The sequence below is a fragment of the Bacillus rossius genome, chromosome 2, assembly GCF_032445375.1.
Source record: "Bacillus rossius redtenbacheri isolate Brsri chromosome 2, Brsri_v3, whole genome shotgun sequence".
Taxonomy (NCBI): domain Eukaryota; kingdom Metazoa; phylum Arthropoda; class Insecta; order Phasmatodea; family Bacillidae; genus Bacillus; species Bacillus rossius.
The window spans coordinates 32806296-32878384 of NC_086331.1; the positions used below are offsets into that span (position 1 = coordinate 32806296).

Genomic DNA, 72089 nt, shown 5'->3' on the forward strand with positions numbered 1-72089 from the left:
ACTTATTGTTTAATGGGGACAATAACTGTAATAATTACTACACTAGTAAACAAATGTTGACATCAATATCTGCACACAGCTAGATTCTATGCCACGTCAAGCTATTATATAAATAATCAAAGTTAAAATAATAGTGTCGGGTACACAAGAGAAAAAATTATTTGGCCGCCAGTTATAAAGTATTTTTGTCGATATATTTATTTACTTGTTACATAGCCACCAACAGGCGATGCCTTTTGGGGTGGGGACGACACATGCAGACAAAAGGCAATGTGGACACTGCAATTATGTGGTCACTCTCCACGTCGGAGCCAGGTAAGCTCAACCAGAGGGATGCTTCATTGCAGGTAGGCACATCCGCGACTGGCCAACAAACAACAGAAAAGCTTACCACATATTTGCAGTTACCACAACAGATACAAACAAGCACGAGGAACAAACACATATAAGGACACACAGATAATTACAGACAAAAATAGAAGAAAACATATGATAATAATAAATTCACATTGAATATCATATTATACAATAAAGGAAAAATAAGAATTGTGAAATATCAAAATATGTTAACATTGTTACGAACGAGAGAGACCAGACTGCGGTGCCAGGTCCGGTGCTGGCTGGCGGCCCCCACGGCCACTGACGTCACGCGCCATCCATAGACGTAAGGTATGTCACGCGTGCCTGGCCGGATTACAAGGGTCGTCGCTAAACCCCTCCCCCATCCGTTCACCAAGCATCTTCCTACCTCGGCACTGTTATCTATCGCTAAGCGGTCTAGGGGAATTCCGCGGGCCACCGCGTGAACAAGCGACTCTATTCTTGATGTTTCGGGCGTCTGGTCGGTCCGGGATGACGCGACTCGTCACGGCTACTCTCGTCGGTTCCAGAAGGGCGCTCCAGTACTTAAGCAGTGATGCTGGCTTCAAAGGGAATCCCGCGAGGAATGTGGCGAGAGTTCCGCGACAAGTGCCGCGAGAGTTCCGGGAGCGAAGGGAAGTGTGACATCGGCGAAGAGTGTGAGAGACCTCCCCTGAGAGTGGCGTGACGCTGATTTCGACTGGATCTTGAGAGTGCGGCGACTGAGTGGCGCGAGATTGTATGTGTGGACAGGTGCGTGGTAAAGGGCGAACCACTGTTGAGCCTAGCTCCAGTGTGGAGTGCGAACTGTGGAACTTGACAAACATTGAGTGATTTGAGAATATACATTTTTATGTGCCAGTAATTTGTGATCGGACATTTTTAAGTACAATTATTTATTTTTATGTAAATATTAGTAATCAGTAAAACTGTAATAAATTTTAGTTGGCTATCCTTTACGAACCCAGTTCTCCCCACATTATAAATCGTAACAATATAATGACAAAATAGTAAAAGGACAGACAAAGAACAAGTGATAATTTTTTGTTTTTAGATATATAATTATTGAAACATAAAGTTGGCAGTACATGATACAGAATAATAGTAATACGTTAAATAGTATGAGATATTAAAATAATTAATCACTTAGTAGTGATATAGACTCTACCAGATATTTTGTGATGACAAAATGACTTTATATGATCGACGAAGTGTCTTGTTAGCCACAGGTCAGTTTCTTATCTAGTAGGAAATACAAAATTATTCTGCAGTTAACAAGAAACATTTTACAGGGTGAACACTGGGAAAATAAAAAATGAAACGGCAACGAAAGAGTTTTCTCGCTGCAATATCAGTAATAGCGTGCACAATGATGGCGACTTGAAATATTCCGCCGTGATCACTGATGTTGACAATGGATGAAATCGTGTAGGATTTGCATACTTCAAGCCGTTGCTTAAACTTTGGTTTGATTTGCACGAAAACTGAGGCGACCCAAGGTTGGTGCGCATGGTAGGCCCTACTGAACAGCACTTGTCATCTCTGGATAGGGTGCTCTTACCCTGTGTACTCTTCCTTTATTTTGGAAAATAGCTCAATCATCCCACACGCTATGTTAACTAGGTAAAGACAGCAGAGCAGCTATGTTTTCACAATTATTATAAGTGACTATAAAGAGTGGGGCATAAAATATTTCCATGTAAGGGGCTTTACAATTCGCCCACGGTTTCTACAATATCTAAACCTGCCGAAATTCCAAACGGGTGGCAATAGATTGTAGGCATAAAAAGTTAAAACATTTCTTGTTTCTCTTGGATTTTAAAAATATATCTGAAAGGCAATGGATCGAAATATTGACTTTGAGGTTAGAACTTGGAATTATCGCGCTGCAAGGCTTTGCATTCACGTGTGATGATTCGTCAAACCTGACAGGTTTTTAGAGCGGGTCAACCCCAAGTATCTTCAAAAATTGTTGGCTTTTCTCTGAAGATGTAATGTCCAAAGACACCAACAAAAGACAACAGTAACTCAAGGATTCATTCAAAGTATACTTAACGCACATATATGTATGATAATGATAAACAGTCTAAAATGACTTTATTGAATATAGGCAGTTTGAGTCCATTTTAAAGTGAAAGGAATCCAGAATAAAATAATAGTAACTCAATTAATATATCTCGTTAAAAAACCTTTATTGGGGGTGAGTTGTTTTTGGATATGATAACAGAGGAACAGGTTACAAATATGAAAACAAAATAATTTAATCTTATACTTTAGAAAATCTACAAAATATCAAATAGTAACTATATAAAAATTTAAATATTTTCATTCAAAATTAACAAACGTTAATTTAAATATTCTCTGTGTATTAATCACAGCACTAAAATATTTTTTTAGAACAATGACTTTAGTAACATAAGTGAACGCAAGCTTCTATAACAAGACAATAATCACTAAAAAAAATCATATGACGGGGTAGGCTATAAATATTTCATAAGTCAATGATTTTCATTAGCCTTAAAATTTTTTTTAATTTGTTTTAATAGTTGACCAGTAGCATATGGGTAGCATCTTGAGATCTTATGAATTCAAATATTTGTTACTTGGAATTGTCGAATAATGAATGGCCTAAGTCGTGTTAGATAAAAAGCACAGTACAATGATTCTTGTTTTATTTTACAAACTGATAGGTTTACACCAAAGGAAAAAGGAAAATAAAACTAAACATGATTGAAAAAATCGAAGAATTAAGTAAACATTTTAAGAGTGGTGATACCACCTGGTATCTCTGATTTCATTAGTACAATTATGACATGAAATACTCTTAGATATTTGATTGAATTGATGCATGGTTTATCATTCATTCTCTTTACAATCCAGGTTTTGTTTGTAAAATTTAAGGATACGTAAAATTCCTCGTTAAGGTGTTTATAGGCACAGGAATAATTAACTTTTTTTCTTATTGGTTTGTCAACGATAAAAAACTCCAACGCGATGCAAACTCAAAGTCGTATCATAAATGCTAAGAAACGAAAACGCATTTACGTCTCCCAAGGTCAGAAATTCAGAAGTTATCAAAGCAAAATGACGTAGACCTTTTATTTACTGTACAAATTTTTATCCTGGTATCAGTATGTTTCGGTCGGATTCTAAAGACGTTTCACGTCGAAAAAAAAAAATGTACACTGTTTTTAAAATCCCGAGTAGACGAGAAGCGCAAAATTTAGACCAGTAGACCACCAGCCTACCCGCAAGATGCGCAGGTGACGTTATCCTGGCCTGCGGCAAACATTTGCTCAAGGTCTTCAGTTCCAATTTAGCCTTGAGGCGCTCCCAGGGTATTTAACCCTTTTCTTTGTTCGGTACCAACCCCCCCCCCCCCCCCCCCCAATCCTTTTCAAGCCCACCAAAGCCACGTCCCTCGGAGTGAATTGGAGCAAACAGAGGAGTTCTGCAACCCTTCCTTTCCCACTCCCCCCCCCCCCCCCTAACTGCCTACCCTATAACTAGCGGGAGACGGCAAGAAAGAAACGCTAACTTCTTTGATCACCTCAGCTGGGTAACAACACCACGCCCAAGTTTCCTTTTTTTATCGCCAAATAAATCTAAACAAAATTAATATCACTAAAACAATAGTTTTCACTAGTCTATTAGAATTTTTTTGTTTTTTTTATTCTATATTTTTTTGAAGAAATAATGTTCTTAAAAATTTTCGTGCGTGTACTTATGTATGCGCGTTATTACTTGGCATAATAAACAACTAACTTTAATTTTGCAAGCAACATAATTAATAAAAATAAAATAATGAAAGGACTGGAGTGATATTATGAGTATAAATTCAATCAAGTTACACAATTTAAATAAATACTCAGGTTTCAACACGTGTACAAAATTAATTATTTAATTTAGTAAAATAAAATGAGATAAATTTTACTTAGTAATGAAAATCAATAAAAATGCTGAATGTTTATTCGAATTTAATAATTTTGAATATTTATTAAATAATAATAAAATAATTTATAAAAAATTTCACGTGTATTTTCAAGTATATGTTTCCGTATGCATAACGGTGTCCGGTTGCTTGTAAACTTCCAATGTCGCTGGCAGGGAGTGTTTGTGGAAGGGTTAGTAGAATTAATAATTTAGAGTAAACATTATGCATATTTATCGATTTTAATTATTAATTTATTATTTGTCTCGATTATTTTTCTAAATTTAATTATTATTATACACGTGTTAACATTAACATTGAATACTAGTTATTTATTTATATATTTAAATTTAATTGTTTTTATACCTTACCAACCATATTTGTATTATAACTTTAGTCCTTTTATCACTTTGTTTCTATACATTATTAACATGCAAATTAAAGTAGTTTCTTACTACTCCAAGTAAGTATAACTTCTAACGCGTAGCCTTCTTTTTTTCATTCTGTGAGATTTTTGTTGCACGATGCGCGCGCATCACTCTCGTCATTTTTTCATAACGCGTCTTAAGAAATATGACCTTAAAAAATAACTTTCGGCAATTTCCTAGTATTCTCTTTGAAGTACTTCTCACTTTTGTGGGAACTGTGTCTCATTAACTACTGTGTGACCTTTGTTGCGTGTGTTTTATTTTGTTAGCTATGTGAATACAGGTTATTTTGTATTATTCTTCATACAAACATAGTTTTTTTTATTATTTAGTTCCTAACAAAATACTGTTGTTATTTTGTTGTTAATCATTACATACCGTAATTTTAAACTTTTACGAATGCAAAAAAGGGTGAACGTGAGCTATTTTATGGCTAATACAGCATTTGGTATTTAGTTATAGTAGGTAATGTTTAGAGTCCCGGAAATTTCGCGGATTCCTCTGGCCTCAGGATAGAATTCAAAGTTATAGGTGTGCTCGACCCATGTTTACTTTCCCATTGGTTGATTTCTTAGCGAGAACATTTTTATCCTTGTTATTTGGCACTACCTGATTCGTTTACTTCTCTCCTAGCTGTACATCGTTGGCTCACGGTCGTAGAGGGGTGTGTCCAGATAACTGCGGTCCAATCATGAACACAGTGCGACAGTGTGGAGGTTTGCATTCTAGCTTGCGACTAAATGAATGCGCGAAAATTCCGTGGCTCTAGTAATGTTTCATAATTGGTTTTTCTTTAAATAGTACACGCTGTATTTCTTAAAATTATTTAGAGTAGTTATGATTACATGAATTTTAATATTTTTAGACATTATTTATTTATTTTTCTTTGTTCTTAAATAAGTCTTCTTTTGTTTTGTTATATGAATCCATTATATCTTAATTTTTTTTCACAACATTTTTTGTGGACATTTGACATTGCTGTTTTTCACTGTTTGTTTTAGGGAAAATTCAAGAACGGAAAAAAAGATGAATACACAAACACACAGAAAATAAGCCGATTTCGTCTTGTTTTCTGTGAGTTTATTTATTAATCTCTTTAAATGCTCTTGAGTTTTCTATATGACGTACAATATAAACCAGCAATGATATATGTGGAAAAAAAAAGTTTTAATTCGAACTTCCCCATTGCAAGAATAATTCAAAGAACACCTTAGCTCGACATTATAATATTACAAGTTTTTTTAAGGAATTTGTAACTCATTGGTTCCAATACTTTGTGTATTAAAACTTTCCTGACTTCTTGGTTTATACTTGTTTATTTTGCTATAGGTTGGATTTTGTAATCTAAAAACAACCGACTTCTTATAAATGTTAGTAGAATGTCTTTTAAACTTTTCAATTTGATGGAATCATTGGTGTCTAATTGAACTGAAAATAATGAAAAAACCAACCAAGTTACTTGATAAAACTATTGAAGCGTAGAAGATCTTACAGGAGTCTCAGTTTTATTTAAATTTCCGCTAAACGTAGGTATAAAAATTTTTGAAACACGGGAAGTTACGCACATAAATTACGACAAGTTTAAAAACAGGTTAATAATAACTGGCGTTTATGGTTATTATTAGGGACACCTGTATTTCGCGAATACATTTCGTGTCAAGGTATTTCACAAAATACCATAGCTATTCTCCTGTTGTTATTGGCTGAGGTCGGGGAGAGGTGTCGTCCCGCTCTTGACGGGGCCAATGAGAATGTGGTCACCGTACTGCTGCACCCTCACAATTTGCCATGACTCTTAGAAAAAGCTACAGTGTTTTGTGAAATATCTTGACACGAAATGTATTCGCGAAATACAGGTGTCCCTAGTTATCATATCATTTAGAACATTTATAACATAAAAAGTAACTAGTCCTTTGCCTTGCGGATATCTATCCATGTGACGAAAGTATACGAGTATTAATTTTTATTGATGGCTGTAACATGTATTGTGTACGGTTTAGTTAGGAATGGAAAAAAAAAATATTTTATCATTTTTTCAGTGTTACAACATTTCTTCTAAAATTACCCCTAATATCTCACCTGATGGGACCAGTATACAGTACCGGTACACTTATTCTTTAAAAAAAATTATAATTGTAACTTTTTTGTATGAAACTATACTTGATTTTTCGGGGAAAATTATGACATTGCTTTATTTGTCGGCCACTTTCATTAATTTGTTTTTTTCTCCATTGGAAAAATAGTTTGTGAATTATGATTAATTTTTTTTTCTTGTGAGTAAATACTATCGAATATAAGTTAATGTAGGTTTATGATTAAAATTTTTATTTTCCATAATCAAAATAATATTTTTTTATGTTAAACAAAATGTCCTGCCAGTTAAAAGAATAATGATGTTTATGTATTAACTTTATCTCTAAAAGTGAAATATGGACATATATAAGAATTAGTTTTTTTTTAAATTTAAAAAGCTTGAATTGTGATTAAAGGCGAAATTATTATTTTTTTACAGAGTCTTCATCATTTTCAACTCTAGGACACAAAATCATTGCTGTTTCTACACTTCAACAAGGTATTTCAAATTTCAAAAATTATATTATTTGTATCCACTTAATCGCATGACATACTCCAAAAAAATAATTTGAAAACAATTTTTTTATTATTTATTACAAAAACATGCAATTTATATTAGAACATCCCCGACCACTTAAAAATGTACTAAACATGTACTGTGCAGTCAATAATTGTTAATTTATATTTTACCTAATGCTGTAACTTAATATTTTTTTCTAACTTTTCTATGTATTTAGCTTTTAAATTAAGGTTTTAAATTAATCACAAAAAGAAGACATCTTGAAAAACTTAATTTGTGAGTTTGAAAATGTATGTAAAAGAAAAACGTTTTTAGCTTCATTGAAAACATTGTTTAACAGAAGGAATAAATATAATAATGTCTTAGTACTCTCTGGCATTCAAGTGATTAAACTGATTGTTTAAAACGCAGTAGGCATATTTTAAGTTTGAAACTAAGATTAAAAATTAAAATTTACAAAATAGGAATATCCATCTATTTTTGTCTTTACTGTGTTTTAGAGCTTGATGTTTTCGTAGAAGTTTAAAGTGATAAATTATGTTTAATTATATATATTTATGTACCCTTTTGAGAGTAAAATTTCCAAACTGTAATTAATATTAATGTTCAATAACAGTGTTCCATCACCAAAATAAAAACCGAGTAAATGCTTACGTCTGAAAAATGAAGAAGAGCTACGAAGCAATTAAAATCTATCAAATCACATAACTCAATTTTATTGGCAGTAGGTAACACTTATCGTAAATGTAAATTTTTTTCAAAATTTCCTATAAATGACAGTAAACTGAAAAACTGTCGAGATTTTTTTTACCTTAACCACAAAACAGATATGCTATCATAAAGGGGTCGCCTAACTGAACGAACTAGCTTTTAATGTGTGGAGACGATAAGGGTGACACTGGCTCTCTTATCGCCCGCGTTTTCGCCTCTACGTGCTGAAGTCACCAAATTGGCATGCAGTATTTGAGTCGATAACCCGGTTCTGTGGGACGTAGGGCTGTGAAACTGTAATTTTTGTCTGGAACATTAAAAAAGTATATCTGCACTTCCTATATAACTAAAAATAATGTGTGTGAGATTTCGATTACCTAGAAACGCCCACGCCTTTATCACTGTCACAAATAAAAGTACGTTTATGAAGAAAACATGAACCAAATTTTACTATGAGAAAGTGCAATAGCTAGAGATCCGGAAATTTCACGGATTCTTCTGGCCTCAGGATATAATTCAAAGTTATAGGTGTGCTCGACCCATGTTTACTTTCCCATTGGTTGATTTCTTAGCGAGAACATTTTTATCCTTGTTATTTGGCACTACCTGATTCGCTTACTTCTCTCCTAGCTGGGGATCATTGGCTTACGGTCGTAGACGGGCGTGTCCAAATAACTGCGTGCCAATCATGAACACAGTGCGAGAGTGTGAAGGTTTGCATTCTAGCTTGCGACTAAATGAATACGCGAAATTTCCGGGTCTCTAGCAATAGCTCTTAAATGCTATTTGTAATCAGACACTTTCAAGAAAATTTAAAAGGCATGTAAATGGCGGTCTAACACCTGGAGCCTTGAATTCCACCTGGGACGCAGTAATACACGGCCAAACCGTTCCATTAAGTTAGAAACCTTTTTTAGTTTAGTATTCAAACAACTAAAGTATCTCAGTTATAGATTTTGTACTCTATAAGTATACTTCTCACGTGTAAAATAAGATTTTTTTTTTCAAGCAAAACATTCGGTACACCAACATCAAATGATAATATTTCTTCTTCTGGACTCACTTAAATTTTCTGAATCTAAGTTAAATTATTTAAATGATGGTGTCTTAAAGTTTTGCTAACATGTTTTTCTGGATTCTGGGTTTTATTCATAATTTTTTTAACGCAGTGAACATATTTTAAGTTATGAAAATAATATTCAAAAGTAAAATTTACCAATGATAGTTCGCTTTCTTAAAATTTTATATATTTATCTGATAAATAAATATATATAACCTTGGTATCTTTCCTCTGTTTCCAGAATGTTTTCGTTGAATTTAGGAAGTAGATATCCTTGTAATTTTTTCATCTTTATCTAGTTACAATATTAAAAGCAACATTTTTAAAAATATTATTTGTTTAAATTTTCAATAACAGTTGTCCTGAATAAATCATTGTGGTTTAATTATCAAACAGTGTTTAAAGAATGGAATTCACTGAGAAATCAGTGAATGCAACTGAAAATTAGTGAACTTCAGTGCAAGAAAATGTCTGCAGGAATCCAGTAATTAAATAATAGCAAATTCAACAATGTTGCAGTGAAATACCACTGGGATAAATTTTTTTTAAATTTGTTATGTAGTATGTTTATACCTACACATAGTTACCTTTATGTATAAGGCAGGATATATGAATATGTTTTATTAATAAACTACCATGGCTTTCACGTATGAGCCGCGTCTATGAATTAACCCTGAAGACATGTATGCTGTAATGCACAGCCTGAAGACTTGTATGTTGTAATGCAGCGCCTGAAGACTTGTATGCTGTAATGCAGTGCCTGAAGATTTGTATGTTTAATGCAGCGACTGAAGACTTGTATGCTGTAACTCAGTCCCTGAAGACTTGTATGTTGTAATGCAGTGCCTGAAGGCTTGTATGATATAATGCAGCGCCTGAATAATTGTATGCTGTAATGCAGCGCCTGAAGACTTGTATGTTGTAATGGAGCGACTGAAGACTTGTATATTGTAATACAGCGCCTGAAGACGTGTATGCTGTAATGCAGCGCCCGGCACCTCTACGATGCTCGACTCTGCAAGCCAATAAATATTTTATTAGGCAATGGTAGAAAAAGCTAGCAATTTACTTTCTTATTTAATATACGATATCACTGAGTTAAGTAAAAATATATCTATAATTGCTCCAAAAACTTTTAAAAAATAAGTTACTAATGCGTGTAAAAGAACTTGAGTTTAAATCCTGTTGAATTTGAAAGTAAAGTGATGAAAATCATTTAGGTTACATTTGAAAATATATATATATTATTTCTTATTAGCTTCAATACCAAAAAAACATACTCAAAAATAAATTTATTCATTTAAGCTCTAAGCAGTTTCATTGTTGTGGGGATTATTTTTTTGGCCCTAAAAAGATTATTGATCCAAATGTTTGTTTGTTTTTTCTCTCTTTCTACAATTTCATCATCTGCCGAGATAACTGAGCTGATGTCACGAAACCAGTGTCAGCGCTTTTGGATGGTCATGTCGCGTCAGGCCATTTCTTTCCTGGTCATTAGAGGCAGAAAAAAAAACGCCTTTTCTATTTGGCGGCAGGTGAACCTCTCGATGACAGCGAAGGTCATTTAAACACGAACAAACTCCGCGGAACAGTTCAGGCAAGCTCGGGGAAGAAACGGCCGTGTGTTACATCAAGGAACAACCCCAGCGTTTTCTGCAAGTGATTCCGGGAAGCCATTGTGCTAGCAGTCGGACCTCGAGTAGAGCCTAGGTTTCTCTTACCACTGCGACACTTAGCTCAACTTCTCTCCTCATCCCTTCAAAGAAACGCGCTAACATTAAGGAGGGGTCCCACACCCAACTTTTATTTATTCTTCTTGAAGTGAAAACTTATTTATCCGGGTTGAGAGATTTCTGGTAGGGGCAAAACTTATTGGTAGAGACCTGCAAAATTCGTGGATTCATTCGGTGATAGGCTAGAATTCAAACACATATACCTCTTAGATAATTTTACTATTGGCTTACTGTTAATATGGACGCATCTCAACCAGTTATAAACCCTCAACCAAAGAAGGATCGAATCACAGACAAACCAGCTGAGACGACTTACAAGTCGGCAGCCAATGAACTTGCGTTATTTGCCCGAGTGTACAGGGGTGTGTGCAGTTTATCCTGAAGGCCATCGAAACCGCGAATTTTGCAGGTCTCTACTTATGGGTTCGCGTCACCGACATGCTAGTGACGTGTTGCGCCAGACTGGCGACGCGCAGCGGCCTGTGTACGTGTATACGCATATATACACAAATACATTGGTCATACTCGACTGTATCATGTGCGTGTCGGACTCTTTTTGGATGGGTAAAATCTTGTGAGTTCGCGTCACTGACATGCTGTAGTAGCAGGAGGTGAAGTTAAAATGACCACCTGAAAAGTTAGTTTGTGTATACTGTGTATTGCCCAGTGAACACATGACCTGGGTGTGACATCACTGGTAAGTCATAGCTAGGTAATGAATTTTTACGTAATTTTGACATACCACTGAAATATGTTGTGACTAAAAAAGATGTAAGGATAAATAATATCACTTTGACATCATACTGATATTTATATAAATCGAGGTTAGAGAGCTGAGAAAATCGGTATGATATCTTCTGAAGCCCTCGCCCAATAAAATAGATATCAAGACTTTCAATTTTCTTAATTTAAAAGTAATTGTTTTCAATAATCTTCCGAAAAGTAAAACAATAAAATAACAAAAGGATATATTTTATAGCCAATAAAATTGAGTCCAACTTTTATACACTTAAATATTCAACAGAATGCAGTGTCATTTGAAGAGGCGTGGTTTACGACTAGGTACACTGTAAAAAAAATTAGTAAAAATACACGTACAAGAGTCAGGTAATTTTACATTTCCTGTGAGTAATTTGTAAATACATGTACATTGTGCGTGTAATTTTACAGAAATGTACCTATTTATACATATTATATTACATTAACAAGATAAAAAAACACAAATATACTGGAAAATTTACTTGAAAAATGTGTAAAAATACATATTTATATGTACATGTAAAATCCACCAGGAATTAGTATTATTACACGAATTTATGTGATTTTACAGTCACATTTGTCATTATATTATAACACGTACATCAGTGTAAAACTACCCATTATTTTTTTCATTAAATTGTAGTACATTATTAGTGTAAAATAACACAAGAAGTACTACTAAATAACCATAAAATGTGTGTGAAAATACAATATAGAAAGTACGGGTAAAAAAAATATAACAATAAGTAATATTACATGAATGTATGTAATTTTACAACTACAACAGTCACTGTATTAAAACACGTACATCAGTGGAAAACTACCCATTATTCTGTTACACATAAAAAGTGGTACATTATTAGTGTAAAATAACACCAGAAGTACTACTAAATAACCATAAAAAGGGTGTAAAAATACAAAATATAAGTACGGGTAAAAATACCCTAACAATAAGTAATATTACACAAATGTATGTAATTTTACAACCACAACAGTCATTGTGTTAAAACACGTAGATCAGTGTAAAACTACCCATTATTCTGTTACACTTAAAAAGTGGTATATTCGTAGTGTAAAATAACACAAGAAGTACTGGTATTTAACCATATAGTGGGTGAAAAAATACAAAATCGAAAGTGCGGGTAAAAATACCCTAACAATAAGTAATATTACACAAATGTGTGTAATTTTACAACTACAACAGTCATTGTGTTAAAACACGTACATCAGCGTAAAACTACCCATTATTCTGTTACACTTAAAAAGTGGTACATTCGTAGTGTAAAATAACACAAGAATTGAGGTATTTAGCCATAAAATGGTGTAAAAAACAAAATCGAAAGTACTAGTAAAAATAACCTAAAAATAAGTAATATTACAAGAATTTATATAATTTTACAACCACAACAGTCATTGTGTTAAAACACGTACATCAGTGTAAAAATACCCATTATTCTGTTACACTTAAAAAGTGGTACATTCTTAGTGTAAAATAACACAAGAAGTACTACTAAATAAACATAAAATGTGTGTAAAAATACAATATCGAAAGTACGGGTAAGAAACTATAACAATAAGTATTATTACACGAATGTATGTAATTTTACAACTACAACAGTCACTGTATTAAAACACATACATCAGTGGAAAACTACTCATTATTCTGTTACACATAAAAAGTGGTACATTCTTAGTGTAAAATAACACCCGAAGTACTACTAAATAACCACAAAAAGGGTGTAAAATTACAAAATATAAGTACGGGTAAAAATACCCTAACAATAAGTAATATTACACAAATTTATGTAATTTTACAACCACAGCAGTATTTGTTAAAACACGTACATCAGTTCAAAACTACCCATTATTCTGTTACACTTAAAAAGTGGTACATTCGTAGTGTAAAATAACACAAGAATTGTGGTATTTAACAGTAAAATGGATGTAAAAAAATCGAAAGTACGGGTAAAAATATCCTTAGAATAAGTAGTATTACACAAATTTATTTAATTCAACAACCACAACAGTCATTGTATTAAAACACATACATCAGCGTAAAACTACCTGTTATTCTGTTACACTTAAAAATTAGTACATATAGTGTAAAATAACACAATAAGTACTGGTATTTAACCATAAAATGAGTGTTAAAATACAAAATCGAAATTATGGGTAAAAATGACTTAACAATAAGTATTATTACACGAATATGTGTAATTTTACATCCACAACAGTAATTCTATTACAACACGTACATCAGTGTAAAACTACCCATTTCTCTGTTTCATTAAAAAATTAGTACATTCGAAGTGTAAAGTAACTCAAGAAGTACTGGTATTTAACCATAAAAAGGGTGGAAAAATGAAATATATAAGGTATGGGTAAAAATTTCCTAACAATAAATTAATATTTTTACACAAATGTATGTAATTATGTAACCACAACAGTCGTATTACAACGCGTACATTGGAAGAGTGTGATACGGTGTCAATCTAATAGCTTTGTCGAAATAGACAACATAGGAACAATGCAAGACGCGCTGCAAAGATCATGTCGTGGGGCTTTTTTTGTCACCACAGCTTGTCAAACTACTGCACACACTGTTGCAAAACTAATTATTATTATGTAGTGCTGCTATGCAGCTAGACCCGTGACTCTTACGAGCTATTAGGCTATATGGCAGAGTTTATTTCCGGCTCACCCCAGCACATAGGGCATATGCTCGCGTGTGTTTCAGTTATATGGAAATGATGGTGACGCGGCGGTCGAGGGGTCAGACCTCTCGCCACCGACCAAGGCGGCGGGGCATTACCCCTGATTTTCGCATGTGGGATTCGTGCCAGACGTGAGTCGCGGTCAAGGACACCCGCGGGTGTTGTGTGTCGAGTAGTCGGTGATGGGTATTTCGATGACAGCGAAGAGGCCTTATCGCGGTGCTACTTGTACGTACGAGGGTCTACCATCTGTGAGTTTAGAGATAGGTACACTTTATGAACCTCGTTCCTTAGAAGACAGACTTGTATGATTCTGACTGTAGAACTCGTGTAAATAGTAGTTATTTATTTTATTTTCAGTGAATATCTAACTATAATAAAGATTTTTGTGGAGACATTATATTTAGTTATGACTGATAGTTGTAGTATTCGGACATTTTGGATGTACATAACGGTAGTTAATTTTGCATTTGTTTTAAATATTTATTTTTTTTATTTCATCACAGGCCTCAATTCAATTCGTACCTTGTCCAACTTGAAACAATCGTCTCTATTTGAACGGTGCTTGTAAATTTGAATCATAACTTGGGTGGCGTTCAAGTTATAATCGCTTCAGAGGATTGAATAATAACTAATAGAATGAACATGTTATAGGATAGTAACTATTACTAACATCAGTTTCAATTGTTTTCTGAATTTGCTATGAAATCACGTGTTTATTTTTAATTCACTTCGTCTTTCATCTTGGCCAGCATGAGTTTTGTAAATATTACTAAAATAAACTACACACTTGCCAACACCATTAAAGTAACTGGCAAGAGAATACATTCTGGCGATACAATACAGCTTAGTGCGTAATAAGAGAATAAGATAACATCATGGTAGCAAACATTAGACACCAAGTTTGTACAACCGGCCCGAAATCGAGAAAGGTGGAGGAGAGCCAAGAGTGCTGGTTGTACGAATGGCAACCCTGTAAGGGCCGGGCCGTCTCGTCTCCGTCGCGCCTGTCTGTCTGCCTTTCGGCTCGTGAGTCTCACCGGCCCCCTATGTTCTGTGGCCGCGCAGCTCGATAATGTTTACTTTTAATTACTGTGTACATAGTATGGAAGTTACATATACGCCCTCGCGGAATTGTGTAATGCATATTTCCTGCTAGAAACAAATGCTACGTACTTTTAATAACCTCTTAGTTATCACGTTATTCTGACTTTAAAAAAAAATTGAGAAAAATGTTAGACTTTGATCCATATACCTGGAATCGAGTTGTAAATCTCTTGAATTTGCCGTTTATTTCACATTTCTATTTTACTAAAGGCGTTCGTCTACCAAGCATGAGAACAGCGATGCAGTGTGTTTGCAATCCAAGCTTTTACAGAAAACTACGTAAAAGTTTCCAAATCTGTTTCCGTATGAAAAGAACACGTACTTCAGGGAATTATGTTAAGAACTTTTTTTAATGAACCTCATGTCAAAAACAATATTTTAGAATCCCTCAACGCGGTTTTCAGGCTGCGTTTTATTACAAACTATTCACGGGATACTTATGGCACTTCCCAAGGGTCATGCGCTGGACCTTACTGGAAACTTTACACCGAAAAAAAATTATAGGGTCACCGCATTGAATTCCAAGAGGCACTTGTATTTCCACGGCATGTTTTGCACTTGCTGCGCTCTCAGCCGTCGACTCACCCTCGCCTTGTTCACGCAGGGCGAGGCGAAGAAGAGCCAGGTTGGCGCGCCTGGCCACCCCCCCACTTCCGACACAGAGCGTGCAGTAGCAACCGCTGTTAGGTGTTGTTAAGAGTGAGGAGGGGGGGGGGGGTGAATCGCTGCACGTGGACGGATTGTCTTTTTTTCTTTTCTAATCTTACGTCATTATGTTCAGCTATTTTCTTTGTGTATTTAGTTGTATGTAGCTGGACATAGGGTATCATCCGAGGACTTGTGAATGATATTTCAGCGTAGATCCGAGGACTTTTGGTAATCCGAGGACCTCGGATTCATGCTGTACTGCCAACCAAGTGTGTAAAAATATAATTATTTTAATTTTTTTGATATCCTCGGATGGACCGTAGACAATCAAATGTGTAGTTGGTGGCGTGTGTTACCACCACGTCGCGCTAGTGTCGTTGCAACTTACACACCCTTACACGCGGTGTGTAATGCATGTTTCTCTACGCTCCAAACGAAGACATTTCCTCCGAGTTTACACACTTCTAATAAACATCTTCATAGTGTCTTACGCCAGTTGCGAGGACGTCGTGGACTTCTCTCATTTCACACATTGCGAAGCCACAGGCGAATGATTCTAGCAACCAGTTTGCTATGTCCTGAGTAAACAACGCTTGCTTGTCGCCCAGGATCCTAGTAGTCGTCGCGACAGACATGCGCTCCTTTAATCGCAGGAATACATTGTCACTACCTGCAATGACGTGGCCACCACTCACCAAGTGCAAGGTTTCCCTACATAAAGCAAACACGCTTTAAAGAATTGATTGTGTGGAAACTAGCTTTCCATTCGTTAACAAAACTGGACGAGTGTACACCAGTGTAGAAAATGGATGACGCCATTGGTAAACTATGCTAAACTTTGAGGCATTTCCATTGGTGTTTAAATGGGGGATTTTACAATGGAAATTTTTTCTGCTATGACACCTTTTGTTTGATTGTATTATCCGAACATCGTGTTTAGCAAAACAAAATGTTTCATAATATCTGTTAGTAATTTAATTTATAGTAATTTAGAGTAGACCAATAACATGTCAGGATTTTGAATTTTTATGTATGCCCATATACTACCAGAATTAAGACACGATCGTACCACAATTTACCTGAATATTAGGCGTCTGTACCTGAATATCGCTCAGTGGTTGGTTTCTCATAAATTTTAATTTAAACTTTATTATTGGTGATTGTCAGTTCAAAAATATTTCAAATTTTACTATGTAAACAATAAAAATTTTGTTTGTCAGTGTGACATTTTACAGTTCTGAAGAAAGTAAAGCAGTTTGTTGTTGCAACATTTAGCCACTGAACATTAGAGGTAATGCTGACAAGCTATCAAAGGATTATTTGCCAACATGCAAAAATAGTTGGGATGGAATTATTTATGATCATTTTAGCTCCTCCTCTGGGCCTGACTGGACGAACATACCTTCAGTTTCTCAGAAACGAATCGCATTGTTTAGTTTAGTCAAATAGCTGTTAGTGTTTGAATGATTAGTTTCTACCATGGTCATATAGATAGGTCTGGCAACATCCTATCCCTTTGCCTTGGCGTACCTTGTCGGCTTAGTGAGGCTCGCGGCGGCCTGCGAATTAATGGCTCTAGTTGCACTTGCACCTACATTGCCTTAAATGGAAGTTTTTAATAAAAAAAATATTTTTTTAAAAAACGGTTCCTTTTTAAACGTCGGGTAAATTTTAGCGTTTCCTAATTTATTTGGAAACTTTCTAGAGTTTGAATACATAGCAATAATTTGTAATTTTACCGAAATTGCCAATTAAACTTTTAATCCAAATGAATGTTATTTAGTCGATATTTTTTAAGATATACATAAATGTTTGTCGCGTGGCGTAATGGTTAAGGTCGTGGGATGTTTATCACGCGGTCCGCTGTTTGATTCCCAGTCGGCTGAGTAGGTCATTATTTTTTTTCCATTTTTTTTTCTCGCATAATGAACCTTTTAATACAGACATTAAATACGTTAAAACAATTATATTACATAATCAGGAGAGAGTTCGAATATAAATAAACATTTACAAAAGTTCAAGCAAGTAATGTTTTTCTCTCCTTTTTATTTATTATCAAGATAAATATAGTGTATCCTATTCCTATCAAATAATACGTGTTTTTACTGTGTAAGTTGTTAATTTCTGCTAACTGTTTGAATGTATTTAGTTTATGTTAAAAACGTAATATTTCATAAGAGCAATATTACCTTTTTTTTCATTTTCCAATAAAATAATACGTTTTTAACTGTTTGAGTATATTTGACTTCTATTAACAAACATTTTAATTCATTTTAAATTGTTTGAATATATTTGAATTTCTGTTAACAAATATTTTTAATTCGTTTGATTTCTGTTAAAAATGTATTATTTTATTCGAGATATAAGTAAGTACATTTCCTTTTTTCCCTTTTTCCAATAAAATAATATGTTTTCAATAGAAATTCAATACATTCTCACAATTAACAGTAATTAAATATATTACCTCGGTCATAATAAAGCCAATGTTCATAGAAATTGTTTTATGTCATTAAAATTAAAACTTGTCTCCCAAAAGATCTAACACCCATTTTATAATTACAGCTTGTGTAATATATTTATATTCGGATGTTATATATTACTTGTATACCTACTTATGTATGAACAATAGGTACATATAGTCCATACACACAAATATACATTTATGCATACATACAGGTACTTAAATTATTTAACATCAATTTAGGTACCTTTGTATGTATATATTTAGCTCAATGTTGCCAACCTTTTGAAACATATTTATGCTACAACTCAGAAAAAAAAAATACTATTATGAGAAAAATTATGCTACATTTAACCAATTTTTTTAAAGTTATTTATTAAGGTAGAAAAACATTGCTTTTACGACGCAAAATAATAAAGCTGTAAAAATTTGCTAAAACTTAATATTGCACATAAATTATTATAATATGTATTATTATAAATTAATAACCATTTGCTTTATAATCCAATCTGTTTTTCTTTACACACACATACACACACACACACACATATATATATATATATATATATATATATTAATAGCCAAATACAGCTAAGGAAGAGCTTCATCCTCTATACTGCTGTCGTCAGCAGAATTTAGCACATTCGCAGAAGTCAAAGTACTGGTCCTGGGATACAAAGATGTCTTTGTGATGCGGCCAACCATGCTTTTGGTTGAAGTGAAGCCTGTACAGCATCCAGACATCTTCACTGTTTGTCTTGCTAGAAGTGTTCCATTGATCGTGGAAGTAATCATGCGATTGCGCTTTGCAGTATCATGTCATTAACTTGGGAAAAAATTCTCTCTGCATCAGCATTGGCACGAGGTATGGACAAAACAGAGAGAGCGAAGTGAGGGAGCGCCTTGAACACATCATTCCCATGGTCATGCTTGAGCAAGATGTCGCTGAAAGATAGCAGTGTGTGTGGCTGTGTAATCAGAGATCCCAGTCCTTGCATGTAGCACCGAAACTGTGTTATCTACTGCTCTTATTACACCGAGCTATCTGCGGTAGTTCCGAGTGGTACCGTTCGGAGCGCTAAACGCTGCCGCAGTTGTCGCCGTGGAAGAGGAAGATTCTTCATTCTATTGTTCAAGCCCAAGAATAACCATGCGTCTCGTGTACGCCGGTCACGTGTACGTGTTGTGAATATTTTTTGTAGCACGAGTTATTGTGAAGTGGGGCAGCATAAGGTATGTATCAATTTCCTGTTTTTTTTTTTTTTTTTTTTTTTTTTAATAATTTGGGTACGTAGTATAGTGGTAACTATGTGCTGAAGGTCTGTAACTACATTGTTTGCTAGTTTATTTTGTTTTTTCGTAATTGATATTGCGACGAGAAGCATTTGGCTTCTTTATAAATAAGCCTTGTATAATTATTATGCCTATATGCCTATTCGTCATGTTATTCTTGGTAAATGTATTAAAGGGGCTTTAATTAAAATAATTTTAAGAATGCAAACCGAAAGCTAGGTACGAGGTTTTTAGTCTAATAATGTCCTGGTGTGCAATAATTTGCCCGATAAATAAGCTACAGAGCATTTTGTGCAAAAAATTCTAATGCGGGGATAACTTTTCAAATCACACTTTTAATTTAGGTATATAGCTTTAAATGAGTGCACAACAAATAGTTAATATGAAAATTTAAGATAACGAATGAATCCTTCAATATTTAGGCAAAAACTTTTGACCTATTGCATTTGCTATTTACTAGTCTATAGGACTAATGATTTTAGAATATTAAAAATATTATTATTAAACATAATGTTTTCCAAAATATGTAGTACAATTATTTAATATAGCATTGTATTTTAATTAAACAAGTTTAACTTACTTCTGAAACGTTGGGTTTTATATATGTATATATTTTTTTATTTATTATTATTTGAGTGCCTACCAACAGTCAAAGCATTTAACAGGTGGGCACTTAACAAATATTACATAAAGAAATAACAATAACATACACAAAACACAATGATAAACACAACAATAAAAATGGGACAACACAAACATAAACACATGACAAAAGACAAATATAAGATTATAATAGCTAAATTTGTCAATTTTAAACTAATTCTTATCAATGAAATAACAATAAAACATTATTTACATCAGAAGTTATCTTAACTGCAAGAAAATTAAGAATTCAAAATGTCTTTCATTGATATTTTTGCCCTTTGGAAAGGGTCTAAATCTTCCAATATATCATTGCAATTATCAGTACACCGTTTTGATAGTTAATTTTTTATGTGATACGTTCGAAAGGGTCGCATTGTTCTATGATTGAATGAAGGAACTCGAAGACCAATTTTGTTTAATATTTCAGTGCTGTGGTAAACATTTATAAAACAATTTATTACAAAAACAGTATCAGTAACTTTCCTTCTAAACTGTAGTGTATGCGTGTTCAGGATTTCAAGGGTTAAGTCGTAGTTAAAATTCTCTGAATTATCATCTATTAAATGTTTGTTACAAATGTATCTAAACAATTTATTTTGTATATTTTCAAGTCTATTTGAGTCAGTGGTAGTTATAGAGTTCCAGATGACAGAGCCATACTCTAATCTCGATCTTACTAAGGTAAAATAAATACTAATTACAGAATCAAGAGAGCTAGCCAAATAAGTTAATTATTTTATAAGCCCAATTATTTTGTTTGCACTTGCAATTAAATTATCCACGTGGTGATGAAAGTAAAATTTTTAATCTAGGAGAATACCTTGATCACGCATACAATATGTTATCTGTATCATGTTGTTGTTTATTACATAGTTAAAATTTTCTGTATATGTTTTCCTAGAATATGATATTATTTTAATCTTCTTAAGATTTAATTTCATTCCGTTAGTTTGACACCACTTAGTTACATTATTTATATCTTCTTGCAACAATATACAATCACTTGGTGTTATAATAGTACTATATATTTTTAGATGTGTATATATACACACATATATGTGTATATATACACACATACATATATATGCACACTCACACACACCCATATATACACACACACACTGACACGTATAGAGGAAGGTTTATAAATCAATGACTCGTTAGAAAATGTACGTGATTGTTTCATAATGTGTGAAATATGTAAAAATATTATCGTGTAAAACGCAGAGGAATAATCAACTGTCATATGTTTCTTGTCAGAAACGTTTGTTGACTAGCAATAGTTCTAATGAAGGAATAGCTCAGTCAAAATAAGCTAAAATTTCGCTCGTAGTCGAATTAAATCCGATATTTTTGTTACACTTTACACGTATTTAGAAGTGTCCAGGGGAATTAAAATCAAAAGTCCTGTTGAATAGGAAGTGAGGTAGTAGAGTCAGAAACTAGAAAGGATTATCAAAATAAAAGGCATTTGTTTTTGATTTTTTAAAGAAATATCTCGTAAATGATTAACCTTAAAAGAAAACAATTTAATAAAAAATTAAAGAGCATTAAAAATCCTATAAAAGATTATTTTCACTTTTTTCATATCTCCAATATTGTTTGAGATAGTCTCGCTTAAAAAATTACTTTTTTTATTTTATCTCAAACCTTTTTCCTATAGCAACTGACATATATTTGTGAACCGTGCCTCTCGTATGTCAAATGCTGTGACTTGACTTTACAAGACATGTTTAAGTTAGAGTCTATGATAACCTCAGAATTCAACATTTTTGCATATCAGGGTTACTTCTCAAAAAAAAGAACTGATAGCGTTTGGTCATACAGACCACAGAACAGACTTAAATGCGTAACATGAAAATTGTTGGAAGCCTCACACGAGGACGAGGATTCACTGATAAGTTCTTGAGCGAGTGGACCTTGGGGATGACTGCAACTGCATCTGCTCATCATTGAAGAGTTATGCGCTACTCATTTTATATATTTGAACTTGATTTCTGACAATCTCGAATAAGTAGGGATGCCACAGATTAATATAAGATCTCTGCTTAGCTAACTAATCACCCACCATTTCCTGGATCACAACAAAGAATGTCTATAGCAAATGGACTAGTAGGGGATGCCACAGTTACCTTTTTCAATGCAATAGTAATTGGCAAGCAATCAATACAGAGTAATGTTGGAAAAATTTAATCAAGCATTATTACGAAAAGATCAAGCTCTCCCTCTGGCGAATATTAGCTACTCTATTACTTTCAATTGTTATAGCTCATTTATAATTTGTTAGTTTTCCAGAGGATAACGATAAATTAAGAAAAATAGGATGATTTGATCATGTATATGCAGTATGAGTTGGCTCAATTTCATTTAGCTCTATTTGACGAAACTGGGATACGCAAAACCAAGAAAGCAACCCTGTAGCCTACATGTTTTAGGTGACAAGGGAGAATTTGGACTTGGAGAACGCTGACTTTGTTCTTAATGGTGGATTCTTACTACTCAGTCATATAGCCGACAAGTGGTAATGATTCATCTATTTGCCCAAAATATTTCAATTACATTATCATTTCCTATTTATCATGACTGTTGATGTGACATTCCGTGCAGACCACTGAACAATTGCAACACAAAATCATAAACATCGGATTGAATTTGAGCACATAATATACTTTGACTGGGCTAGAAGTCTATAACACCTCGTGTTTAAATGAGTACCTAATTTTTATAATCTCAATATAAGTGTTTCCTGGTTAATTTTTTTTTCTGGATACATAATAAAATATTTTGGAATTTAAATTGTTCATAACTTAGGTAATTACGATAGAATTCAATGTTTTTTAAACAGTTTTATCTACTTAAAAAAAGTACTGAGGTGGCTGTGTGGACCAATTTTTACCACGTTTTTTTGTTTTCATTTATGTATAAAACAAAAGTTCGAACTTATGTTTTTCTTTCACTAATCCACTTACAAAGTATGTTCTCTGGTAAATAAACTCAAAATTTTTCACATGACGTTTTTTGACAGCGATCGTTAAGCTACTAACATCTTAATATTATAAAGTAATAAACAAAAAAATACTAATGCAGCTGCAGTCTATCTACTCACAAATAATTAATTGTTTAGTTATTTCTTAAACACATTTTGCAATCGATCTTAAAATTTTTGTTGAAACGCTTGCCAAACAAATGCATTTTATGTGAAACAGGCGACATGGGTAATACTTTGCTAAAACTTTGCGTTTATTAAAATTTACATCGAAAATTAACACGGTTTTAGTAAAAATGATGAAATTAAAAATATGTGGTTGTTGTAATCTAATTACTTTTTTTAAGTAATTAAAACGTGGATATTTTAAATATAAAAGAAAAGAATTCTTTACTAATTCATACTAAATAATTATGACTTTCCTCGCATACTCGCGTCAACTTTTTTTTAAACAGTATCTAACTGATAAATAATGTAAAACAAAATTGGCAACTTATAATTCACAACTTCCCTGTCATTATTTTTAACTGGAAAACGGAACATTGATGTGCCTCGTGAACTGATCCACGTATTCTGAAAACCCGTGTACTCACCTTATTACCCTTCAGAATGTTTGACATTATAAAATTATCAATGCGAAATAAAGTTAAAATAAATGGATATTTTACTTTTAAAATAAATCATATTTTAAACTCAACACTGACTAGGACTGATATAAAGTTCTTAGGAGCTAATTTTCACGTTACTAGGGTACACAATCCCTCCATACAGTGATCCCAGTAACTGTCTTCTCCCGGGCTTTCGTGGCTCTCAAAGGCAGTGGTAAGGAATACTTATCGTCAAGGTCGCCGAGCGGTGCTGATACCAGCTTCCCGTATGTGGGAGGGTGAAGGGAGGTGGCATGACTGGCTGGTTAACGTAGTACATCCTAAGACCGCTAGGGGCGTGCGCTGTCGATACCCAGCGATTGAAGCGATCGCTGCGACGGAGCTTCCTACTACAACAATTCTTCTGCGAAACCGGACAGAAAATTTAACCTGGGCTCGCGACTTCTATACATTATATATATACACTGCTACAACTTTTAATTCGATAGCTGTGTGTGTGGACAAAGGCATCCCTATCATGGTCTGATAAGCGATATGCGACTTTTCCCTTCTTCGATTCCAGGGGAAGCGAGTGGCGTGGGTAAGTGTGGCGGTGCTGGGCTGCGTGGGCCAAGGTCACTGTGAATGTAATAATTGTGCCGGCAGTGAGGCTGGTTGGGTGCGAGGCTGCGGCCCAAATAGCGATATAAAATGTAAAAGTTTTGGCGAGTGACTAAATTTACAGGACACAGGCAGCACCCGGGCCTTATTATGCTTTTTTAATAACAAGTAATTTTATTTTCTTTCGGTTCACTTAAATTTTTTTTTTTCTAATTTTTTTTTCCGCCCGTGTCCGTAGGCCGTTTGGGTGAGGGAGGCCCAAGCCTCCCACCCCACTTCGTAAGGTTTTTCGCCGTGAGTCTGTGTACCGCGTGCAGTTTCATGTTTTAATTTCCTAGTTTCTCAGTTCGAAGCATCTAGGAATTATCTGACGTCTTGTAAACCGAGATCAGTCGTGGCTTCAAAAATAATGTAAACTGACATTTTGTAAATTTTGTAAAATTAATTGAATAATCAATATCTTCAGAAAAGCCAAATCTTTAATTTCACCACCGAGATAAACTTTCCACCTTCATCTTAAAAGAAAAGGTTTCGTCTGTGTTTTGTCAATCATGGCCGTCATGGCCGACCATTAAGAGGCCTATACAGACAGTCTTCAGGGCGTGATTGTAGGGCCTTTTGTTTAGAAGAATTTGCAGCTACTCATTACAGATAAAACTGTCATGTTTTTTTTGTGTATAGGGAAAGGATGAATGGGTCTATCTATATTTTTTATAATGATTTTTAAAATTTGTAACATAGGTAAAACTATTTCCGAATGTGTGGTTTTACGCAGCTGTTTTATGTATCGTGTGTAATGCATACAAAAAAGTAGACACACACAACGATAGAGTATTAATCGTTGATTAAAATGGTGTAAAAAAATACATAGGTCACCGCTGAAAATCTCCGAGATTTCTTTTACGACGAAATGCATTTCCGCACACTTATTCTGCCGGGAAGTGTCTCCCTCGCGCGGCGTATTCTTCAGCCGGCGACTGGAACCGAGGAGTGGGGCTAGCGGTGCTGTGAAGGCAGTCTGACGGCTGCTCGGTCGCCTTATCAGCGCGTCGGGTATCGGATATCGCGATAAGCACACCTGTTCGCAGGAAAAGTGTCTACCGCTGAGGCCGCCTGGTCGGGAAGTAATAAACAAGCGCGGCTCCTGAGGAAGGACGCAGGAGGCGATAGCCTCTTCCGAGCCCGAATTTTACTTCTTATTTCTTTGTAGGGAATATTAATGTTAACTTAAATACTTTCGTAAATGTGCTAAAGTCTTCTTTCAATCAAAATTTGCACGAAAATACTAGATTTCAGTATTTGAGACCATATATTTGGTGAATATCCCAAGGGCAATGTCATGATTATTAACTGCATCCTCCTGCGTGTGAGAGCCCTGCACGAGAGGTCTTCCTGGAGCCGCCATTGATTGGTAAGAAATTCTAGGATTCAGGCAGTTATTCCCAGAGAAAACCTCAACCACGCCTTATATTAGCTTCACCTGTATGTTTGTAACCGACTCCTTTGGGTGCGATTTTGACCCACTTTAAACGGTCAGATTTCATTCAAACTGTGTAGATTTATCGAGGACCGATGACAATACACTAATTTAATAAGATTATTCCATTATTTAATTTGCAAAATAAGATTTTTGTCAATTTATATAATTTTCATCTATAGTCGATAAGGCAGGAATTTATGTTAAAATTAATTTCCAACCATTATCTTTAGCCGATTTCTCTAATATTAACAAATTTCCGAATACCAAAGAGAATTTTCAATTCAACAAAATAAGCAGGAATTTAAATTTACAATTTTTTGAGGAAAGAGCCTTGTTTGCTGTTGTAATGAATGGTGATTGAGTTACCTATTAATTTTGTTCTAATAAAAATAATAGTTTAAAAAAACTAAAAAAATACGCTTTTATAAATAAACTAAATAGTAGAAAATAATTAATAGTTCAAAAAACTAAAAAAACATGCTTTGTATAAAAAACCAAACTAATAAATATAAATTATAACAAAAAAAAAATAAAAATTAATTTTAATAAGTTTTAATTAAGAATAGTGTGAAAATTTTTATGAAATATAAATTAATAATAGTATAAATAAGAAAAAAATTACACACAAACTTGACTCTTTCCGCAGTACAATAAAGATTTGAACATTTATAATAAATACTTGGGTAGGTGGTGCTTGAGGCACCGATGACGAATAATAGCTTTTAATCTAGAATTAATTGAATAGCATAATTTTAACGAAGCAGCTTTTAGACGCACGAGTTTGTGAGATGAGAAAATATCTAAATTAAGTAATAGGGATAATTACATATGGAGCCTAATGAAAAGCTTCATTAATAAAGCAGAGAAAATACCACCGCTTAAATGATTAAAATTTTTCATAAATACTATGTAACCTGCATCTAGCGAAGTCCTCGTATTCTGCTTTTGAGATGTAGTGTGTAAAAAAATATCACGTCCTCAGAGTCGGCTGCTAAGCACAAGTGTGTCGTGACTGCGTCCTCAGATTCCGCGCTCACTACCGAAGTGTGTGTTTTTTAAAGTGTGTGTATAGCTGTGTAAGGGTCCTTATATAAGATGAGCAACGCCAAACGATACACAGCGTGTGTAAAGACGGGCGACAGTAGCACAACGTGGTGGATACACACGCGAACTACATGGTTGACCCTTCACGTTTTATCCGAGGACCCGGCGAAAATCCTTCCTACACCAGGTTGATCGTAGAACGCGAATCCGAGGAATTTTAATCCGAGGACCTGTGTAAGGTCCTCGGATCGCCACAGGTCCTCACATCCACGCTGAAAATTCATGTGCAGGTCCTCGTATAGGGCGCCAAACACAGTCACACACACGCTTATTTAAAATTAAGTTACTTAATAGTTTAACAAACCTTTCCGACAGATAACATCATACTACATAGGTAAAAGCACTGTAGGCATGCTTCATGGAACTAATTTTTTTCTTCAGTTATTTTCCTACTTGCTAATAAAGGTAAAGTTACGTATTGCGTATCCAAGTTAACCCTTTAATCCTGATGGTATGGCCCTGATGGCATGTTCCTGTGGTACATGAAGTTTTTTTTTTCTTTCAGTGGGAAGGTGCGTAGCGCCAACGCGTTTCGCGCGTCAGCCCGAAACCTGACGTAATTTATATTTTACATCACGTTTCGCGCGACAGCGCCTTCCCACTGCTAAAAAAATAAGCATCATGTACCACAGGATCAGGTGTACAGGATCATGCCATCAGTATCAAAGGTATATTTGTATACACCTGGATACGGAATACGGAACTTTTACCTTGCATAAAAATGTTTTAAGGCATAATAGGTAAAATTGTTCTGCTCTGGCTTCTTTGTTAGTCTTGGTATATGAAGTGGTGGGAGGAAAACTAAGAAAGCCAGTAAGGAGATAATCTATTTTAATGGATATATTTACAATACGATTATTATTTATGGCATATAATCTTAGTTGCAGCATAATAAAAAATGCAAATATATTTTTACAAGTATCAGAACTCTGCTTTAAAGTTTCATGGCAGATGTAGTATGCAAAAAACCACATTATTTTAAGATATCATGCATAAGAACCACTTGCATAAGCAAAGGGTAAACAATCTCTTATTTATCTCTTCACCATTCCCCTTTAAAAAATCCAAAAATAAACACACTAGAGCTGAACTTCAGTTTTAACATTTATGGTGTTCTATCTTAAATGTTTCAATTTTGATTCTTCATAGTTTGAAATTACAACACACATGTACCTACTTATTTCAAAGTAAAAAAAAATCAGCATTACCTACATGGAAAATAAAACAAAAATTGAAATAAAACTTTCTTTGTTAAATTGAGATGTGAAGGTGCACTAGGGTTAATCGCCAATGGTAATAAAATTTTAAAAATATGACAAATTGTACTTGTAGATGATAATTTGCTATTTTATTTGTAGAGTATTCAGTGGTAAGTGAAGGCTTGATAAAATGTATTTATTTACAGTGCATTAAACTAATATTCATTTTTTGATGTTTTACAGACTTGTGTTCCATATAAATGGAGAAGGATCTAAGGTTAAAAGAGTGAAACGACAACCTGCTGCTGTACACACAAGAGTGGCGTCATTAATAGAGACTCTGACTCATTTCAAAGAAATGTGGAGATTGTAAATAGTAAAATGATTTTCTTTTTTAATGTTGATATGTACCTCTATAAATGTAAGTTTTAATGTTGATAATGCACACCTATGAATGTAAACCTGTGTCACATTTCTTTATTGTTTATAAAAAAGATTTCGTGATTTGTTATTACAGCCATTTTGTATTATTTCAGCTTTGAGAATATAAATTTTAAGCTGTTTTTTTGAGTTGAGCTATTTTTAATATGTTTGATGGTAACGGAGCATACTATGTAAATTGTGGTGTATTCGGACTTGTTTATGGTATTATTGTTAGTGTGTTACCAATAAATTCTTATTTGCAATTATTATTTAAGGTTTAAAACTTTAAATTTGTAAAGCTACTGTGCCTCTATTGATAGTATAATAATAATTATTTCTGCGTGGTGTTAGTTATTTATAATAAGTATTTATTCTCTAGAGATTAACTTTTTTGAAACTTTTTACAGTCAAGGCCCATACCGACAAGCCATGTCCTCAAGAAACTTGCCTTTGTTGCATTGTTTTTCTTTAAGATTGTGTTTAACTGTAAATAGCGTAAAACAGTCACTTTTTAAACATGAAATATTGTTTCGTGGTATAGGAAAACTTTTCCTGAAGACAATGGTCTAGATACAAGTGTTTCCAATGACAATTTCAGATTTTTTTATTTTCATCTTTGATGGGTTTATTGTAATACAATGAAGTGTTTAACTCATTTACTCAATAATTAATTCATCAACGCACAGCCCAAACCGTTGGAACTAGACCAATGGGTTTTTTTTTTAGCAAATTTTTCAATTTTGCAAAATTTGTTAAGAGGGTGAAAGGCAGTAGAATGTTTTTTTTTTCTTTTCTTTCCCTTAAATTACCTAATGTATCGAGGTGTTATTTTCTTAAGAATGAGGCTTATGTAAATATCTGAAGTATTTTCAGAATTTTTCTAAATTCTAACTTTTAAGCCATAAAAAAAAGGTTTCCAATTAATTATCTGTATCTGTTAAATTTGTTAAGACGATGTCTTGATAAGAATTAAGGTTGTGAAAATTCCTAAAAATCAGTTTCTGGATTTTATGAAATTTGAAACTTAATGATGTGAAAAGCAGTAAAATGTTAAGACTCCTGTAAAATGAGCATGACCATGGAGAAAGAAATAAGCAGTTACTTTTTGCCATGTTCAGAGATAAACCTCTTTGGTGTGGGCCTGTACACAAGAAAAAATTCTAACGATCTCCTTGAAGCATTGTCGAGTATTTAAGTCTGCTATGCTAGGGGGGGGGGGTTCGTATTCCACGTAATACTTTGTGAAAGTTATTACTGTGATATGTGCACAAATATTATCGAAAGCCAGAAGATAGCGATGTAACACTAGATTAATTTGAACTGCTCTGATTAACTTAGGACTTGAGATAAGGGCAACATGGGTTGGATATAGAGCAGTGTATGGAATGAAGGGTGGGAGAAACTGTGCTCTCCAAATGTCATTATTCAAGCACAATTCACACTTGGGAAAATACTGATTAATATCAAAAGAATACCTCCAAAGAATTTCCTCAGAAAAGGGCTGTGGGAGAGGGCATGTATATTAAAGACAGCTGCCCAACTGTTTACCTTACATTATTCCACGCGGGCAAAGTCGTAGCTGGGCAGCTAGTTTTGGTATAAGATGACAATATGAGGTATAAAAGCAACATAATGTAGGTATTAATCCTTGTTTTAATATGTACGGTAGTAAGATATAAGTGCCTATATGTAGAACTACACAATTTGTAGGGGCGCAAACACTACTTCTCCCTGCAAATCATTCTGTTGCTGAGCAAGCGCTCAACCTCGGATATTTTATTGCAAGTCCTCAACAATCAGTGATATATACACCAGCTACTACTATGAATTAATTGAAATACAAACACATTGTTATCTATATGTCAAGTCTCAATTTTTGTACGATGCCTATAAACAGTAAATTATATCGTGCTTGTATATATTTGTACAGTTACTTCATGCATTGCGGAAAGCACTTGTCTCTATTCATGCCCTTTTTTTCATTTCTAAACTATATTAAATACAAAGTGAGCAACTAGTAGTATTGTGGAGTGAAATGACAGTCGTATTTATTAAACTAAGGTATGAAAAAATAATTGTAATATTATGACCCCATATTTAATAATGTAGGCATTTGAGAACTTGAAAATACATTCTGAGTTACATTTAAAATTTTTGTCTAATGGCATAGATGTCACTTTTAGTAAACAAATCCACAGCTCCTGCCTGTTGTGTAGCCTCTGCGGTAAAGTTTTAATAGTTTGTGGTTATATAAACGTAATCACTTAAAATCAATTTTTTTATGAATGTATCCATATATAAGTGTGTGAGGACTTGACTTAGACATGAGCTGTGCTTATACTTTTATATAAATTCTGCTTCCTGGAGGTTTAATATTTAGTTGTAAGGTCATCTTTCTTTTGATGTTGATGTAAACATTCATTTTTTAATTAAGTTTTTTTACAAATATTTTATTACTGACATTTCTTCAAATTAAATTGTAAAAACTTAATAGTATCTATTCTCATTGATATACAAATTGATAGTCTGTGGACAGTTAAGTCAGAATTCCAATGACCTGGTGCATCCGTCAAGTCGTTGCCAATCAATTACATTAGGATGTATATCCATTATAAATCATGCTTTTGTACTGCAGCCAACTTATGCATAGAAAAATACTTTTTAACATAATTCACAAGTTTAATTTCCTTTTTCAGACCACCAGTAGTAAAATACTCTTTCATGACAACAATCTTTGGGCCGAAGTTATATTCTGTTGGAAATTACTTGGTACTTAATTAGTTCACAAAACCCCTAAACGTTCTGGAAATTGTATTTATAGTATGCTGTGTTACTAACATAAACAAAAAATTAAAACCAAACAAACTTCGTGCTCTAATGAAATATTTGAAACCACTACCATTTGTGATTTTATCCATTCCCCCCTCTGAAAGTTTTAGTGTGGCAAGCTTTCAGTGACAACTGTATGTATTTTACATATTTTATACTTGTGATTGGTGGAACATCATGTGTTTAATAGATGGGCGTGACAAGTCATTGGCAATCGACCTGAAATTTTTTTTGCTACTTTGCTTATCGTGCTTTGGTGTTGTGCACACAGCCTTGCTGTGCATGCGAGACACTTGCAACATACACATTTTAGTAAAATTCAAAATGGTTTATATATTGGAGCAAGGACCAGTATTAAGGCCTTAACCCCAATATAACAAACGTTAAGTAAAACTACAATTTTGTTCATAGAGAGCATGGGACATAACACTATGCTTAATCAAAATTTCTTACCGATATGGTAATGTTACTCCTACAAAGCACGTGTAATGTTACAATGGTGATCAAACAAAACTACTAACTGGTATGGTAACATACTTGCTAAGTACATGTTATTTAACTTGATCAGTTAGCATTACCAACTGGTACGATAGAATTACAATAAACAAAGTACGTGTTATTTCACATGGATATCAATGAAAAATGCTCATTGGTATGGTAACATTACACTTGCAAAGTAAGTGTTATTTAACTTGATGATCAGTTAATATTACCACCTGGTATGGTAGAATTACACCAACAAAGTACGTGTTTTTTAACATGGTTATCAATGAAAAATACTCACTGGTATGGTAACATTACACTTGCAAAGTACGTGTTATTTAACTTGATGATCAGTTAATATAACCACCTGGTATGGTAGAATTACACCAACAAAGTACGTGTTTTTTAACATGGTTATCAATGAAAAATACTCACTGGTATGGTAACATTACACTTGCAAAGTACGTGTTATTTAACTTGATGATCAGTTAATATTACCACCTGGTATGGTAGAATTACACCAACTAAGTACGTGTTATTTAACATGGTTATCAATGAAAAATACTCACTGGTATAGTAACATTACACTTGCAAAGTACGTGTTATTTAACTTGATGATCAGTTAATATTACCAACTGGTATGGTAGAAATACACCAACAAAGTACGTGTTATTTAACATGGTTGTCAATGAAAAATACTCACTGGTATGGTGACATTACACTTGCAAAGTACGTGTTATTTAACTTGATGATCAGTTAATATTACCACCTGGTATGGTAGAATTACACCAACAAAGTACGTGTTTTTTAACATGGTTATCAATGAAAAATACTCACTGGTATGGTAACATTACACTTGCAAAGTACGTGTTATTTAACTTGATGATCAGTTAATATTGTCACGTGCACCTAGCCGGTGCCACCGCCATTTAAGTCACGATCCACCTTCAGAGGGGGGGGGGGGGGGGGGGCGAGAATCGTAGCTCTTTACATAGAAACAACTCGCTTGGCATCAACTAGTCTTAACTTCATAAAATACTTTACTGTACCTAGGATCATAGGTTCGTCATCCCGTACAGGATGTCTGGTGAGAGCTGAACTAAGGAGATTTTGCAAAATAACATAATACTTAATTAAAATTATTTTATTCTTAAAGTCAAATAATCAACATCATTCTTGACGAACATTTACACATCGGGATTAAAATTTAAAACAATACTCTTCTTTACTTCCTTAACGATTGAACGACCTTACAAGAGAGAGAATGAGAGAACTTCACTAAACACTTCCCTAGTCCTTCCGAATACCTCAAATCATAATTAATACTTAAAATTAAAACAAAGATAAGTCCATACTCACATTTTCCGAAAAGCCTTTCTTGATCGATTACTTAAAACTAACGTAGGGGCCTCTCCTGCCCTTAAAATCCGAACGAACATTACATTTTAAAAATTATAACTAAACGACTAGTGACAAGGGCCATTGCCTCCGCCCGAAAGCTTGAAGATGACTACATTATGACCTAACTTAAATTAAACGACTCGTGGCCTCTGGCGTCGACCATAGCTTCCGCCCGAAAGCTTGAATTCCTACATCACGAACGAACTAACAACTCGTGACCACAGGTGAGACGCATAGCCTCCGCCTGAGTGAGCCTGAATTCCTACATCACGAACGAACTAACAACTCGTGACCACAGGTGAGACGCATAGCCTCCGCCTGAGTGAGCCTGAATTCCTACATCACGAACGAACTAACAACTCGTGACCACAGGTGAGACGCATAGCCTCCGCCTGAGTGAGCCCCGAGTCACCACTCACTTGCGCTTAAATTCGCGCGCCCTGCCGCGCCTACCATAACAAAAGCTCGTTATTGAAGTCAAATTTACTAAACAACTAACTAGAACATCTGGGAAGACTACCCCCCCTCTACCCCAATGTGCAGGCCACACCGCGCGGCTTGTTACGACAGCGCGCCCCAGTAACTGCGGCCCGTGGCTGCGCCAGCGCGCGGCCAAACAAACAAACAAAATTCTGCAAGCCCGCAGCGCGCCGCGCCGGCCCCGTGCCCCAATTACATGGTCACGCCACTTGCGCTGACGAGTGAACAGAGCAGCCAGCCCAGAGTCCCGTCAGTAAAGTCCCTAAATTTGATTTCAACAACCCTGCAAAATTTCAACCCGCGACATAACCCTCCCCTCACAGAGCTCGAGCCCCATCGAGCTACCTCAAAATTACAAATTGTCTTTTTCCATTAAACCATAACTATAAATTCCTCATTTCACAAAAATAATAATTTTCTTAGTTCCTTGCTGTCTGAACATACATCTAGATTCTGCATAAGATTTATTTTAAAACAACAAGTATTCATAAAATTAAATGTAAAACTTTTATCTGGTTTGTTCTCACAGGAACCTTCAGAGGCTCGAGTTCTCAATTCTAAAAAAATTGTTCTGTTAGTGAAGCTCTCTTTACAAATTAAATTACTGTTCTTAGTTTCTCAGTATTCGTTAAACAATGTGCAAATTCTTGATAATTATTATTTTTTTTTTTTTTTCGGTTTCCGTTTATTACCATACTTCTTTCGTTCTTCAAAAAAAATTAAGTGTCCTTACAGTGTTTCAATTAATTAAACTCTTATCTCGTGAAGGTTGGTGCAACTCCTCGAAGTCAGTGTTGTCGAGAAGAGTAGCTCCCTGGGCTGGCCATCAGCAAACACCACTCAACTCCAACAGCTACTGGACTGGCTTCCAGGGCAGCTCACAACTTCTCCCCACATCTGCTTCGGAGTTGTGCCATCCTCATCACGAACAGATTACAATTCTGAAACATCATCAACAGGCATTACCATCACGCCTGACAAATACAAAACTAACTACTAAACTGCAATCGATGGGCAAGGATGCAAACACACAAAAAAATAAAATTAATTAATTCAACTGCTAACATAAAGTATCCCACCCTTAGCATAATCTAATCAGGCAAATAATTTGATAGGAAAAACTTAAGGAAGGGAAACATGACCTCCAATGATTTTCCCTAACTCTTGAGTCTTGATCTTCTCTATACAGCAAATAGTCCCCACGAAGTAACTGGGTTGAAGGTCAGTTCACATGACCCACCCATAACCTCTTCTACTCTTCTTTTCTTCTGGGGGCAACCACAATGCCCACCAATCTCTCTCCATGGTGCCGAACCAGCTATCCCATGAGAGTAAACAACGTAGTCAATAGAAGCGCAGAGGGGAAACACCAATCTCTGGCTTGTCGAGTCATAAAACTGCTTTGTCTTCTTCTTCTTCTTCTTCTTCTTCTTCTTCTGAGTAAAACATCTGATTAATCTTGCTACTATTCTTCCCAACAATAAAAAAAAAGTTCATCAGGTATCTTCATGAAAGAAACATTCTAACTAATAATTCTTCATTTTTCTTCTTCTTTATTTCTGTTAGTTGTAATAGAAGGCCATGTTAGGGAGGTTATAGGGAAAAAGAGTGGCCAATTCCCACCCCATCACCCACCTAGATCATGACTAATTAACTTTTAAACTTTCTATTTCAAACAAATAAAAAAAAACATTTTTTTTTATTCAAACTTTTAAACTATAATTACTTTTACTTCATAACCTCAAAAGCTAATCAATAATTCTAAATGAAATTGTGATTTACTGCATCCTTGTTCCATCCGATCTGTTTGTTTATAACCTTTCTTGTAAAGTATAAAATTTTCAAACATTACTAATTCAAAACAAATTTACATTCTGGTGTCCTTCGAGTTACAATTAAATTTACTATTTCTTAGCTTGAAATAATTTAAGTTTTCAGAACTATTTCATTGTCTAATTCACAACACTTAAAAATCAACTCAAAACAACAAATCATCAAAATCAATAAGATCATCTGACCTACCTATCAGTACTGTGAACTTGAACTGTTCGTACACATTTATAATAAGCTATTGTATTTAAATTCCAACCTAAATAAGGTTTAAAAAAAACTACTAATCCCTCTGTAAATTAAGAAAATTAACTTTAAAAATTAAACTTAAGGTATTAGTTCTTTTTGACAGCTACCACAACTCACTAGTTCCATTACATTACTATAACCTAAAAAGTTCTGTAAATAATGTTTATAACAAAAAAAAACTCCAGTTACTGTCTTCCATAAAAAAAAATAAAACTTTACATGACCTTATTAATCTCCACTTGTAAGTCCATGGCTGCCAGCTTTCTCTTCTCTTGAATCTTCAGTCTTGGCTCTTGTTTCAGTGATCTTGTATCTTGTCTCTCGAACTCTTGTCATCTTGTAAACTGGACTGCTGCTCAGCTCATCTTAAGGAATCTGTAACAGTTTCAAAAATACATGTTAATTTAAATTACATAATTCCTGTTCTTTGGTCCTAAAAAAAAATTGTATTATTAGTACACATTACCCTGAAACAACATTATTATTCATTGTTTATTACTTAAAAAAAATGCTTTACCATAAAATCCTTTTTTGTTCTTTTCATTAGGCCTATTTATTTTCCTTCTTCTTAATTAAATTCTGCTTCAAATGTTAATCCTAACTTAAGACCTACCATCTATTTATTATTCATTACCTACATTATTTATGTTACCCTAAAATTCCCATAAGTTTCTAATACTTCCTATCAAAGACATTCTCTCTAAAAAAAAAATTTACTTGTGACTCTTAACTTAACAAACTTAAAAAAAACTTTTACACTAGACTTAACTTATTATTCATTCTTAGTTACTAAATTTCTATATGTAAACTTTAGTACTTACAAACAAAAACTGCCTATTTCTCTCTACCTCTTAATCTCTTTCAATTATTACAATAATAATGTTACCTTGCATCTTTAAACTTTCTTCTTTTCAATTAAATTAGACATCTCATAACAATAAAAATTCTGCCTATACTCTTCTTATGGGTGTACAAACCAACAACAAAATTTCAAATTCTCAAGTTTCCTTATATTTAAATTATGCAATGCACATAACCTCTGTGGTGCCTGTACCCTTTTAGGCCTACCACCTTCTCCTCTCACAGCATGACAACTCTTATTCCTCGGGGTCTGTATTCACTGTTACAAATCAAATATCTCAAAAAAATTAAAAACAAATTTATTATTTTAAGAAAACAAAAATTTACATTGAATTTACTATGGAGCCTGGAAATCTTAATGTCTCACAGCAGCTAACATGACTAAATCCCATGGAACCCCAGGTTTACATAACCTGTGCCCAAAAATTTAAGCATACCAGGCTTTCCCTGCACTGGTTTTACAGCATCACACACTATTTAGGGCCCCTGATCTGCCATCAGTCCCAAGGAGCTTTCCCACAACCCCTCTCTACACAAGCGCCTACCGCATTCCTCTTAATTGGCTATCGGTTTTACGGCATTCTTTTGGGATCCGACCATCAAGTTAGGGCTAATCGAACACTAAACCTCCATACTTCCAAACTAATGTAAATCAATTAAATTTTCTCTGTAATTTCTTAAAATCCAAATAAAAATTATTCAAACATGCCCAAGAAACTTTCAAAAAAAAAATTCATAATCTTATCTTCAAACCCTTAAAATAAAAATAAATAGATTACTCTGTTTTCTCCTTAATAACTGTAAACTGTCAACAAATATTATGTCGTAAATTTAACTATGCTTACTGACTCTAAATCATAAAATCTCATTCGTCCTAATTAATAAACAACCAATTTCCTTGAAATCTCACTGTATCTCTCATACTCAAACTCCACTGGCTGAATATCTCAATAAATTCAAAAACAATTATCTAAACTCTTAAAGAAATTCCTCCCCAATTATTCAAACTTCTTCACATTATTTTATTTCATTACTTAAAACACCTTACTCAAAAAAATTAATTAATTATCTAGCTATCTTCCATTATTATTTATTTACCGAACAAAACTTTCTCCTAAATTAATTTAGTAAAATTCAATTTCACATTAGGCAAGTACACTAACTCTCTACAGCAATGTTTCTCATTTCCCTCCTTCCTAACTGAATCCAATCTTACTTAACCTCCAGGGAATTTACCTCACAAAATAACCAAAAATTTCACTGTAGTGCCTATCTGCTATAGGCCCACTACACAGGGGGCTCTAACCCCACCAACAAACTTCATTGAAATGGTACCCTATCCCATACAGGATAGCCACTTCGGTACTACCATGGGGAACTCCTGCCCCAAACTACTCACAACTCTCAGGATTCTCCTGACCCTTAATTCCGTAGTCAGCCCATCTCCTATGGTCTGCGCTACAATTCCCTTTCTTCCCAGGGACACAACGCCTCACCTTAGGGTCCCTCGCCCTAATGAAAACATTAATTTTGTCTCTCTGTTCTTTTGGAGTAAATTCCCTCTACACACAAAATCTAGCCTTCCCAGTTTTCTCAATGCTTATCGATTTTATAGTGTACCTCCTTAATAATGTTTACAAATCCCAAAAAAATATTTTTAAAACCGAGGTAGAATTTAACTAACAAAAACATAAACAACTTACAACGAAACACTTCTAGCCTATACATCATACACTTCTTAAATTAAATTACTTACATACTGAAAGTTCCTCTTCTCCTAAAACACACTTAAATTTAAATTTATTTAACCAATAGTCTATTTTCTTATCGCTAAGTTACCGTACAGCTGATCAAAACAAGGTCACGGCCGTCCACGTCTCTGTACGTGCTCGTGACGTCACCGAATTCCATCAGGTGCGCCAACCCTCGCTTGCGGTTCCTCCGTTCTCCGCTAGGTCTCAGCACCTCCCGGTCACGTGTTCACTCTGCCACGTCCACTGACGTGTCGTTCTGAAACAACTCTCAACATTTTTCTAATTAAAACAAAACATCACTATAAATTCTATAACTCTCTTTTACATAAACTCTCGTTTTCTCTTTAATTCCTTTCTAACGTTTATCCTTCCCTCGACTGATTTAATTCGTACGTCTCGTCTCCTACGCGCACGAAAACAAAACAAACTTCTCTTGAAAATAATTCCTATTTACGACAAAAAACTTTATTTTAAATTATAATTCTCTTAACCTACAATCTTAAAATGAACTTCAATTAAATTAAACCACTTGCATTATCTCTAATAAGCATTTAACTTATAACGTATTCTCCTCACGTAATAATCCCCGATATAAATCTACAATAAATTCAACGACTTAAAACAACTTATCACTATAAACTTTATCCTTACAAGTATCCTCAAATAAACATCTGTTACGTCAAAAAAAAAATCTCAAAGACTTCCTCCACTATAGACTAAAATTCCGTAATCCTCTCCTCAAGTAAACTCTTAATAACCTGCTATCAGAAGCTGAAACTAACTTAATAATAAACATAAAAATCTACCTCTCTCTCTCTCCAGAAATAGAACCTATCCGGCGAACTCTACCATTTCTGTCACGTGCACCTAGCCGGTGCCACCGCCATTTCTGTCACGATCCACCTTCAGAGGGGGGGGGGGGGGGGGCGAGAATCGTAGCTCTTTACATAGAAACAACTCGCTTGGCATCAACTAGTCTTAACTTCATAAAATACTTTACTGTACCTAGGATCATAGGTTCGTCATCCCGTACAGGATGTCTGGTGAGAGCTGAACTAAGGAGATTTTGCAAAATAACATAATACTTAATTAAAATTATTTTATTCTTAAAGTCAAATAATCAACATCATTCTTGACGAACATTTACACATCGGGATTAAAATTTAAAACAATACTCTTCTTTACTTCCTTAACGATTGAACGACCTTACAAGAGAGAGAATGAGAGAACTTCACTAAACACTTCCCTAGTCCTTCCGAATACCTCAAATCATAATTAATACTTAAAATTAAAACAAAGATAAGTCCATACTCACATTTTCCGAAAAGCCTTTCTTGATCGATTACTTAAAACTAACGTAGGGGCCTCTCCTGCCCTTAAAATCCGAACGAACATTACATTTTAAAAATTATAACTAAACGACTAGTGACAAGGGCCATTGCCTCCGCCCGAAAGCTTGAAGATGACTACATTATGACCTAACTTAAATTAAACGACTCGTGGCCTCTGGCGTCGGCCATAGCTTCCGCCCGAAAGCTTGAATTCCTACATCACGAACGAACTAACAACTCGTGACCACAGGTGAGACGCATAGCCTCCGCCTGAGTGAGCCTGAATTCCTACATCACGAACGAACTAACAACTCGTGACCACAGGTGAGACGCATAGCCTCCGCCTGAGTGAGCCTGAATTCCTACATCACGAACGAACTAACAACTCGTGACCACAGGTGAGACGCATAGCCTCCGCCTGAGTGAGCCCCGAGTCACCACTCACTTGCGCTTAAATTCGCGCGCCCTGCCGCGCCTACCATAACAAAAGCTCGTTATTGAAGTCAAATTTACTAAACAACTAACTAGAACATCTGGGAAGACTACCCCCCCTCTACCCCAATGTGCAGGCCACACCGCGCGGCTTGTTACGACAGCGCGCCCCAGTAACTGCGGCCCGTGGCTGCGCCAGCGCGCGGCCAAACAAACAAACAAAATTCTGCAAGCCCGCAGCGCGCCGCGCCGGCCCCGTGCCCCAATTACATGGTCACGCCACTTGCGCTGACGAGTGAACAGAGCAGCCAGCCCAGAGTCCCGTCAGTAAAGTCCCTAAATTTGATTTCAACAACCCTGCAAAATTTCAACCCGCGACAATATTACCACCTGGTATGGTAGAGTTACACCTACGAAGTACGTGTTATTTAACATGGTTATCAATCAAAACTACTAACTGGTATTGTAAAATTACACCCTTACTGTACATGTCTTTTTACATGATGTGTAAATAATTACTAACTACTTAGGTAAAACTACCCTAGCAATGTTTATGTTAATTTACTATAACGTTGTGGAAAAATGTCAGCAATTATAGTAACATTACATGAACTGAGTACATGTATTATGTTATCTTGGTTAGTAAAAGTACTAACAGGTTTGGTAAAATTACACTATCATTGCAGTTGTAAAAATACCTTATATGTACTGTAAAAATACACGTACACATGTACGTGTTAAAATACATGAACATGCGTGGAGATTGTGCTGCCACGTACTTTCGGGTAAAATTACACAATTTTTTTTACAGTGTAGCTCATATATACTTACTAAAATACGTTAATGTAAATCGGTTGCTTAGCGTTGCGGATAGCGCATTAACCTGGCGCGCGTCAGGTACTAGGATCGGGTCCCGAGTGACACGATATTTCGTCTGTTACTTTTGTATTTGAGTCACATTGACTTATTTTATTATATATTTATAATTTAATAATAACTACGATTACAAAACTAATCATCATAATAAAAATACTCGAGTCTTTTATATTTAGTTATTTATTATTACTTTATTAAAAATAAATAAATAAAGATCTGATTGGGATTCGAACCTGAATCGCTAGGCATTTAAAAATATTATTACTATTACTATTATTCAACGCCTGGTTTAAACGATAAAATTGAGGATCATTACTGTGTAATCGGTATGTAAAATCCATTTAAGGGAGATCATAATGATGTCAGACTAATATCATCAATATGTCATTAATGTTACATCAGTAGGTAGGCTATCTGATGTAAATAAGTGCGAAATTATGAGTCAGTCCTGAGTCAGTTATGAGTCACATCTTATAAAAAGCATTATATTGAATGATATTCAGACTATAATTAATTTAAAAATTCAAAAATAGAACACAGTTATTCCAAAGTTTTAAGTTTTCACTTCTGTCGGCAGTTAGTTTTTTTGGTTTCATTTTCTTGTCATTAATTATTGGTTAAGTACTATTACGTACTGTATATTTAACACCATACCTCTCTCGTACTTGTTGTTCTGCACACAAATATTATCACCTTCAGCAGATATTTACTAAGGGTTATACTTTATGTCCGAAAATTAACGCAAGAAGTAATTTTGATAGAAAACACAGGTTTTTAATTTTAAAAATTGTATAATTTTATTGCTTTATAAAGTTTAAAGTGAAAGTTATGTATGTAATTATTAATAACCTTGAACTGTCAGCTGTCACGCTTGAATTTGTGTTTGCTGGCAACAGTTTACCACACAAACGGCACACAATTCAAATCTTGCGTAAATTTTGGGACATACCGTATAATGGGTGTGAAAAATGTCGCGCAAGTGATTGTAGTTGTCATCACTTCCGCATCTTTTAATAGCATTTGTATCACTCTTAGTAAACATATGTTGAAAATATTTGTAACAGAGCAACAAAGGCAAGAGATGTATAATGTGTTTAATAAATAGAAAAAGCCCATGACTAATAGTTACGTATAAAGATAAAATTAAAAAAAAATAAACATGGCATATGAAATTCATCATTAAGGGGCCCGTATAGTCGGAGTGTATGTGTGTTAGTGTATGTGTGTCGCTGGTGCTTCTAGTGCGGTATCGCCTCTAAGCGCAAGGCTCTGAACTGGCGCCCAGTATTCTCGTCGTCCATAGGACAACAGTGAAATTTGAGCGGTGGCAGTAACATTGTATGGCATAGAAATGAAGATAAATGTGTAATGCAAGGCCCTTAAGTGCCTTCAAGAATCTTTACCAGATGTTTTACGCCTAAAAATTTCAGCCGTTTTAACTCTTATAAAAATACAGTTTAAAAATTTAATCCTAAATCCAAAGTACTTTTCGACCTTCAACGATTTCTTAAATTATTTTCGTAACCAGACTCCACTCGGATATCTTGAGTAGTTTTGAAATCGCGTTGTTTCTCCTGACGTTCTGCTCACTGTATGTGTGCCTGGACACATGCTAAATAAAGACGTTTCAAATTACAAGCAAACCCACGCAGGCCGTCTCAAAATGTCTGCAGCCAATAAATAGACAATATTGCCTATACGTTTGCATAGTAGGCTTTACATGAATCTGATACTACAGGTCATTGAACCTACACATATTTCCAATTGGCGATAATCTCGTGATGAAATAATCACTTCTTATCTGTACCTCTTTAGGCTTGTGAATTCTCTTGCTGTTAATGCTCGGTCTCTTATTAGTTTGTTATTTAATTTCCTCGCCATTTCGCTTAACTTGAAATTGTTTCCTATGAACACACGTCCAGACAACTCTATTGAATTTCACTTTTCGTCACAAATTTCTTTTCCAAACATATATTTTCTAAATATTATATAATCGTGGTTGAATATAGATAGTTTTGGTCCCTCGCTTGAACTTTTACAGTTCGAAAACAACCTGTAGTAAATATATAGTGTGTGACCCATCAACAAACAAAAGAGAGAGAGAGATCTATCGTAATGAATCCATGGGGAAGTTCCGTTATAGATGGCAATGAAAAGAAAATTAAAAATTTCAATAACCGAATTGGTGTGTGAGACAGAGCCTTAAAGTTTTAAGAAAAGAGTTTCCAGCAAAATTGTGTGCTCCGAACACTAATTATACATCATAATTCCCTGCCAAGTGTGTGGGGCTACTGTAGATCAGTCGTGGCTGTACGTTGAAAACTGATTGCGGGTGATGTAGGGAGTGTAACAGAATACAATAAGACTAATTTTAAAAAAAACTTTGTCTGTTTGTCTGTGCGTCTGTTTGAATACGCTAATCTCCAAAACTGCTAGAAGAATTTTCATGGGGTTTTCACAGGTAACTTGAGAGTAGCTTGAGGCAACATATAGGCTTGATTTAAACAAAATCGGCTATCAAGATAGTCATTCACCTGAAAGTCGTCAAGGTGACGTCCAGTCGTTTCCCACCGTCCACCGCCTGCCGTGTAGCACACTCCCACCCCTCCCACCGCCACCGCACTCCGTCCGGACTTAGCTGGCATTTACGGTTCATAGGAATGTCCCTAGGACGATTCAAGCACTTGTACGAAATAATGTCAAGAAAGCTATCCTCCTCCGGCAAGGGAGCTAATCTGTAGTATTTCCTTGAAGAGTCAATAAAGGGGAGGAGGGAAGTAGAATTTTCAGTTCAAGGGTAGTGCGCGTAGGGGTAACTGACACACGTCATTTTACCAGGAGGTCTGTCTCTACATGCATTCAACAAGCGGAACACTTTATAGTATTGTTACGACGCGGCTAGCGATGAGACTGGCCAGCCAACTGGGGCGATAGATTGCAGGAGGGGTGCGATGTAGGTAGGGCCCGTCTGCTCCAACGCTGCGGCCTTCCCCAAAGAGTTTTCAGCGCCTCTCCCTGTCCCTCTCGAGTGTTCGGCACGTCCCCAGAACCCCCGCCTGAGTGAAGTGGCGTAACTAGAACGCCATTTTTCTTTCAGTTTTGAATGCTAAGTCAGGGATTCTGATGACGTGACACTTTGGAGGGCTACGAGACCATTCCAGGCTGGGGCTTGGCCGGCATACAAGAGACGGACACCGATTTGCAGCCAGCGTGTGTGAGAGCGACCGAGGCTGGTGGCGACACCGGCGAGCGAGTGCGAGACTGGTGACAGCAGTGAAGTGGAGAGGGTTATTGACCCCTTGGCGAGCGATAAGCGGGCGACGAGAGGGCTTCGCGTGCATCGGGAATTGTGTCGCGACACGGATGAGTGAGTAGTGCGAGGCAGTGAGTTGTGACTGAGGTGCGATTTAAGTGACGGACAGCTGAGAGAGCCACTGTACAGCCATGTTCCAGTGGGGAGAGTGAATAGTGGACTTTTCAAAGTTTTATTTAATTTGTGGAAAGACTTTTAAATTACTGTAATTTAATTAATGGTGCAAGCATTAGTTGATAAATGAAAACTGTAATTAATTTACAGGGATATCCTTTCCGGACCGGTTTTGCACGCGTAACTGTATTTAAAACATATTTTCAAAACGAAGTGTTGGCGTTATGTTTATCATCTCTGTTCCACATTTACCATTGGTTAAACAGTGATAAGTTTTTAGTTACAGGACGTTCGGGCCAACACGTACGCCATTTTCCTGTGAAATAAACCGCCAGGGAAATTTTACTGACCTCTAGCACAGTAAAAAAATATTTTAAATTCACAAAGTTATCCTATTTAAACTAGCAAAAATTTTATTATTTACTAACGCAAAGTTATAAACTATACAAAAAGCAATAATTATAGAAATGACAGTAAAATTACAGACTTTTCAAAATCAAATAAATGAAATGTTCATCGAACACCCAGACAGCTGGATGTTCAAAGAAACCACGCTTGACTCCAACCTTCTAGTTCCGTGTTCCAGTGTAAACAAAGTAAACAATGTAAAACGTTCGTAGAAGGAACAAAATTTTGTTTCCTGTGGACTTCACAAGTTATTGAATCATTTTTCTGGCATTCCTAAATGTACCACGAGTTAGTTTCCGAAGTTTGCGGACACAGAACACCTAAATATACTAAGATAATTGAAAATTTGCGAACATCCTTATGTGACTAGTGTTTTCTTCGTAAAATTAAGGTAGAAATTTATAACAGTGAAGTAAATGTTCATTATTACAGAACAAATTTTGTGCAGGTAATTTGACTAAAAGTTTACCCGAACAAGAAATTATCTTTGTTCTCCATATTATTATGAACATGGATTTACAGTACTCATTTCATAAAGCAAACATCGATGAGTAAGAAAATGTACTAACATTTAATAAAATCATTGACAAAATTATTTTTGGAAAATAGTTTCAAAGAATTTTCTTGCTAAACAAAAAAAAATCCTTAATGCAAACATTTTCAATTTATTGTTGTAATGTGGAGCTAATTAAATGTTATGATGCCCATAATTACGCAAAGTTCGAAACTATTAGAGCCAGATTACGGAGAAACTTCAGTAAAATGTTGTAAAATATCTTCCGTCAAATCACGAAAATATTTATAGTACCAACGTTCTTTATAATTTTGCGAAATATTATGTTTGCTTGACCAACGCCTCCTTGAATAATTTTTCTTCGATTGCTGCTAGCATAATTTGACAAGGTAGAAATATTTACATTATGTAGAAATATATGCAATATTTGTGAACATGCAAAACTATAACTTTTTTCCGATATGTTGCGATTGCTATTTTAAAAAATATACCCATTAGTTTTAACCTTTATTCATACAAAATTTAAATAATTTTTTAAGTTATGGTTTCCAAGAGCTCTCGCTGATGCTTTTGTACTTTGTCAAATGTATATTTACATAATATTCTAAGCATAATGACATAATACAAGTATGAAATTATTATTTTTTTTAAGTGACAATATTTTAGTACACTATATGTATTTGAAACTTGTTTCATACATCATACCGAAATTTAAATAAAAGTTTATCATACCTTACAAATATTTATTTACATGATTACTGTAAGTAATTAAAAAAAATTACTATCTTATAATTTGACACAGGGTGGAGAATTTTTAAAAAATGCATATAACTCAACAATTACGATACTTTTAGAATATTGGTTATTTGATTTATAACCTTAATTTACTTCCCTATCAACTGTTCTTGGATTGACGCTGAGTTACGGAACATTCTGTATACAAACTTAAACAATTTAAGCTATATTTATTGGATAAAATAATAACAAAAGTTTAATAATCTGTGTTTTTGTTTTTTCTAAATATTCGGTACGGTGATTACAAATATGTTTACTACAAATACACACTTAGTAACTGAGCTTAATGCTATTCTTATAATATTGTCTAATTTATATGCATATTTTGGTGCCAGGTTGGTTATTTACAGTAAACGTAATAAATAAAAAGTTGTTTCGAATACCATTTAGGAATAATTTAAATTATGTGTTGGAAACCCGTCATTCGACTCCATTAGAGTTTGATTTCCTAAAACCTTACCGTATTTACTATTTACAATAATATTTGTGTCGTCTGGATGACATAATGTTCCGGTGGTTTTATGTATTTTTCAATACTATAAAAGTAAACAAGGAATAATATTGACCCAAGTCATATACCTGCGGTTCTCCAACTGAATTGCCCAGAGAATGGACGTGAAAATTACTTAAGTGATTTGATTTAAACATGCAGGGGACTAATGCATATCAGTGACTGCATGTCATTTTTTATATTTTCTGAAATGTTTCCGTAGACATCAAAAACATACTGAAATTGTTTTTTGTGTTTTATGTTTAAGGAACGTATTGTAAAAGGGATGTAGAAATACAACAGAAATTAACATTTTCAGGTGGCAGTGGCAAAAAAAAAAAAACTAAATGTATGATGGCCAAAAATTTTTTTAGATTCCAAGTTTGACAAAATACAAATCTTTTTTTTTTTTTTTTTTTTTTAAGGTTTTGATAAAATTTGAGTTTCCCGAAAAATCTGATCGCATTTATGTGAACTTGAGTGTACTTTTTTGGTGGCAATGAGTTGGGTAAAATAGGGGATCGTTATTTCCGCCATGTGAAAGCACACACGTTAGTGCCGTATTCGTTGAACGTCTGGTCCCCTGGCCATGACACTAGTGCTGCGTGTCCAAGGATTGTAGCGCTCTTGGAAACACAGGTGCATAAACACCGAGGCTCTGGAGCAGTCACGTGTGCCCAGATGCGCTGGCAGATCTCATACGTGATTCCGCTACCGCAAAGTCAAAATAATAAAGTAGATAATATTAATTCAAGGATTGCATTATATGGTCATCTTTTTTTTACGAGGGAGAGAGAGGACTATGTTGATTTCCATTTATTTTCACAAACGCACAGTGTAGCAGTTCTACAGAAGTTTCCAATTGGGATAACGTAGTTCAGAAGTGAAAAGAGACTTGGAATAAGTTGCATTACTTCGTGGCACCAAGCTGAAATTCACACCCTTTTGTTCACTGTCTTATTGGTAGAGACCTGTAAAATTCGTGGATTCATTTCGCGATAGGATAGAATCCAAATACTTTTGACATTATTTTGCTTCAGTGATTGGGCCACAGTTTATCTGAAGGACTCTGGGCCAATGAAAAATCTTTAACAGAAGAATTAGCGAATCACGATCATTCCAGTCAACAGGTGTTACGAGTCGGTAACCAATCAGCAGATGTAATTTGCACGAGTGCATAGAGTATCATGGAGTCTATCCTTTAGGGATTTGAAATCGCGAATTCTAAAGGTCTCTACTTATTGGGTCACATTGATCCTTCTAACGCTGTGATTGGTTTCTTGGCCTTGAGGACGTGTCGAAATACACCCACGTTCCAATGAGAACGTCGCTCAAATGTATAGTACTGGTGTGCGTTTTAGCGTGGCTTCAAGTAGTATAGCGGTTTCCGCAGGTCTCGATCGACCGGGCGTTCGTGATGAAGGTGTGCGCGTTTCCACGTGCTTTGCCAATCGTCCGCATCCTCCTAGCATGAGCGGTGTCATCCCACGAAGAAGTCTTCAATAACGTGGCGTGTGTTAGGATGAGTTCAACACAGCGTCGGATAGGGCGCTTAAAGACGGTAAGTGAAAGGCTTCGTAGAATGACGAACCGGTTCCCGTAATGTTTACCGCATTTTTATACGCGTGCCCTTCCATCTTTACTTACAAGGCTTGCTGATTTTTTTTTTTTTTCGCGAACTCACCTCTATACCAGTTTCTTGCAAACCAGTTTTTTTGCAAGTGCGGTTTACTACCCTCGTGCAGAATGCAGCTCGATGCAAATTTGCAATATGCACAAGGACTGCCCGCGCTAGCAGGAAGGAGAAAAAAAAGTAACGGGCCCCTTGCATGTGAAAGGGTGGTGTTTCCTTGCAACGTCTTCTTCGATCCACGTGCGCAAATATCGCGTTGGACTTCAGCCGGCACGGCCACACGTGTGTGAACATGCCGCAGTTCCATGTGTGAACAGTAGACAGTGTCATGTGTGAACAGTAGCTTCTATCTGTTGTTGCGTTCGGAAAGTGTTTTGCTTCGACGAAAAGCATGCGTGTCGCTGACGTCATTCGTCCTTGCAAGCGTGGGTTCATTAACCTTCGCAAGGCCTTCGCAAAGATTCTGGATATGTTAGCAGCGTTCAAGCTTTTAGAAACGTTTTTAAACAGTTATTCTTCGATATCTTTCTACGTAATTCTGGTTGCAGTATTTGCTGTTTTTTTTTAAGGGTCCACTTCAATAAGATGTAAGAATTCAAGTGTGTTATTTTTAATTCAGCATATGATGAAGGATTTGGAACTGTGGTGAGTTTGAGTTTGAAATAATTTAATTTAATTATATTTCGTTCATATTTTTAAATACAGCACAAGTATTTTCACCGCCTTTAACGAACAAAATACAAATTTGGCGGCCTGTCTTTAAAAAGTTCAGTTAGCTTCAAATATTTTTTAGTTAAAAAAAAAGTATAATGCCAAAATATATCATCATAGTTTTCCGAGCTTGTGTTCTTACGTCCAAATGTTGTTGTAATTTTCCTAACAGAGACAGCTATTGCTTTATTATTACAGATTTATCTCAAACAAATTGTATATTCAGTAATTATTTTCGTAAAGCTAGGTGAGTCAAATCATGACGACAAAGTGTTGGGAATAATAAGTTAATTAAATTTCAAATAAATTTAATCACTCGTTCCTAATTTGCGAGTTCAAAGGAATGCACTTCACGCACGGAGCGTGTTTAACTGCCGTTGTATGCTTGGTCACCCAGTGGCTGTTTGAACAGATTTAAGTGAGTTTACTTTGCATTAACTTTTTTAACTAAACCTTTAAAATTCCTTCTTTTTTATACTAAATAAAATTTAAAACGAATAAATGGTTTTAAGTTCTAAAATATTTTAAATATTTTTAAAATGTGTTATTTAAATAATTTGCGAATTAATTATTTATTATTATTGAAAAAATTTAACAATCACGCTACGGTGTACCATTAACATAAAGGAAGCATTATGGTTTCTAATGAAATAAAATATTGGTGATTTTTACTTCTTGGAGGAAAGGAAGGCCTAAATCGTGGGCAGATAATTCGCACATAACGACAAATTTTGTCCCCTTTAATTTAATACAATTACTTGGACATATGCCATTGCAGTTTTGCACTGTTTGCCATGGAAAAAATTCAAGAATGTAAATCAAGGAATAAAAAGAAAACATAAACCCACGGAGTACAATTTTAAATCAGCTTCACATTCACAGCAGCGTTATTTCGCTCACACAAAAAAGGTGTTGTTTTACAATATGTTGTACATACGTGCACTGAATAACTATATAGACGATATATGTGTTTATTTACAATTAGATGAGAAAATTTTCTCATACAAATCGTTAAAATTACACATAAATTGTATGTTTTATTTATGTATTTCTAAATAGTTAAATTACCTATCAGCGAGTGTAAAACTACTCTTACTTCATTGGTATTTTTTACAACATAATTGTTTTTTAATAGAAACCTGTATAGCATAGTACAATACTCTTAATGGTGAAATAAATTAAAATTTCTTTAAAGTAAACCTTTGTTATTATAGCCAATATGTATTTTTTTCTTCAATATATTTTGCTAATTTATATAACTGATATATACCAAAATAAGCAAAATATATTGAAGAAAATATGTGTGTTTCAATAATTATGTTTGATTTCAGTCAAATTTACTACATTCGAATAAAACATCCATCAATAAATTGTTATTCCTGGCACATGCATGGTGAGGTTTAAGTTCATATCATTATTCGCGTTCAAACTCGGAATGATCCTGGAGATTTTTTTTTTTTAATTTTTAATTATGTGTGCCTAAGCATCCAACGTAAAGACTTGCCTTTGCCTGTTACCTTTACAAAAGTATGCGCTGCCATTGACTGCAAAATTAGAAATTTTTTTATTCTGTCCCCGTTAGACTGACTGCAAATGTTGTGCAGTTGTAATATACACACAACATCATTGATCCTTTAAATAAAGACGTCGTGATTTTTTCTTTCACAATTAATCATAAAAACTGCTTGACATATAAAGATAAATTTTTTATTTTGTAGTGAACTTTTCCAATACTTCGAATTAAAACGCAGTTCGACTCATTCTTTTTTTTCAGTTTTGCGATAAGCGTGAAGACATGAATAGTTCGTTTATTTTTACAGCAGTTTGTCAGTGTATATATATATATAGCTGATTCAACTAAAATACTATAAAAACCATTTTCTTTCAAATTTCCAGTTATATATACCTATATATATATATTTGACAGAAAATGGTTTATATATATATCTACATTTTACAGAAAATGGTTTATATATACCTATATTTGACAGAAAATAGTTTTTTAGTATTGTAGTTGAATCATCTGAAAGAATATTACCCTGATTTCGTGAAGGGTATAACTGCTTCGAAAATTCAGTATAGCTTTCAGTTAGTCCCATCGGTGAAACTTCGGCAGATGAGCTGCTTCTTAAAGTTGTTCCAAGCCAGACATAATCGGTCTTAATTATAGAGAAGTGCAGAGACAACAATTAGAATAAAAGCTACATAAATATAAAAAATTATTAATGCATTATAAAAAAAATAAATTTTAAACTAAACAATAAAGATACCTTTTTTAGTTATTCCGCATAATTTATAGCTATAATAATTAAGTAAAATTCAGTTCAAAATTATAAATATTACGACATCGAAGAAACTTATCAACTGCCACCTTATAAATTAGCCAACCAAGAAGTTTAATCTTTAATGGTCTTTTGTAAATTATTGACTGGCAATCGGCCACCATTTCTAAAAAAAAAGTTCTTTTTTGGTAGTTGCGACTTAAATTTACAATGTTCATTAATGCTTTTCTAAGCTTTTAAATTAATAAAATTTCATAAAATCGCTGGTGCGCTCTCACACCAGGCGTTAGTTAAGATTGTAAGAATTTATGAGGTTAAGTTTTTCATGTGGTCATTTATGGCGTGATCAGTAATTAATAAGAACACGAATGTTATTGAAAAATGTAATAAAATCACTACCATATGTTGAAAATCACTACGTGTATCATCTGAGCTCACGTTTAGCCAGCGTTAGAGAATTCAGGGCACACTACACTGGGTTCAATTCCTGGACAAATCGTAGATTTTTTTAACACTGGGAAATTTCCTTTGCAGACGGCAGTGGCGAACCATTGAAGAGTCGTTATCTCTCCTAGTCCGCTCAGCTTCTGTCATGGTCGCTTCTCCGGGCTGACCACTGGACGTACAACCCAGCCTTCGCGTCGATTGACTAAGCATCATTATCATCATCATCTTCGACGTTGTTCAAAAATGTTATATAGGCCTATCTAAAAAGGAATGCAATCATCTTTACTATTTTGACTGCAATTATGATTAGTCTGAGAAACAGCTATCTTTCGTCGATCAGAGCAAATTAAGAAGAAAAAGTTGCAGACATGCAGAAAGTGCATTTAAAAGCCGCACAAGCAATTTAATTTTTTCCGCAATTATTTATTTAAATTCTAATGTAATAAAACTATTAAATAAATTTGTAGAGAAAACGTTTTTACCCCTCTTCAGTAAAGTGCCACAGTCCAAGGGCTGCACATTAAATTGGTAGTTTTTGCTTAGAATTCTTCGAGTTGAATCGGGAAAAAATTAGCAATATTATTACCTTGCAGCTGGTCGAACATGCACGTGTTTATTGCTTCTGAAACTGAGTTAGTCACTTCCACATGCCAGTAACTCACACATACATAACATGTAGAACCTCTGGACAATGAGCACCTAAGCACTCTAAATAATAAAATTAATATGGCTCTGTATCGATATTTAGGTTAAACTGAAGCTTTCCATTTCCAAAAAAAAAAAAAAATTCCAAATGTTTTATGTGTTCAGCTATGAAACCATATTTCCGCGTATCACCGCAGAATTACACGGATATATATATATATATATATATATATATATATATATATATATATATATATATATAGCTATACTGCATGTACTTTCAGTTATTTAAATGCAAATTTAATTTAAATCAAAATTTCCCATTTATTGTGAAAGCACAGTGTACGGCCAACCACGAAATATTTCTAAACCTTTCGCCCAAGTAATAACGATTTAAGAATTTATTTCGTGACCGCGATGTAAGTATTTCGTTAGTAATAACAAGATTTTGTTTTTAGTTAGTGAAACACAACAAATTTTTTTTTCACGGAAAATAGTTTCTGTAGTGAATTATTACAAAATAAATTTATTATGACAGTCATATTAATTTTTCTTTGAATGTATGTCATATGAAGTTTTAGAATTGACCTTATGCTCTTTATCACATTATATTCTGAGCACAGCTATCGGTAGCAAACACCATTTGGATGTTAAAATCGTCTTTCAGTATTGAAAATGTCCAAAGTCCATTTTTCTATACTGAAAGTTAAAAAAAAAAATTGATTTGTGTCGTTTCAGTATGTAAGAAATTTAAAATTTTTTTAAATATGTTCTTTTATGAGGTAATTTGCAGTAGGTAAAAGACACGCCTTGCTTCAGGTGTCCGCATAGTCAGGGGTGTTAGTGAGGCAGGATGATAAGTGCGACGCTCCCTAGTGCTTTCAGCGTAATATCGCCTCCAAGCGCAAAGCTGTGGACTGTTGCGCAGTCTTCCCGTCGTGCACAGGGAAACTATGGTATCTGAGCGGTAACCATAACATTACATGGCGGAGAAATGAAGATCAAGGTTGTATCGCAAGTCCCTCGAATCTGTGCAAGGGATTTCATGCCTACAGATGTAGTATTATGAAAACACTCGTCTTAGCCGTTTTAAATCTTCTAAAAATATGGTTTGAAAACGAAGCACGTAAACAGAACTACTCATCCGCCGTTAACATAATTCTAAAATGTTTTTTTTCGGATATCTTGAGCAGTTTTACAATAGCGTGGTTTTTTTCTTAAGCCCTGCCCACCGTGTGTGTGCCGGTGTAAGCGGGGTCCTTAAGTGACTGTGTGCAGTTGCATAGACTCGGAAGATCTTCATTAACTCTGTCCAAGTGTGCCTGTTCGCTGGAACGGGCTATACCTTTGTTCGCGGAAAGCTGTTACGGTCGAAGTGGATGACCAGGAAAAAAACATTAATTATAAATTTGTCTTAAATAATTAAAAAATATAATTTTTCCGTATATAAAATAAATTAATTATTTACCGGCGAAGGTTATGTTGTTGTTACTGGCATTTGGTGAAAATACGGTACCATAGCTAAATTTTTTAACAGTATTTAAATAAAATCAGTTTTGTGGCCACCAAAGAAATTTTTCCCAAGTATCTACCCTTAATAATATTTTATGTTGTTAGCAGAATAATTTTTTACCTAGGGCACAATATCAAGGAATTGTTAAAACTTTTTTCATGAAAAATACAATTTAATTATTTTTCACGCGAAAAAAATTTTTCCTAACGAATATTTGCCAAATATATTAAGGTGACTAAAAACGAAAAACATGTTTTTTCATTGTTTCGGTGCATTTTAGATTAAATTTCATTTTCATATTATATTTTTAAATATGATTTATTATTTACCTATTTGTTTTAATTTGAAAGATTTTGCTGAAGAAATAGTTACATCACTACATTAAAATTACTCACACTATTTTAACGTTCATTATATTATTTGTGAGATTTTTTTTTTTTTTTTACAAAATAAGAGTCCTTGAGTAAAGTTTTAAAAGTATTTCGATGTCTTGTGTTTGGTTAGTGCTATTTTTAAGCATATGGGTAGGTGGCTTAATGTATTACCTATTGCAAGGGGTGACTATTTTTGGCCTGCAGCAAAAAAAAAAAAAAAAACAACTTCGTGAATATTTCGTGATGTTCATCGCAGACTTCGGAAAACACCAGGAATAACGAAAAAAACAATTTGCTTTTATACGAGGGTTTTCGTTTTGTCTTTCGTTCAATATTGACGTCAAATTGTTAGTTTTGTTGACTAAATTGTTGCGAGCCGTGACTATCCGTATGCTTGGAAAAATATTTAACTATTCATATTTCGTAATAGGGTCATTCGTTTTCAATACTCAAGGCAACTGACAAAAATTAAAGAATTTTTAAATATTCTTTATAACTGTGAAACGTTTATTAGTTTTGCGCAAGGTACAGAAATAATTCGCACGTTCCTTGACTTTAGGATTAACGCCACATTTTATTTACATATGCTTTAGCCAATATGTTCGTTAATTTGTTGCTGAATTTGTTAGTTGTCTATAATCTGGGTTTAGTTTTTTTTTTCTCTCGTCTGTTACTGGTTCGCTTCTTCTTCAAAATCCACTAGATCGTGCTATAATAACCTCTGGCCCAATTGTAGACGTAGTAAAACTTAGATCATCGTATCAATTGAATATTACCTATTGTCTATAGTTATGCGTTAGATAAAAATCATTAATTTTTATCGTAGAGTTATTGCTGGAGATGTCATTATATTATTGATTTTATGCACTTTAAAGGTTTTAAAAATTAATCATATAAACCTAAATATAAGTAATACCTATGTTTACGTATTTTTTAATATTCAATTTGAAAGATGTGCCTAAATTGTTTTGACAATGCTATAAAATCAGTCTGTTTATAATACATATCTTCGAACTAGTTTAAAAAAAAAAACCTCGTATATTCAGTTTTTTTGTAATTTTTTGTATTTGTTTTGTGACAAATTGTTCACCAAATTTATTTATTTTTTCACTTCAGGAAACCTCATGAATCAAATGGTCTAAAAACTGATTTAGGAAATACTTGTTTCTGATGAATTAGTTTATGTTTGTTGTTAATTTCATTTTGGATTCCTAATTTCAAAATTCATAATAAAATGAGTGGCTACCACAATTTATTTAATGTATTCACTTTGAAAATTATGATGGCAAAAAAATTTGTAGTCATCAAAAAAATGTTTATTTGTGTTGTAAAAAAATTTAATGCCATAAAAAATTTAGCAAGGTAAAAATAATAGAATCTTTTGAGTCCCATAAAACTGAGAGTCATTAAAATTGCACTGAACTTGATATTTAGGTAGATCTATTATTTGAAGGGAGGTGTACATTACGAGAATGAAACTAGAACCTTAGCAAGAACTTTCAGTGTGGTCAATCAACCACTAAATCAACTATAGCTCGGAGTTATTATTATTTTTAATTCGCACCTTCCTCAGTGGAAAACCCAAGAGACTTTTTAATATGTGCATATTGATCGCAGACCTAATTCCACCACGGGCACAAATTGTTATTTTTTGCGAGGCACTTTCATGTTGCAAAAAAATTGTTTGAGAAAAAAATAGCATCAGTAGGGTGGGGGAGCAAATATAATTTCCATTGGAAAATAAACGAGGCACGAACTCGGAAACGGGGAATTGGCCGTATTTGCGCGTTCAGTTTTTCGGCGCGCGCTGAAACCGAATCGCCGGGAGAGGTATAGTGTTTTTATTGGCCGCGTTCCCAATGTCCAGCCGCGCGATGGCCTCCCACGTGGTCCGAGAGCGCGTGGTAGGCGTGCACACGGGCGCCACGACGCCCCACCACCCCTCTGCAGCGAGGCCCCTCCCCCTGGACGCTGGGTCACGCCCCTTTCACCCCCCACCCCGCGCTGCCATCTCGCCGAACCGGGCCACCCCTCCGAACTCTCCCCAACGCTTCATCCCCTCTGCAGGGCACCGCTCCATCCCCTCTACAGGGCGACGCCCGCCGCGGATGTTAGCGCTGAAAACGAACTCGTTGAGATTTCTGTGGGAAAAGGAAACGCGCTCATTCGCCTTGCGGCTGGACTTACTACGACTACAGACCGGGAAGTTTCGTGGTTTCACTTCGCGATAGGCTAGAATCCAAGCACGTATACCTTTGGCCTACAGCAACTGGCCCATATTAAAAGACTCCGGGCCAACGGAAATTCTTCGACCAAAGAAGTGTCGAATCACAATCAAGCTAGTCGAGAAGTCGCTCCCGCGAGCAGCCATTGAATATATGCCATTTGCCAGAGTGATCAGAGTCTGTACCAGAGGTCGTTGAACCAGAGAAATTTTCCGTTCCGTAACTACGGCTAGTGGGTTCAGTGACGTCCAACATAGACTCCACTGCACTGTCGGTGCTCGGGAAAACGTCGCCCATTCATTGGCATTGAAGTCCTTTGCATAAACTGCGGGCTAGTGACCCAAGCCAAAAAAAGGCTAAATTATTTTAATTTTAGCCCATCGTCAAATTAAAACCATGTTTTCCAGTTATATATTAACACGAGACCTTAGATTTTTGCAGCTTTAGATATAATGCTAGACTACAAAATATAGCCAATTTATTTTTGATGGGTCCCCGGGGGGGGGGGGGGGGGGGGGGGAAGACGCCAAATTTAGCGTTTTTATTTGGCAACAGAATGTACTGCAAAATGCTACTAAAATGACTTAAAACTAGTAACAATATTGCGAGAAAAAAATTTGTTCTAGCTATGCGCAACCCGAACAGAAGATAGATACACTGTGGTAGCAATCAAACTAACAAGTGAAAATATCCTGTTTCGAAAAAAAAGGCTGTGGAGTCCAACCTGGTGTCATAAAAAGTCGTTAATTTGGATGGCCAAAGTTGTTTTGACCGGCAACTTTATGTCTGTATATAAATAACTAATAGTAAATTAATAAAGTACTTAAAAAAATCATGTTCAGCCTACAAATACCAACAAAATTTTTTTTAATCTAATAAGTGAGTAAACATTTTTGTTGTAAATCATAAACGAGACTTTTGATTTCAACCAGATATAATATAAATTAATTGTTCGTTTTTATATTTTTCTACAATGCCTCCTATAGGCATACCATAAATGAATTAATATCTGAAGCAAGAACGTTTAATAAAATTTTAGAATTCAACAAGAATTTGTACTCATACCTCATGAGTCAAATATTTTTGAATTAAAAAAAACATCAGTACCACTATAATTTACACTTTGGAATTTGTAAAAGTAAAAGTGAAATTTCTTTCCTTTTTGATTGGATTTACGTTTGACACTTAGCTTCTGCTCACAAGGATTTATCACTCTCTCAGATTCTGCGCAGGACGTTTCACTCTCCGGACCACAGCGACGTAAACGATCGTGTATTTCGTATTGAGTTCGGCACGAAATGAATTTTTCGAATTGTTTATCCCTCAGTAATGATGTTTTTCTTTGATAAATCATCGGAATGTTTGTCTGGAAGTGGTAACAATCTATCTCACATAACTATTTGTTTCTTCGTCACATAAGGGGTATGGTCAGGGGCGCAGATCAGTATGATTCGCAAGATTCCCGCGCGAACAGAGAGTTTTGCGCGCGTATTTTAACCGACGCCGTCTATGGACAGGCTGCTTATATGCTGTACCTTTGCTGCCCATATTTTGCCCTGTATGCTATGTAATAAGCAGAAAACTTTAAAATATACAGAACATTTTCCATAAGACATAGTTTTGACATCAAACAAATTTTACAGTCACGCTTTTGCAAGTGCAGGCAGCCTCACCCCTCCCGCTGTGAGGGGTTTCTAAATTCCAACCCCCCCCCCCCCCAAACCCCAGTACTATGCTCATGTTTAGGGCTTAACAACTTTAACTGGAAAATGAAACGTTTAGTAGCAGCACAGTCTTGCGTGACAGCAAAATAATTTTTTAGTCTCAACGAAACCTATTATTATTATTGAAAAAAAATCACTTGAAAGCCACTTAATAGACACCATAGAAGTGTTTCCTCACCAACACAAAATATTCGGTAGACAATATCGTCACAATATTTTGTTTTGTCCTCACACACACATATCTGTGTATATCTGTGTGTGTTTTTAATTTAAGATTAATGATTCTTTCTATTTGTTTGATACAATACAATAAATGAGACATATCAAACAAATCGAAAGAAACATTCATCTTAAATTAAAAAGCTGGTATACACATAATTAATAAAAGCGCAAATATTTCGTTCAAATCTACATATTTAAACGCCAAAGTTTAACATTGGTCTTTTAATTATACGATTTATTTAGGTGTTTTGCTTGACTGTACTCTCAAGCAAATCACATATACGTATTTCAGCGTTAGAGAAACAGTTGTATAATTGGTCCTGTTATAAAAATATGTTCGCACAGGCTACAGCGAATTTCGCCAGGAAAAACTTAAGTTGTACTTAAGAGTGAAAACGTTACATTACGTTTTTTTTTCTCGGGAAATACTTTATATCTATGTAGGGACGACGAACAGTATATTTTACTCGTAATTTAATTAAGAAATTTTTAAGGACTTTTATAAATAATCTTAGACTTATGGAAAATTTTAGAAAGCTTCGATGAATTTTTTTTTAAAATATGAAGGGCGGGATGGTAGATAGATGTAAATGTATTCATACTTGCTACTGCTTTTTAACACGTTGCTCTCACAACTGGCGTATACAAATTTGGAGTTTATGCAACATTTGAAAGAAATAATAATTTCATTAAAATAATAAAATTGTGTTATTGATATAAACACATCATAGAATCATGTATTAAAATAATTTATTCAAATACATAAAATTAAACTTAAATTAAAAGAAACTTTATAATTGTGTTTCGTAATTTTTAATGTTGATATAATTATTTTTAAAATAAAACAATAACATGTTCTATATTAAAAAGCTGTGAATAAACCTTCCTTATAATACAGTATAAATAGAACCACGGAATTTTCGCGGATTCATTTAGTCGCAAGCTAGAATGAAAACATCCACACTGTCGCACTGTGTTCATGATTGGACCGCAGTTATCTGGACACGCCCCTCTACGACCGTGATGCCCAGCTAGGAGAGAAGTAAGCCAATCAGGTAATGTCAAATAACAAGGATAAAAATGTTCTCGCTAAGAAATCAACCAATGGGAAAGTAAACATGGGTCGAGCACACCTATAACTTTGAATTCTATCCTGAGGCCAGAGGAATCCGCGAAATATCCGGGACTCTAAGTATAAATTAAGGGTTGATTAATAATGGTGAAACGACCCATAAAAGATTACACTAAAAAAAATTACTGTGTACACTAAATTTGTTTGTTAGATGCAGCGTGAATTTAAATTCATCACAGTATAAATAAAAAATTGTTAAGTATCAAAGTTTGTATTAGATAAATGCTTAGACAAATGGCTTAATGTGATTCATTTTATTGAGTTCGAATTATTTTGTAAGTTTTATTATGACAGTATAATATTGAAGGTTAATTATCAAACATTAATACTTCCTTGACATTGAGATAAAAAATGGTGCATATTTTAGTTTAATATTAATTTTAAATAAATCAAAGGGTGATTTAAAAACACCTATTTAATAAAATAAATACTTATTAGGGTTAAGAAAAAAAGTTAAAATTGAATATTGCCCGATGTATAGTAAACAGTTTAGTCAAAGTTGGACGCAAAACAAAAGGGAACAAAAATTCTACATCCCAGCTTTTTTGAAGATGAAGGTACTTTTAGGCGCGTCGAGGGTGAAATTTTAGTAAGCAACGGAAATGAGATGAAGTGCGCGCACCATGGACGGAGGTTTAACACGTTGAAGTCTAAAGCGCATGCGTGTTTCTGCTGCAGCCACAGATGAAGTCTCCCAGACAGCTGGCAGCGTGAGGTGACACTGGCCTGTGAACATCAGGGGACGTACCAAGCGTATCGGCGTGCCAAATATTTCTTTGCGGTAGCAAAACTGTCATGGAATAATTTATATTAAACTTTAATAGTCACAAAATTACAAACTTAATCGTAAATTTCAAAACATGTGCTAATCCTGGGATTAAATTGTTGTGGCCAGTTAGTTAGCTCGATGGATTTGTCACTACATAACAGCCGTAAGAGATCTGGAAAGTAAAATTTCATGATTACCGGACGGAACTAATATTTCGACCCGTTTGCTGCTTTGTGATGTTTATCCGGCGGGCAACAAACACCGAACCGAAAATCCTGACCAAGATCAGTTCACTGCGTTTGATCGAAATAAGGGAAAAAAATTTCGGGCCAAGGATTACAACACACCCGTCTCCATGCCGCAGCCTTTGCGATCGTGAACGACCGAAGAACGCAGGGAAAGCATCGCGCTGACCCAGGATGACCAGAGTGTACTCTGTGTTTTCCGCGTCACGGCTCTACATAGAACGCACTATGACTAGAAACCCGGAAAATTCGCGGGTTCAATGACCTCCAGGATAGACTCCAATATCCTCTACACACTCGGGCAAATGCCAACTGTTCATTGGCTGCTGACTTGTGAGTCGTCTCGACTGGGTGGCCTGTGATTCGACACTTCTATGAGTGAGGGTCTCTAATTGGCCCTCAGTCCTCCAGATTAACAGAGAACCAATGACAGAAGCAGCACTAAGGTATAATTATTTGAATTTTAGCATAACACGAAATGAACCCGCGAATTTTAAGGGTCTCTAACTATGACGTACCGAGCATGGTGTCGACGAACACTCGAAAGTCTTCTAGGCATACGTTCCTCTTCAGTGCAGAAGAGAGATGCCCTGTGGCTGGCGACAAACTGGATTGACTTTGCGCTGAAGACACATTTACCGCGTGACTTTCATGGCACATACATAGCGCACGTGCTTTAAATGATACATGCAATGGGGAATCTGGATTTTAAACAAATTGTTTTTTGGGACAAAACGCCATTACAGCTTTGCACTGTTTGTCATTATTTTTTTTTTCATAGTAAACAAACTGTGTTCGTCGGTGCTGTCGTCGTTGTGTTGTCCACATTAACTGTTTACTTTCGTCTTTGTGTTCGTATGTTCCCTGCGTTGTCCAGTTGTTTTGTCTGTACGCATTTCCCGTTCTTGTTGAAATTGTCTCGTCGTTGTTGGCCCACTGTGCTCGTTTGTGCTGTTTATTTTTTCATGACTAAATGCCTTCCACATTATTGTTTTTTTTTATCTTCACTTTTTTTGTCTGTAATGTAAATGTACCAGAAATAACATCCCCAGTGAAGAAAGGGTTAAAAAATTTACTAAGCAAGTGGTTTTGAACGTCAAGTGTTCGGGATCTAATCTTTTTTATTGTAAAAATATATAAAAAAATTGTTTTAATATAACTTAAAATGCATTTTAACACTAGTTTTAAGGAAATATGTTATTACTTTTTTAAAATAATTGTTACAACAACTGTTAATGCATAGCTCAGTCCGTTGGCTTGTATATTTTACACTAGATAAGAACATAACATTAATTTTTTTTTGTTTATAATGAGAATAAATCTTATGCATAAATCAAGTTGTTGATTGATCGATAAAATGTTAATACATATGCATACATATAAATATAGTGTATGTTTGTTTGTCAAATTAAATATTTAACTATAAGAACTGCCAAATACTATCAAGATTATAAACAGTTGTGATTGTTGGACAATTTAGGAAACTTTTCAAACAATTGTATAGCTTTGTTTTGAAAAACACATTAAGCAATCAAAATTCAGAGAATTAATGTGTGCAAAACTATGTTTTTATTTTACTATGTTGGATATAACTTTGACAAAAAAATAGACCCTTCCCAATTTAATAATATAAAAATCAGGCAATAAGAATTGAAATTTTATTTGAATTATAGTCGGTAATATTTAAGAATTGGGAAGGGTTTAATTGAAATTCTTTTGAAATAATTCATTCCTGTTGTTTACTGCATTAATTGCCTATGGCCAGTTCTTATACTATGTTTACAAAACATGTTGATAATTTAGCGTCTTAAAACTTTTACATTTTAAATACCCTTATAATTTGCTTAATATATCAGTAATCGACATAAAAATTTCGGGAGAAAACTACATATTACTAAGGCCTGTATATTTTCCCGGTTTGTATTTATGTAGTAACAAATTATAAAGTAAAATTTCTTGTATAACAATTGAATATTTTGTTTGCGGCATTCTGCCGCTTTGTATCAATGAAAGTACTTTCATATAGTTATTATGAAATAACTTTGAAAACAAAATTCATTAAATATTTTTTTTTTTCATAATATAAATATATTTCCCAAATGGAAATAGTTTTATGTAAGTTATTTGGGGAAACAATGGCTTGACTAATTCAATTAAAAACCTATAAAATAATTTTAAATATTTGTTTCCTCATTAGAAAAAAATTTCTTTGATTTCGCGTATAGCGGCTGGTATATTGCGGAATTTACTGTAAAAACAGCTGACTGTAACATATTTTTCGTTGTTTGTGATATTGCGAAAGAGCTTTAACGTTTATTTCAATCAGATAACAAGAAAAAGGTTAAGATTTCTGAGGTACTACAAACAAAAATACTTAGTAACGCAAATATTTTCACATGAGCATTTTGTTTATTGTTGCTTTACCACGTTGAGCACCAATTTAATTCTGCGTCATGCTTAACGTACATCTAGTGTGACTAAATATTTGTTCATAATTATTTTTTCTCTGCTGTTTATAAGGTATTTTAGTTTTAGTAAACAAGTTTAAGTGAAACATACTTTCGGTAAGTTAATATTACTCTGCAACTTATACTAATACTCGTGTATATTAAGGTAAACCAGTTAAAGAAATATGTTTTGTAATGCTGAAAAAACATTTTTGTCCAATTTTTTTTGTCCTTTCTCAAATGTTTTGTTTAAAGGAATATCTTGTTTTCAGTGACAAGGTTTTTTTTTTTACAGAGTCTGTATTGCATAGCACAAAATACTTTCATTAACTCCAAGCTAAGACATTTATTAGAAACCAATCTGAATTTATGTAGTGACGTCATATAAACTTTACCCTTCCTTGTTTAGGTGTCAGGGAAATTCATCTAATGTCTGCGTCTTCACGACATGGTAGGCTATTATAAATTTAAGTTTGAATCAAGACACGTGTCTATGGTGAAAATAGCTTTACGAGGCAAAAACGTTTACTTAATTAATTAGGTGTTAATTGAAAATTAATAAGTTAGACCTTAAAATTTTTGATTTATTAAATTAAATTTTCATTGAAACTTCATTAAAAAATTAATCATATATCGTTCTTTCAGAAAAAATCCACACGAAACCTATAAGATTTATAGTGTCTTCCATAAACAATTTTGATGCCCTCTTATTATTATGTACATTTTTTGTAATTAGTACATTAATCTCAGTAACCCAAAAATTAAATTTGATATAAATATTAATTAGCATTTTTTTTCAATGACTTCTTGAACTGTCACAAAATAGAAATTTTACCTATGCATTTGTTGATGACTTCTGCGAAGTCCCGACTATTTGTTCAGCTCTCTTTAGAATGAACTGTCAGCCACTCACAGAAGCAGCACAAAATTGTTAATGTTTACACGTTGCTTTATCGTGAAATAAATTAGCACAATTTTCTCATACCCTGCAGCCTATATATCATTAAAAAAATTAGAATCAATAATTAGTAAAAATACGAAACAATAGAACAAAACCACATTTTAAGTTAAATTTTGGTTATGAACTTATGATATAAAATTTGATCTTTGAAAAGCTGCAGTAGTTATCAAGTAGAAAAGTATTACAAATTGTAGACAGAGAGAGAAAAAATTCATTAACTTAATTTATACTTAGTTAAAATTATTGATATGCCTATAATGAATTAAGAAGAATCGAAAACTGTGAATAAATTTTCACTAACAAATTTTAAAAATATAATTTAGTTATGAGTATCATAGTAAGTAAAATAAAACAGCGGCAGGGATCTTGAGTGAAAATTTTTTTATGTTACTAGGATATTAAGCAACTGATAAAAAGAACTCATAGAGAGGCATTGAACTGAAAGTCTTACCAAACAGTAATTTTAATGCATCAAAATTGTGGTCGAATACAGTCATACAGCAAAGAGAAATCCTTTTACAGGTAGCGCTTGGTCGTCTTCATCAGTGGCCGTCAACATCTATTAAAAATTCCAAGGAAAACATGCTCGTCTCGTTATGGCCGTTTGGTTACACGACGAAAGGGGAAAATATTTACCTCCACGTTTAACACCGCCATGGGCATACACAGTTTTCCAGGCGATTGAATGGACACTTTTGAAATTCCTTAATAATCTCTCCTGCCGCATACCGCTTTGTGTAACACTTCGCAAGGGATATCGGTGATTATAATGATGATGACGGAATCATTTGCTCATTGATGATCTTGGAAACATCAATAGACGTCAAAGATGTGAACAATTTGCACAAGTATTAAAAAGTAGTAATGTTAAAATAAATTATTTTTAAGTAAAAATTTTAAAATAAATTATATAAGAGCAAAGTAAATTTACCGTTATCTTTTGCGAAAAAATAAAAATAAATCAATTAAATAATAAATGTATATATGTATAGTATTTAACATGAAGTTAGCCTATATTCGTGAAAGAATTACTTGCATACATATTTATACGACTGATATTGAGACTTTCCTTTTATAGTAATATAATTCCTTTTGGCAATGTCTTTGTATCATATACGCCGCATATATGTACAAAAAGAACCAAGTTTCATCGCCAGGTCCTTGTACTTGGGAGGCTTCGTCAGAGGCTACCAGAACATGTAGTGCGAGTGAATATGGACTAGTAAAAGGTTGCAAGTGGCAATGAAGTGCACCATTTTCAATCTCATTACCTTAGTGTCTTGACTGTCCAGTCAACCTCTGAAAACTTTAAATATAACCTTAAAAATCACTCTTATAACTAAAAAAAAAATACTTTTGAAACTTGCATACTGTCTAAAAATATTTTTCAAGCAGCCATATAATACTACATAATATTTCAAAATCTTTAAATTAAAAATGTACCCAGTAAAGCTGAAAAAAAAATATTTACATTAAAAAAGGTATTAAATGTAAATGAAGAATATGTTTTATTTTGTGTAAAGGATTTGGTCAGAATGCCTGCAAGAGCAATTTCAGGATGTTATTAAATCTTTATCAAATGGTTTAATGAAACCTATTCTAAGCAATTAATCACAGATTCTTCAGTTCGAAACTCAATAACTGTACTAATAAAATAATTACCACAGTTATGTCATTGTTTAAAATAATAACAATGATTTGAACTACGTGTTTTTTTTTAATTTTACCTACTCGTGGCTTCGAATTTGTACCCAAAAAAGTTTTTCTTCTTACTTCATTTAAGCCAAAATACTTACCAAATTATTCAAATAATAAATGTGATAACAATAATTAATAAAGTTTCTATTAAGTTTATTTAACAATGATTTTAATGATGCTATAAAATTACTACACGACCAAAGTCTGTGCCAAGAAAGTTGTAAAAGGCCTCATGAATTATACACGGTTTATGTGTGTGAATCTCTTAAAAAAAACGTAAGCGGAAGAAATTGTCAAAAAAAACTGTGAAAAATTTCTTCTCTGTTCCATGGGGTATACTGCAGAAGAATGAAGGGCAAAAAATTAATATAAGTTAGTTTTCAAGTAATCTAAGTTAAATTCTTTCGTTAAAGAGATTAATACTGTCACTTTTTCAAAGTAAATATTAATTTGTAACAGGTTCATATTTAATTATCTCATTGTGTATTGTTTGCAAAACTTTTAACCAAAAATTGGTGCCTTGATATTTCTCTACAAGTAATAGTATCAAGGAAAAAAATCAATATATCCTTAAGCTTATTATTTTATCTTATATATTTTTAAAGTAAAAATTTGCACTTAACTAAAATTGTGTCTGCATCATGTCGTTAATTATAATTATGACTAGTTATTGTAACAAGTATTCCTGTTTTATAACAAAAAAATTGGAAATTTATTTATATTATTGTTTATTTCGTTGCACTCGTAAAGTTTGGCCAACAGCCGGTTTTTCAACAAACCCTAGACTTTCACACGCCTGCATTTAACATTTTTTATCTCAATAATCGATGACGTAGGCAATATTAAATATAACCATGATTAAATTACCTTGGTTAACCTATATTTAATTAACATCGCACTTTTGGAACAGTACTCTCAATAGGATTTGTATTTGGACCTAATATTTCGTAAGTTATTCCATACTTTGCTAGTTTTGTACGTAAAGGATTTTCTTTAAATTGTACTCTACATGCTGGAACACATAAGATTTTTTTGTGCCTACTGAGATGAACGTAATAAGGTGTCAGTTGAAACAGCATATTGGAAAGTTTTTAGATTTCTTACGAATTTTAATTTTTGCAAACCTGCCTAGTTACAGAAGTCACCTATTCTCCATTTTTAGCCATTTAGGTCGGTGCACTTATTCTGTGATAGGCTCTCTTATATTCAAGTTGCATTCATATCGTAGGTATGGGTTCTGATGATAAGTATTCTTTGAAGAGATTTATATATTCCTTTACACATTTCTATGCTATAGTTAATTAACGTAGTAGCTTCTACGTCGTATATTTTTCAGTACAAAAAAATAAATACGCTGGTCGTTTGTGTTTACTTAGCCAAGATTATTCTTAAAAGATTCATTTAATTTTTTCCTAGTCACAACTTTTAAATTAAAGTCGTAATATTTTAAAATATTTTAATTAATTTTTAAACAGTAAAATTTGTTGGCAACGTTCTTAAAAATGAAGTAAAGGCATTAACGCATACATTGGGTAAAAATATATTTCCCATAAATATTTTAGGACTTTCTTACATTTGTTTGGGATATGACACATTTCCCATTCAACATCTACAGGTTAAAACATTCAATTTTGTGTTTGAAAACATCACCAAACTATTCTAGTATGTATCAAATAATGATACATTAAATATAATCAGTGTTGAAATAATGTAACCAACTATAAACATATGAAAACAGCAAGCATTTAAACCCAGAAATATTTATTAACTACGAGGAACACTTTCATCGTTTATTTGGATATTGTAAACTACTTTGGAAATTTGCCTCTTGTACATCCTTCAAAAAAAAAAGCTCTAAACTTTAAAAATTCGTACGAACAATTTTACTCAAAGAACGACACAAAAAATATTTTCAGTTTTTAAACAAATCATACTAATTTCGGTTACAATTATTACTTTTAATATACTAATATAGTAGTGGTATCTTAAAAACTAGAATTTATATGTTAGGGAACATTTAAAAGTTATAATTTTAAATTTAAATTATCTCTCTGGCTTGGTTTGTAACTAAGCAAACTGTAGAAAAAAATAGTGATCAAAAAATGTACATTACTATTTTTCATCATAAAATTCTATTAACAGGAATGGTATTACAGAAATTCTATTAATCTTGCCATGAAACAACATTTTTAATGATCAAATAAAAAAATTACTTCAAGGAGGGGAGTGTTTCTGGTAAAAAAATTTTTGGACTATCACCATTGATATATAAAACAGTAACAAGCAGTAAACTTATCAAAGTGTTTAAATATTTAAGACGGAATGTCTGGTTTAAAAGAAAGAATTAAAAAATTTTGTTTCTTTGGAATAATTATGTGAATGATTTTGAAAACAATCGGTATACTTTATACTATAAATAAAATATTATGTCAAGAAAATTTGGAAAGCTCTTAGAGTTAATTAATGTCACATTTTTATTTGAGCCAATTTCAACCCAAGAAATTATCAACTAGCAGAATGTATGTTTTAAATAATTGGTATGCAGGCCTTGAAAAATAATTTTAATTTACTATATTATTTAACTTAAACCAATCATAAAAAAATTAATGTGAAAAATTAATGATAAAAGTTATGTAAGTAATGTAATGTTTGTTATAAAATTTTCGATAAAAGTTCTGTCTACTAAATGTATCTGCAACGACGTATGTCCAAAGAATTGTATTAAATAAATATTCCCCATTGCATGAATAATTTAAAGAGATTGACTTCGTAGAAAATCAAGCAATCATAAAAATAAATTTTCTTATGTTTATGAAATTATATAATTATAATTAAAAATTTTTTTTTAAATAATCACATAACTATTTTGCTATAAAATTTCGTGGTGATCATAATTTTTTTAAACTCAAATAACGTTATGTATTCTCGTTCTCAATTTAAATTAAAAATTTTTTGCTACAAAGACATAAAATAATCACAAGTAGTAGGCCTATAAAAAATTACCCTACACTTACAATTTCAACAAAGATTTATTTCAAAATTTATGGTCGCAGACTTAGTTGATACATATTTAAAGCTCATTCCAATGAAACATAAGAGTAAAAGTTTTTAAAAAGCTTTCTCATTGATCTGCGTACTATTATACTCCATAAATTCTGCTTAAAAACATTTTTTTAAATGTAATTTCATGTTCGATATATATATAAATAAGAATGGTCAAGTGTACACATAAAGACCAACAAAAATAGACATTATTTCGCTGTAGATAAAATACTGTCCTTGTAACGAATATCAATATATTTTTTTTGTAAAAATTCGTAAACAGTAAATATAATTTTGGTAAATTATCGACTTCCACCACAAAATCAACCTGAAGTGTGATGTATTTGATTTGAATATATTTCTTGGTTTCTCATTACAGAATTTTGGAGTTATATTAGCCTAAATCAATGAATTTTCTTTAGAACTAAATTAACGATGTTCTAAACGTTAAACATCAACATATTAAAAATGATTAGAGCCACGGAAATTTCGCGGATACATTTAGTCGCAAGCTATAATGCAAACCTCCACACTCTCGCACTGTGTTCATGATTGGACCGCAGTTATCTGGACACGCCCCTCTACGACCGTGAGCCAACGATGTCCAGCTAGGAGAGAAGTAACCGAATCAGGTAGTGCCAAATAACAAGGATAAAAATGTTCTCGCTAAGAAATCAACCAATGGGAAAGTAAACATGGGTCGAGCACACCTATAGCTTTGAATTCTATCCTGAGGCCAGAGGAATCCGCGAAATTTCCGGGACTCTAAAAATGATAATAGGTTGGTTATAAAATTTCGTTTTAATGAGAAAATAAGTAGATTGTAAAACCTAAACAACTTATTTGTAATTATTCATAAACCAATCTGGCTATGTATTTACAAAAAAAAAACACCAAATGTATTTTAACAATTAATACGCTCTATAGAAACAAGGATTATAAATAAATAAAAATATATTTTTTGTTAAAATTCACAGCCAGTAATATTTTGTGTTAGGAAATAAATAACTTGTTAGTGGCCGTAGACAGGAAAATTAAATTATTCATTTTAAATATGTACGTTTTGTGTCACAAATTGTTTTATGCGGTTGTTTTGGGCACCTATGAAGATGCCTAAAATTTAAGCAAAATTTTAAGCCAAACTTGCGAACAAAATTATTTTACGGAAGTGTGGATATCTGACGATGCAAATCAAGTTACGTTCAGCCTGACCAGTGGTACAAAGTGTTAGGTAATTTATGATTATTACGAATACGTGTGGTAAAGGCTGCAGACATTTTGCATGGCATTTCCTACGGCATTATTACAAAACTCAAACATAAATCGGCTTGTTATTCAATGTAAGTGCGCTTGCATATAAATAAATACTAATCAATTTTGAGTCCATAAATTTGTTTTCTGTGATTGGATGAAACTTACCTGTGCTTCAGATCTGGTTAACAGAGAGTACATAAGAGATTGACACTCCTTAGACACAATGCAGGCAATCTTGTGAATGAGTCGGCTGAGTGTTGCTATGAGGAACCATCCTAGGAGTTTTTCCGAAGGATTCTGAAAAACTATTGCCAGCCGAAATCAAGGTGTTCTGGACCGGAATTTGTCGCCAATATCATTCCACAATTTTAACCATTGCGCCACATAGCATAGCAGACGTTGAATTTCTGATTCAGCTCTATGATTCTCGCTCTTGGGGTTTCTCTAAGTGCACTCGCGGTGGCTTATCGCAGCCCGAAATATTATTTGCGAGGATTACGGAATCAAGCATTTCATTCCGACAGAAGCCAAAGATTAGCTTAAGTAACACCAATTAAGAACGGACTGTGAGGTTTAGGCAGATTTCCTTCCATGCCGTTGTAAGTTCATTTCAGGCTCATAGCTCCCAATAGTGTTTCAAAAGAGCCATTGTACATTCCTTAAACTGGCACAAACGTGCAAGATATTCACAAACAACCTCCGGGAAGGTGCCCATACATTTTTCTGGTCTCGTTTGGTGAAAGGAAAAGAACATTGAAATTTTCAAAAACCCAGTATCAGTAAAGACTTTCGGAACAAGTTATTTTTAAAAAAATTGGCTGGCACGAACTAATTTTGTTACAATAGCCCTAACATGTATTATTTTTTGACGAAGTACATAAATTCTGCTTAAATTGTATGTAAAAAAGTTGGATGGGGGAGGGGTCGGGAAGTGTTTCAAATATCATGCATTTCTCATATCTTGTTTTGACGATGAAGTGTGTAAAATTTCATCAAGCTCGAAGTAAAACACTGATTTTGTGTAAAAAATACAAACCAAGCAAACAGCAAAAAATATATTGTAACCAGGGGAATCCCCCAAATATTATGAGGATTAAAATTAAAATTTAGGGATTAGTTTAGTATCAAACAATATAAACACAAACTGATACACAACAGCAGATGGTATCTTTATTTGGGCAGGGGGGGGGGGGGAAACCAAGTAACTCATGTACAAAAAAGAATAAAATGATTATTACGGTAGCTGCGAGAGGATTTACGTACGACACTAGATTTATGTTAGGGTCGTTTAGTTTCTCCTTCCTCTGCAGCAGTGGTTCTTAACTGGTGGTCCCTGGAGGCATTCCAAGTGGTCCGCGAAGCCATCCTAATAATATGTGACGTAATGAGTAGAGTCGAAACAACGCGAGCCGCGCGTGGCACGAGTCCGAAGGCGAAATGCGGTGCAAGAGGGCGGGGGGTGGCGGTTTCGTTCCATTCGTTCTTTGTTTTATCGGCGCGGGTTGCCGATCGTCACTTGTAGCGTCGACGATGTAATGAGCGGTAGGGATTTGTAACGTGGCCTTGAGAGAGTGACGAGTACCTACCTACTACAGTACTTGGTTTAATTTTTAAAGTTCGTCAGCAAAAAGCAAATTTCCTTAGTGCACGAAGGTAGTTATAGTAAATAACTACTCCAGATATAAATACTACGTAGGTAAGTAAAATAAATATTATCTATTTGTTTGGTTTAGGTATGCCACACAACTAACTAATTGCGGAT

General features: G+C 34.2%; 1 long non-coding RNA gene across 1 annotated transcript; it reads left to right on the top strand.

The window, feature by feature from the left end:
* Positions 1 to 19556: 19556 nt before the first annotated feature.
* LOC134529935 (uncharacterized) lies at positions 19557 to 29106 on the top strand. Its single transcript, XR_010074749.1, has 2 exons — positions 19557 to 19738; positions 28664 to 29106. It is a non-coding gene; the product is annotated as an uncharacterized LOC134529935 (long non-coding RNA).
* Positions 29107 to 72089: the final 42983 nt, after the last annotated feature.